This window comes from Helianthus annuus, chromosome 15 (genome assembly GCF_002127325.2).
Source record: "Helianthus annuus cultivar XRQ/B chromosome 15, HanXRQr2.0-SUNRISE, whole genome shotgun sequence".
Lineage (NCBI taxonomy): Eukaryota > Viridiplantae > Streptophyta > Magnoliopsida > Asterales > Asteraceae > Helianthus > Helianthus annuus.
In genome coordinates this window covers 16,783,158-16,855,246 of record NC_035447.2, presented here as the reverse complement: position 1 = coordinate 16,855,246, position 72,089 = coordinate 16,783,158, and the positions used below count along the sequence as shown (strand labels likewise).

Below are 72,089 nucleotides of genomic sequence, written 5' to 3'. Positions count from 1 at the left end.
GGGAAGGTTCATTTGAGAAGAAAATTTAATTGAGAAGAAAAAGAACAAAGGGTAATTTTGTAAAACATTAACTACTTTTTCACTTATCTCATTTATTATCATTTTTTACTAATTAATTAGTCATAAAGACTAGTATCCTCCACACTAACTTATTTTTGCCTACACACATCAAAAATTTATCTTACAAATTTCGAAATTCACACTACACCTTAAAATTTATCCTACACAACTCGTAATGTATCTTACACAACTCGTAATTTATCCTACACTTTAAATTATTTTATTTCATTTTTTTGAAAAAAATATACATATTGAAGATAAGTTACAAAAAAATTAATGTAGTTACTTATTAAAGAGGAAGGCTACAAATTAATGACATATGTATATTTACCAATGTACCCTTGTTGTAACATTAAATACTTTTATTAAATGAAGTAAAATAAAGCATTCTTATTGGTTGAAATCTCTTCTTTTTTCTTCTTACAAAAAATTTCTTCTCATTTGAACTCTCCACTATATATATATATATATATATAGGGGATGGATCATGAGAAAACTAGTTTAAATGAGAAAACCAAAAAACTAACTAAAAAACCTAAAAAAAACCAAAAAAAAATACCAAAAATTTTTTTTTTTTTTTTACAATTTTTTAATAAAAAATCGCTACTTTATATGTATGGAAAAAAATTTTCAAAAAAAAAAAAAAAAAAAAATTTTTTGTTGTACTGCACATGTGCACTAATACGGAAAGACTAAACCACTTAACCCACCACCCACCGACACCCCCCAAAAACCTAAACCCCCCCCCCCACCCCCACCCCCCAAAACCTAAATTCACCCTCCCACCAAAAGCCTAACCCCCCCACCCCCACCCCCAAAAACCTAACCCCCCCCCACCCCCCACCCCCCAAAAACCTAAAACTAAACCCTAAACATAAACCCGAAAAAAACCTAAACCCCCCACCCCCCCCCCCCAAAAAAAACCTAAACCCCCCTCCCCCACCCCCCACCCCCCAAAAACCTAAACCCCCCACCCCCCACCCCCCAAAAACCTAAAACTAAACACTAAACATAAACCCGAAAAAAAACCTAAACCCCCCACCCCCCCCCACCCCAAAAAAAAAAAACTAAACCCCCCTCCCCCCACACCCAAAAACCTAATCCTAATCCTAAACCTCCAAAAAAACTAACCCTAAAAGCTAAACTAGACTCAAAAAGCTAATTTTAAGCATGTAATGCAATTGTAGTACATGTTACATTGCACATGTGCACTACTATAATAATAGTGGAGAAAACAAGACGACACCATAAATCTTTTTTTATGTCATAAAAAATATGCTCGAATATACTTGAATGAAAGATAAGAAAATTTGTGATCTTATGGTGCCATTTTTGTTTTAAAATGATAACGTATGGAGAAATGGGAAATGTTTGAAAATTTATATATTTTTTGTTCCAATTTTACCCCTCCTTCATTAAAAGTCCCCCCTCCTTCATTAAAAGTCTCCCTCCCTCTCCCTTTTAGTGGATTTTAGTTAGTTTTCTAGTTTTCTCATTTATATCTAGTTTTCTCATGATCCTCTCCCTATATATATATATATATATATATAGGGAGCCGCTAAAATAGAAACCACCTCTAGTTGTAAGAACCGCGAGAACCACTCTCAACCAATCAGGAAAAGGGGTAATTTGGTCATTTACTCTTAAATGTCTAATCTACTCTCTCTCTCTCTATTTAATGTGACTGGCATTTACTCTCTCCTCTCTCATTTAATTTGGTCATCTCCCACATTTACTCTCTCATTTCTCATCTCCATTTTCAAGATCTGGTTAAAATTGGTGGGTTGTCCGATGATGATGGTGTTTCCGGTGACAACCACCAGCCAAACACTTCCCCCCTCCGTCTCTACAGTAATCGTCGGCCACCCCCACCAGCCGTCGATGATGATGATGACCATACCCACCCCGACTGACCGCCACCGCCGGTGGTTGTACCAGCCTCCGCCCCCTGTACTCCTTCCTTCTCCGGCCCCAACTCCGGCGGAGCTAACAACATCTCCGCCCCCTGTAATCCTTCCTTCTCCGGCCACAACTCCGGCGGAGCTAACAACATCTCTGGTAAACTCTCTCTATTTTTCTTCACCACCACCCGGCTACCCCCTCTTCCTCACCCCTCTCTACTCTCTCTCTCATCGTTTCACCGTCAACCTTTAGGGGGGGGGGGGTTTGCTTAGATCTGAACTGGTGTAGCGGCAGTGGTGTACGGTAGGGTGTGGAGGCAGGGTTTAGGGCAGGAGAAAGAAAATGGGGGGGGGGGGGTGGAGTGGTGGTCGATTGTGAGACTTGGGGTTTCAGTGGTGGAGGTGGTTGCTTCGTGAGCGGCGGCGGTGTGAACGGGGTTGGCGGTGAACGATGGTGAGGGGGTGGTGAAGGGGATGGTGGTCGATTGTGCGATTGAAGTATGGTTTGTTGCAGGTGGGGTTTCATACCACTTTTGATTTTGAATTATGGTTTCTTGAATTTTTGGTTTGTAGCAGGTGGGGTTTCATACCACGTGCTGCAGGTCGATTGAAGTATGGTTTCTGGTGGCTTTTTCTGGTTGCATGTGTTCTTGATTTAAGTATGGTTTCTGGTGATTTTCTGGTGTGTTCCTGATTTTCTGGTTGCCTGTGTTCTTGATTTTTCTGGTGATTTTCTGGTTGCCTGTGTTCTTGACTTTTCTGGTGATTTATCGGTGCGTTTTGATGATTTTTTCTGCTTGAATCTGATGGTTTTTTGATATGTTGGGGGTTTTGATTTGTGTTCTATGAATCCGTGGGTATTGATACGATCGATGGGGTGGCGATGATGCAAAAAAAAAAAACGTAGATTTTGCTGACGATGGCGCGGCAAGGACGGCGGAGGGTAGGTTTTTTGAACCTGCAACCCCACTTTTGCAGCCTCTGATTATCGGAAAATCTGAGCCAAAAAATAGTTTTTTTCGATAAATCCACTCGTTCTTTTTGATTTTTGTTTGTTTGGGTTTTTATTTTTTTTTGAGGCGTCGATGATGATAGCAATTTATCTGAGACACCTACCGAGTAGCGATTTGCTGGGTGCGTTCGTTTTGTGTAAAAAAAACTTTTAGATAAAACGTAAAACGTTTTACGTAAAACGTAAAACTTAATTTTTTTTACGTAAAACGTAAAACATAAAAAGTTTTACGTAAAATGTAAAAACGTAAAAAGTTTTACGTAAACTAACGTAAAATGTAAAATTTTTAACATAAAACATAAATCGTAAAAAGTTTTACGTAAAACGTTAAAAGTTTTAACGTAAAACGTAAAAAGTAAAAAGTTTTACGTAAAACATAAAAAGTTTTGCGTAAAACGTTAAAAGTTTTAACGTAAAACGTAAAAAGTTTTACGTAAAACATAAAAAGTTTCACGTAAAACGTATAATTTTTTAACGTAAAACGTACAATTTATCCCGTAAACCGTAAATTCTTTTTGAAAAAAAAACGGGCCGTAAAATACGGAACGTAAAAAACGGCGTGAAAAAAAACGGGGCTAAATGGGGCGTAAAATAAATTGGGGCAAAACGGGGCGTAAAAAAATTGGGCGGAGACGGAGCATAAAAAACGGCGCGCAAAAAACGGCGTACAAAAAAAATTCGCGTAAAAAACGGGACGTAAAAACGTCACGGTAAAACGGGACGCCAAAAACCGGCGCGCAAAAAAAATCGGTTTGTTAAAAAAAATCTTAATTTAAAAAAAGTTTTTAATAAAAAATTATCATAAAATCTGAATTAAAAAATGCTTTTAATAGAAAATTATTATAAAAATCTGAATTTAAAATATTGTTTGACATAAAATTCTGTTTTTTTAATAAAAGTAATTAATGAATAGGACAAAAAGACAATTAAATATAATATATATAAAAAGACAAAATAGTGTAATTTTACTATACTACCCTTTTGGATTAAAATATTAAAGACATAATAAGACAAAATCTATTTAATATTAATTTTAGTTACTTTAAATCTCATTCATCCATCTCCTTGATCTAAAGGCTAGAAAGTGGTTCTCTCGGTTCTTACAACTGGAGGTGGTTTTCATTTTAGCGGTCCCATATATATATATATATATATATATATATATATATATATATATATATATATATATTGTGTAAGGATCATTTCAGAACCATAAATATTTGCAGAACTCGCAGAACTCCTAATAACAATCTTTTTATTTATAAATTTTTATGTTTAGGATAATTTTATCATTTATTATGTGTATTTTTATGATTACATACATGTTAAGAGTAATTTTATTATTTTTTATTTGTAAATTTATAATTACACATATGTGAACTAGTTTTTTTTTTTTTACATATATGTAATTAGTTATTACACATTTACTTTACCCAAAAAAAATTAGTTATTACACATTTATATAATTTGGCTATTAAACATATGTAAACTACTTTTAACATGTATGTAATCATAAAAATACATATAATAGATGATAAAAAGATCCTAAATACAAAAAATATATATATAAAATGATTGTTTATTAGGAGTTCTGAAAGTTCTGCAATTATTTAGTATATATATATATATATATATATATATATAGGGTATATACTAATTTTTTTTAAAATTTTTTTTATACTCAGAAATATAAACATAAATACAAACATGGATATGTAAAAAGAAATATAAACAGAAATAACAGAAATATATAAGAAATATTTTAAAAGAAAGAACAGTAAAAGTAAAAATATAACAGTAAAAAGTAAATAAGGGGGGTAATAAAAAATTTCTTACAATGGGTAATAAGAAAATGGCTCCTGAATGTGAAGGCAGAAGCTTGAGTAGAACTTGAGATTTATGCACAGCGGAGTGAACAAGGGGTAACAAAAGGTAAAAAAGACTCTTTTTTTTTTTGGAATATAATATGAAGAACAATGAACGAAACTAAGGGGCTAGGAGGTTAGGCTAAGGAGTGACGGAGAGGATTTTAGTGTGCCATAAGGATGAATGAGAATGCAAGAAATTTCTATTGAATTATGGGATGATTTTTACAACTGCATTCTATGCCTTATATAGGCAAAAAGAAAAGCTATCCTACAAACAAAATACTGTACATATTGCTCTACTGTCAGAAAAATAAACGGATACAAATAAAAGAACGAAAAAGACAATAAGCACTATCTACAATAATGGATTCTTTTTCAGATGCATGTGCTGGGCAACAATCTGTCTAGAAATGATGTCTCTTTAGGTCAATGTTTTCATCATGTCTTTTTAGAAATCTCTGTGTGTTGAGTCTATGGATTGTGGACTAGAACAGTCTTCCAAGTCATTGCCCTCTTCGTCTTCTAAATTGATAATGTGTTGTAATTGCAGGGTGTCTCCTTCCCCTGCAAAGGGTAGAAGCATTCTCCAGACTGGCTTTGTATAGATTTGTATATAATGTCCTTCACCTACCAAGTGATAATTTCTCCATGGATAATAATCAGGAAGTTCTGGGGTTTCCTGATATTTTTTGATAAATTGTGTAAAATTATTTGGACTTTTTTCATCTGAATGACTTAACCAAGGTAGAGTTGAAAACTCTATATTAGTTGTTGTCATTGATGTCTGTAGATGATTTTGAAGGCCGATTCTACTTTTATGTTCAATGAAAATCCTTTTTCTTGCTGGCCTATATGTGTATGCATCTGTATAAGGGAATGAGGAAATTATTTTGCAACCAATGATCGAAGTCGTTGATCTAATTGCCATATTTCCTGCAATTAGAATGAACTTTTCTCCAAGCTGGTTGAGAAGATCTTCTGTTTTTCTGTCTAACTTTATTTCCAAATAATCGATCATACCATGATGATAAAATTGAATTATCTGCTCATTTGTCAATTTTGTAGGATGATATATTTGAAGTAATAGAAGACCAGTTCCATCTTCTTTTTCATCTGTTCTTTCTACCACTTTGAACCCTTGCTGTCCGCTATCAAATTTGAATGCCATGTCTATCAGCTGTTGTTGCAAATTGTACAAAATTAAAGGAAATTCTGCACAAACTTTCTGTGAAACAAGATTCTCAAATTCTGGGAATCTTTCTATAATTGGTTTTAGGCTTTGCTGCCAAGGTGTATCAAGAATCCTGGTCCTGAAACACTCAAACGTCCTGTGTAACTCTGTTTTGTCTTTATCTTTTTTCTCAAGCTTTTGTAATAACTGTGTATTTTTTGCTTCCAATAAACTTATGTTTTGTTTTAACAGACTATTTTCAATCTTTTCTTGTATAGAGTGTGTATTTTTTCCTTGTTGTACAAGCTGATCTTGTAACTCAGTGATCAGCTCTTCTTGATTTTTAATTATTTGTTCTGGCTTAATTTTAGCCATGTCTGCAAATGTTTGAACCTCTTCAGGTTCTATGTAAAAGCCACTTACCCCAAAATGTTCTCTTGCTGTTTCTATAGCTTTTTGGAAATCTATAAAGCCTTTGTAAATTGGATTGGGGCATTGGATATGTTTAGCCACAGTTTCCCATATATATATATATATATATATATATACACATATATATAGTGGGCCGCTAAAATGAAAACCATCCTCAGTTAAGAGCACTACGAGAACCACTTTCCAACCATTGATCTTTCAAGATGGATGGATGAGATTAAAAGTTATAAAAACAATATTAAATTATTTTTTCTTATTATATTTTTAATATTTTAATGTCAAAAGGGCAGTTTAGTAAATTCGTTTGTTTTGTCTTATTGTATATATTGTTTTTATAAAATTTTTTGTCTTATTAAATTAATTGTTTTTTATTAAAATCAGATTTTTTTTAATTAAAAAACATTTTAAAATCTGATTTTTTTTACAAAAAAAAATTTGTCAGGTTTTTTTTACAAAAAACGCTTTTACAAGTCGTTTTTTACGTGCCTTTTTACGCCTGGTTTTACGCGCCGTTTTTACGGCCGGTTTTACGCGCCTTTTTTTTACGCCCGGTTTCACTCGCCGTTTTTTAACGCGCCGTTTTTTACGCCCCGTTTTTACGCGTCGTTTTACACCCCCGTATCATGCCCCGTATTTAAGTGTCATTTTATCACCCGGTTTTTTTACGAGCCACTTTTTACGCCCCATTTTTATGCGCCGTTTTTTACACCCTGTTTTTTACGTGCTGTTTTTTTTTACGCGCCGGTTTTTTACACACACGTTTTTAAACTTTTTTTACGGTTTTCAACTTTTTTTTACGAAAACTTTTTTTACGGTTTTAGAACTTTTTTTACAAAAAACTTTTAAAAAAAAATTTTTTACAATTTTTTTTACAAAAACTTTTTATAAACTAATAGTAATTAAATTTTTTATTACGAGATTGTTGTCATAGGTCGTGCGTTGCGACGGTGACACCTTAGTTGTTAATAGCTGGCCTCACGTTATGTGATGCGTTAACCATAAGAAAACGCACGTTTTGACGTATTCGATCTAAAGCACTGCAATTACAAAGGAAACAGAATCGAACCTGAGTTGTTTCGTTTAGTGAGCGTTCCACCTAACCACTACACCACCCTTACCATTGCATCATAACTTAGCGACGTCAAAATGTACAATAACTTGAATTTATACCATCAAATGAAAACTAATTATGATCGACCCAACTCGTTCCCGAACACAATATATGTCAAAATATAGACTGATCGAAAAAGTACGCAAAAATAAGTATGAAAACATATTATATTTGACAAGATTTGTTTTCGAAAAAAATATGTGAAAACTTGAATTTATATGTTGAAATGTTAATTTATACCGACATGTACATTAAAATGTCAAAATGTAGACCACTAAAAGCGTACATAAAAATAAGTATGAAAACACATTATATTTGACCCCAACTTGTTTCTGAAAAAATTTACGTCAAACATTAATATATACCGACATGTACATAAAAATAACCACGTGAGAAAATCGTTATTTTCTTTTAAGCTAAACTATGAAAATAATAGGTAAATTTGAAAAGTTAGAACTCAAGGGGATGCAAATGACATCTTATAAAGTTTTTAGAAAGTGTAGAGGTTGTTTTTGTCATGTTTGAACGTCGAGGGCCTTTTTTTTGTTTTTTCTTTAAGATATACATAATACACATACACATACACATAGTAGATGTGGCGCAAAGTGGTGTACGATCGTCGTTTGCGCGATTGGGGTTTCAGGTGAAGGGAGATGGGGGGTTGTAGGTTTCTGGTGTTGGAGATTGGTGTACGACGGTGGTGTTTGTAATAGTCGTGGTGCGGATTTGGGAAAGGTGTCGATGGTGGTGCGATAGAGGGAAGACAATGGCTAGGTTTAGGGTAGGTGGAAGCGGTGGTTGTGGTGTTAGGGGATGCGGCTGTGGTGGTGGAAAATGGTGGCAGTGGAAAGAAGTGGAATGTGGTCATTGTCTGCGATGGTTGACTGGTTAGGAAGGTGGATGGTGATGGCTGTCTGCAGTGGTGAGGGTGGGATTGTTAAAAAATAAAAAAAAATCACATCATCATTTAGCTCATATGTCTACGTAGGTAGTATCAGAGAATTCTCTAAAATGTTTTAGGTCTAGGACGAGTAAAAAAAGCAGTCCCTATGAAATTCAAGTTTAAACTTTTAATTATCAAACATTAATTTCTAAAATAAAAAATACTAAAAGTAAATAAAATAAATCGGTTAGATTTTATATAAAAAATATATATTAGATATTTGTCAATTTAAAAAAGTACGTGATAATATTAAATCGTATATTAAAAGTAAATAAAATAAAAGGGACAAAACAAATAATTTTAAATGCATAGGGTGGGAGTTGAACATAGAGTGTCCATCTTGAACTTAGATTCAGATACATTTTATTTATACATTTATCTATACATATAATAAAATAAACCAATTGATGGACATGTGTCGATACGAGAGACATCTATTTTTTTAGTTTTTTTGTCATAAATTTATGTTTGTATTTATCTTAAAAATTACAAGTTTTAAAATAATTTATTATCTCATATTTTAAGTCGATGTTTATCTATAACTATAACTATATATATATATATATATTTATATTTAGCTTCTAATATAATCTTTATCCTTATCTTTATTTTATTATTTTGCTTATCTCTTATTTATTTAATATTTCTTTTCTTAACCACTTTTATTTTTATTTTTTTACACCTAGAGAAATGATCAAATAGGAAGTTTATTTTGGCTAGCAAGTGTAGGAAGCAATAGGATTAGGACATGTGGCAACATTTAAAATAAAGAAAAAGGGTATTTTTTAGTCAATCCAACCCTTTCTTCTTCCTTTTCAAAACCCAGTAACTTCAAAACCCACCATTTTCAAAACCCACCATCTTCAACCATTTTTTCATTTTCTATCTCAATAATCACTACATTATAGTGCGATTTTCATCACCAATCAATGACTCAAACACCCGATCAACGTGTTCTTCAGCTTTTGCTTTTTTTTTTTGAAGAAAACCCAGTTTAATTTCATACAAAATCTCGTTTTTTCGGGTGATTTTGAAGATAATCACTCGATCCGTTCGATTCGAGCGCTGATAAGTGTTTCAATCATTCAAAATTCGTCAATTGTTGAAGAAATCACTTCGATCCATGTAAGAAATTCTTTAATTTCATTTTTACGATCTGGGTTTTTGATTAAGTCATTGCGTTTTACGATCTTGGCGAGGGTCCGGGGGGCAGCGCCCCTGGTAGCGGGGTCCCAGGGGCGGCAGCCACTGGCGGGGTCCAAGGGGCAGAGCCTCTGGAAAAATTAAATTGCTGTAATAAAAATGCATTAGAAAAATTAATTTTCTGTAATTTGCCTCTGGAAACTGCATTCGTAAACTGCATTGGTTCAGACAGTTCACAGCACAGACAATTCACAGCACAGTCAAAACTATTGTCATGGTTCAATGCGTTTTTGAGAGAACACTTTCTTTGGTGGTTTTAGGCAATTGCGTTTTAGACTAAAACATTTTTATGTGTTTTCTGGCCATTGTGTTTTAGAAAAACACATTCTTGAAGTGTTTTTGGTGCATTGCGTTTTAGGTAAAACACCTTTTTAGGTGTTTTTAGTCCATTGCGTTTTACAGAGAACACTTTCTTTTGTTTTTTAGGCAATTGCGTTTTAGAATGAGTCATTTTTAAGTGTTTTCTGGCCATTGCGTTTTACAAGTAAGACATTTTTTTTGTGTTTTTGGTGCATTGCGTTTTAGGTAAAACACTTTTTTATATGTTTTCAGTCCATTGCGTTTTAGAAAACAGACATTTTAAGTGTTTTCTGGCTATTGCGTTTTAGAAATAAGACATTTGCATGTGTTTTTGGTGCATTGCGTTTTAGGTAGAACACATTTTTATGTGTTTTTAGTCCATTGTGTTTTAGAAAGTACATTTTGTTTTGAGTTTTTAGGCTATTGCGTTTTAGAAATAAGACATTTCTTTGTGTTTTCTGGCCATTGCATTTTACAAATAAGACATTTCTTTGTGTTTTTGATGCATTGCGTTTTAGAAAAATGTCATTTTTAGGTTTTTTTTCATTGCGTTTTACGTAACTGGGGGTTTTTCTATTGTGTTTTATGCAACTGGGTTTTTAATTTTTTTTTTGAAAATATAGCAATAGTATACTCGTTTTAAAGATAAAAAAACACTCGTTTTTTTGGTGCAATTTTTATAAAAAAATAATGTCGTATGAAAGAGTTATTAACATTTAAAAAATGGGGGAATTGGAGGAGAGGAAAACTATTGCCTTACATTGACTAGAATACCCCTAAACAAACTCACGCGCCTCTTTTCTTCCCTTCAATTTCCATCATTTAATCTTAGCCCTTGATTAACTAAATGGATGGTCAAGATCACTTCCTAGCCTTCTTAGCCAAATAAACTTCCTATTGTATCTCCACCCTTTACACCTAATAATAATAACTAGAGTAAACTGCAATTTTACCCCCTGGGGTTTAGGGTGATTGGCACCCTTACCCCCCTAACGAAATAATTGCAATTTTACCCCAACGTTGCTGTTATGTCGCAAGATTACCCCCTTGTTAACAGATTCTGTCAAGTCAACGTTTGTTTTGACTGTTATAATGTGTGAAAAGTCGTTTTTGCCCCTGTCTTATTGAAATTATATAAAAAAAGCAATAATCAAGTTCATCATCATCAGTTCATTCTTCATCATCATCAGTTCATTCTGGGTGTTGGAAGCTAGATCCACAAATCACCTACAAACAATTACTCTCATAATTCATTCAACATCAAATTTACACAAATCATCAAACCGTAAGTGCCCTAACAACAACAACAAATCCAGATCCAGAACACAAATCACAAAATCAACGAAACAAGTTCATCATCATCATCAGCAGTTCATTCTTCATCATCAGCAGTTCATTCTGGGTGTTGGAAGCTAAATCCATAAATCACCTACAAACAATTATTTTCATAATTCATTCAACCCTAAGTGCCCTAACAACAACAACAAATCCAGATCCACAACACAAATCACAAAATCAACGAAACAAGTTCATCATCATCAGGTTCATCATCATCATCATTAGTTCATCACCACCACCTCCTTCTCCTCTTCTGACCACCTCCACCATCAACCGGAAAACTGAATCAGCAAAATACTCATCCCACCTCTCTCTCTCCCTCTCTCTCACTCACCTTCGCCCTTGCTCACCTCCGCCAACGCCGTTCACACCTCTGCGGCTCTGCCCTTCCCCACCTTCGCCACCGCCACCATCAACTCCACCACCACCGCCTTCTCCTCTTCTGACCACCGCCACCATCAACTCAGCCACCAGCTCCTTCCCCTTTCTCACCACCGCCACCATCAACTCAGCCACCACCTCCTTCCTATTCCAAACCCTAACCCTAGCCGCCTACAGTGGTTCCTATTCCATATCTGGGTTATTAGATGATGTAGAAGTTGGAGTGGTGGCTAGGGTTTGTGTGCTTCTTTCTTGTAGCAATAATCACTGCGTTTGTGTGCTTCTTTCTTGTAGCAATAATCAAAAATAAATCAGGGGAATTCCCAATTGTGTTGCAGTGGTAATCTTATGGGGTAATATTCAATTGTGTGCTTCTTTCTCATTTATAATAATAATAATAATAATAATAATAATAATAATAATAATAATAATAATAAATATGGGGTAAGATTACCAAAATACCCTCACCTATAAGAGTCAAACTACCGTCGACTGTTAACAGGGGGTAATCTTACGACATAACAACAAGGTTGGGGGGGTAAAATTGCAATTATTTCGTTTAGGGGGGGGGGTAAGGGTGCCAATCACCCTAAACCCCAGGGTGTAAAATTGCAGTTTACTCTAATAACTATTTTATATTTTATTGATCCAACCATGTGTAAACACATGTTTTTAACCTACTAATAAATGAAAAAAGAAAGTCAAATGTTATACTTTTTCTTAATACACAAGTTTATAACCTAACAAACAATAACCTAATAATAGATACATAAAAAAACAAAGTAAAATGTTCTAATATGTAAATAGTATATCAAAGTTTTTTTTTATGAAAAACGTATCTTAACGACCGTGTGTGTTAACTGATTACATTAAATTTATTCAAGCCGTGTAATACACATACTTATTCAACTCATGCTATATACGCCTACACGGGTTCTTAAAGATGAACTTTTTCATTAATTAGTGTATAAAAATATATTTAATCAACCCGTGTTTAGGCCTCCGAAAGTTTGAGTCTTGGGCTGTCGCACGCCTCGCACATGCTCAAACCGGGCCTGTGTCCACGTAATTGCCAGATTTCATGTCAAAAAAATTAACGTTGGTAATTTTTTTTAACAGGCTCTTAGGGTGTAAGGGGCACTCCCCTAAGAGAGGAGTCCCCTCTCTTACGCATAACCAATTCTCGTGTGCCACGTCAACTCCCCTCTTAAACTCTCCTAACACCCTAAATTGATGACGGCACTCCCCTCTTAAGTGACTTGGTTTTTTATTAAAAAAAAAAAAGAAAATTTTTCATTGGTCCATCTCCTCCCTCTCTTCGGTGACTTCCCACCGATCATGGTCCCCGATTCTGGCTCCCCGCCTTGACGGCGGCACTTCCCCTCTCGGCAAAAGTGGTCCCCGAAGGGACTCCCCGCTAGTGCTGCCGATACCCTAATAAGGAAAAAAAAAGCCCGGTGACAAGAATATTCGATTGGATGCCAGGCACTTGCGGTTTAAAGAAAAAAAAAAACCTAATTATATAACCCTACAAAAAGTAACTTGGGGTGCCTTAGGGTAACTCAAAAGTTGTGTCTTTTTACACATAACCCTTAACTAATACCCTTGCTTCATAAACACATAACCCAAACCAACATGTCCCAATATATATACCCCTTTAATAAATATATTTGGATTATGTCCCGTTTATTTAAAAGTCACACCCTTCACTTCATTTTACTCACACCCTTTCATTTTATGCATAACTGCCTCTCGCATATGTACTTGATTAAACTCTTCAAATGAACCGAGACATACTTGAACCAACACACAGCATAAGAATCAACAATTCATGTGTTTAGATCACACTCATTCAAAAAGTCACAACTCTTCAAACAATTTTTAAATATAACACACCCTTACGAAAATGTCACAACTTTTAAACACAACACACCCTTTCAAAAGTCACAACCCATCAAACTACTTTTAAATATATCATACCCATTACAATTTTTGCATGAAACCAATCATCACACCTATTCAATCTTCCATTGTCGATCTGTTCGCATGGAATATGGAATCATCGCTTCCACTTATATTATGTATATATGATATACATACAAATACTCAAACCTACCCATTAGTGACGTAACCACAATGTGCAGAACATGCATGGAACATCCCACCATTTGAAAGGAATTAAACAAACACATGAACTATCGCACCGGCACACTAATAAACGGCATAAAATCAAAGGGTCACACCCTTTCAAGTTACTACACAACCGGAAAATACCGATGCACCGTTCTGACGCACCATTTGAACTGGAAAGAAACCGATGCACCGTTTAAAGTTGCAAAGTTAAGTTACTACACACCTGGAAAGTACCGACGCACCATTTGAACCCAAAAGTAACTAACGCATTGTTCCGACACACCGTTTGGAAAAAAAAATAAACAAATCAACACTGAATCGTTGTATCGTTTCATTATTAATATATATAATAATCCAGATTATTAACCACTATAGTCACTTATGGCATCTCTCCGAACATGCAACCGTCGTATCGTATCCGTACATATCATCGCATCCCCTCCGAACAACAACCGCCATTTCCCTTCATATTTATATATGATATAAGCCGGATAACAACCGCCCTCAAAATAACTCGGCCACAATAACAAATGAAGGCAACGACGTATCTCTCCATTCGCTGGATAATAAAGATCCAACACATCACTTGGTTCATGATTCATGAGGCTGCAATTCAATTCGATTAGATTGATTGACGGAGATTTCGATTGTTTGCAGTGAGTGTACCAAAGTGCCGAGAATGTGAAGGGGGTTCGCTGACCACCAGGAGGGAGAAGGCCATGCTAGCGGTTGTGCACCGGAGGGGGGTTGTCGGCCACAACCACGAAACTGTAGTGACGGTGAAATGGTGAAAAGTTTGGGATGAGATGATCATTTTATGTTGCAAAGCCTATTATAAAAAAATCTAAAACGAGTCTCACTTTATTACTATGTTCAAGCCTGCACATCAACGCATATGGTTTCACGTGATGGTTTTCTTTTGCTTTATTTTTCAGTTTTTAGATTTGTTTTAAAGAGTGTTAACCATGATATAAACGAGATTACTGTTAGTATTATTATAATAAATTTTACTATCATTGTTTTCGTTAATTTTTTTAAAAAAGTTGAATACACAACTATTTCCCATGTTGAAATTTTGATGTTGTATTGTTAGATTTTAATTGAAAATAAATTTACTTTTGTTATATAATTGGGGATATTTCGAAATAATTTACTTTTTGGTAGATAATTTAGGGATATTGAATTTTGTTACGAAGATATGTTGAAATGTGCAACAGATGTAATCCATAAACTATGTTATTTTTGCCTACATTTGTATTTTAGATGGATGATGATGTAGGTTATGTGAAATTGTGCTTTTTTTTCTGAACGGCGTATGGTTAGGATGTTGTTAACCTTAGTTTGTTAGTATCACCAAGTTAGTATTAAAACTCCCCCACTGCCTGGATTTCAACCCAGGACCTCCAAGAGAAGCAACACTTCCCACCTTCCACTTGACCACTAGGCCAAGAGATCATTTGAAATTGTCCCTATTATGAAACTTATTCAAGAAATACATTTGTTTGCAATTGAGTTTTTTTTCAAGAAACACCTCTATGTCTATTATTGTCAAATGGGTTTTCTTATCAACAACTAACCACATGTTATGCCCCATCTTTTGATATGATGCCTTTTAAGTTTTAAAAATAATAAATTTGTTTTAGGCGAAAATCGCATAAAAATTTGCTACCAAGTTCAATTTTGTGGTATTTTGTTGTTGGATTTTGTTATTATTTTCAAAAGAATTGAAAATTAACCCACTTTGGATGCAGTTGGTGAATAGAATATAGTCATATTAAAATAACTCATTTTCAACACCCGCTGCAACGCGCGGGTTAGCGTCAACTCGTTTAAAATATTAAGTATCTTTGTTGAAACTTGAAAGATATTTGTAGCTTCTATTACCATCGACCTTTCAGTTGCGGCGGTGAATAACTTGCACCGGCGGCGATGGGTGTTCCGGCGTTTTACCGGTGGCTAGCGGAGAAGTATCCAATGGTGGTTGTAGATGTCATAGAGGAAGAAGCTGTGGAGATTGACGGCATTAAAATCCCTGTTGACACATCTAAACCTAACCCTAATCAAATTGAGTATGACAATCTGTATCTCGATATGAATAATATTATTCATCCTTGTTTCCACCCCGAAGACCGGGTACCTATCCCTCTCTTTCTTTTGATATCTATATGTATGTATCTATTTACTTGCTTATATATATGTATAGGTTGAGAATTTTCTGTGTTTGTTGCTATTTTTTCTGTAATGATAGTTGAATAAGTTCAAAAGAGTTGGTGTTTGTATTCTTTCTGCTTATAATAATGTGTTAAGTTACAAGGAATCTGATGCAGGAATATGGTTGCATGTGTATTTTAAGTCACTTTACCTGTTTTAGACTTGTTTTGGGCTGGTTTCAGGCCATTTCTAGTTGTTTCAGACTGGTTCAAGCAGGGGTCTTTTCGCGGTTCAGGTGTGCCTGTGCACCTGCTACACACAAGGCGGTCTGGCCTCGCATCGCCTAGGTTAACTCATTTAAAAATTGTTAACATTTAGGTCAATGAAACATGCACATACTGTCATAATGTTTATACATGAGTTAATTACATAGTTAGTCCCTGTAGTTTGCACAAAATAACATACTTAGGTACTAATAGTTTAAAATCACCTTCTAGGGTATTAACTTTTCATTTTGTAACGTTTGGAGGTATTAACTTCTAGGGTATTAACATAGTTAGTCCCTGTGGTTTGCACAAATTAACATACTTAGGTACTAATAGAATGTGATTTTAAACCTACAAATAACGTTAATACCTCTAAACGTTACAAAATAAAAAGTTTATACCCCAGGATGTGATTTTAAACTATTAGTACTTAAGTATGTTACTTTGTGCAAACCACAGGGACTAACTATGTAATTAACTCTTTATACATTGACAACTTTTCTTGAAAACAGAACTCAATTACTAGGTAGGGGCTTAAGATTAATAGACATCTCAAAACACTTTAGTTTAAACTGAGTAAACGGATGATAAGTTCTGGAATTGAACATCTAGGATGGTGCCAAATTTGCAGAACAGACGTAAATTTTTTATATCTCTTAGGTTTTTAGCATTCGTTATCCAAAATATAGCTATATATAAATTTTTATATGATTTTACCTACAAGTACAAGCCAAAAAACCTATTGTACAACAATTTAATGTATAGAAACAACCCTGATACACAAGGCGCACGCTCCTCAGGCTTGAAAAATTCACAACAATTTAATGTATATAAACAACTCTGATACACAAGGCGTGCGCTCCCCAGGATTGAAAAATCCCCAAAAATACGCTTTTCTTTGCGCTTTCGGTTTTAGGTACGCTTCACCATACACAAGGCGCCGGCCTCTGCGCACGCCTCAGTGCGCCTAAGGCGCACTTTTTAAAACTAGGAACAGGTTGAATCTAGGGCTCTTTATCGCATGTGAAAGCACATGTCAGTGATCTGTTCTCTAGTTTTTACTAGCATTGTACATCTATCTGCTATTTATTTTTCTGCATTGTTTTCTCGTCTTAAGTTATTTTTTCTTTTGACAATATGTTGTTGTTTGAGGTTATGTTCATAGCCTTAATGATGATTAGCACTTAATTTGACTATATTCATGTATCCAGCCTTCCCCAACCTCTTTTAATGAGGTGTTTCAATGCATGTTTGACTACATAGATCGGCTTTTTGTGATGGTGCGGCCACGGAAACTACTTTATATGGCTATTGGTGAGTAGTGACCCTGAATGCCTCTTATAATACCATTTCAAAACTAGTTAGCTATTCACACCTTGCGCTTTTTATAACATTTCAAATTTTGGTGTAGATGGTGTTGCCCCAAGGGCAAAAATGAATCAGCAGCGATCTAGACGGTTTAGAGCAGCCAAAGATGCAGCAGATGCGGTACGTATCTTGGATGATACTTGTTCATGCTTTTTCTCTTCAGATTATGTGTTGACGACCATGTTTGACTTTTGCTTTTTAGGCAGCCGAAGAGGAGCGGCTACGAGAGGAGTTTGAGAGAGAAGGCAGAAAGCTTCCTCCCAAACAAGAATCCCAAACATTTGACTCTAATGTCATCACCCCCGGGACCGAATTTATGGCTGTTTTGTCGGTTGCTATCCAGTATTATGTTCACCAAAGATTAAACAATGATCCTGGATGGAAATCCATAAAGGTAAATTTTGGCAGTAAAGATTTCACGAAGACCTGTTTAGTGTCAACAAAATGGACAGACATGGTGTTGAGTAAAAGGTCAATATGGTTAAATTTTTTTTATATGGGTCGGGTCGCCACGAAACACCTTTTGTTCAAAGTTATATAATAAATAATAGGGGTCACTTATAAAGACAAAAACTATGTTAACTTTTTAATAAAATGATTTACGAGGCTTTGGTGAGTTTCAGCTAAGTTTTTTTTTTAATAATTTTACATGTTTATCAAAGAAATGGGTTGAAGATGTTACGTTTACACTGAGTCCCGACTCCCAACCATTGTTTATCAAAAAAATGTCTATACTCATTAGTCTAAGTTGCATCAACATTATTGATCTTTTACCTTATTATGTGGATTAGTCAAGGAATATGTATTGCACAAGAAAACTGCTTTAACAAGTGGTTCGATTTGTTTTTGAAGGTTATTCTTTCCGATGCCAATGTTCCGGGTGAAGGGGAACATAAGATAATGTCCTACATTCGTCTTCAAAGGAATCTTCCTGGTTTTGATCCAAACACCCGTCATTGCTTATATGGTTTGGTATAGTTTACCCTTCAGTCCTTCACTCATTTCTATTCTTTAAGTTTGAATATTTAGTTTGTCCCATAAGTTATATTTCTTGCTTCTTTTGTATTTATAATTGATTCGTACTACAGGATGCTGATTTGATTATGTTAGCTTTGGCTACCCACGAAGTTCATTTTTCAATACTTAGAGAGGTAGTCTATACTCTATAGTAGTTTATATTAGTTTATATTATTAATGTGCAATGAACATTTAATTTATATTCTATTATTATGATGTTTCAGGTTGTATATACTCCTGGACAACAAGACAAATGTTTTATTTGCGGTCAAGTAGGCCATTTAGCGGCCGCTTGTGAAGGAAAGGCAAAGAGGAAGGCAGGTGAATTCGATGAAAAAGGCGATGGTGTGCCTAAGAAGCCATACCAGGTAGCTTTCGAACCAATTGTTTTCATTTCTTAAAAAGCTGTTTATTTTATCGATAATTATGTTTTTCGTATTGTTTTATAACTAGTTTTTACCTGCCGCGTGTCACCATACGCGACGTGATAAATTATAGACTACAATCAACCCGACTTGTTTCTGAACTAAATTTACTTTGAAACGTGGAGTAATCCGAATTTATACTGTTGAATGAAAATGTATTATATTTGACTCAACTTGTTTCCAGACAAAATTTACGTCGAAACGTAGACCAACTCAAAACTTACATAAAATAAACACGTGCGGTGGCGTTGTATCCGGCGTGATAAAGTATAGACTACAATCGAGTAATCGACCCAACTCGTTTTCCAACTAAATTTATGTCGAAATGTATAGTAATTCAGATTTATACCGTCGAATGAAAACGTATTATATTTGACCTGATTTGTTTCCAAACAAAATTTAACGTAGTCCAACTTAAAACGTACATAAAAATAAAACATTTTATAATTGACCCAACCCTTTCCAAATAAAAATTACGTTAAAGCATAGACGAACTCGAATTTATACCGACACGTACATAAAAAAATGTAAGAAATAGTTTTAAGGTAAAAAAAACTTTAGAAACTTGAGGGGCTCAAAGTGACATTTACAAAATTAAAGAATCACTTTATACAAAAGTTTAGGGGTACGAATGGGTCGGTGGCTTTACCATCAACCTTTGGTTTTAAGGTTATATAAATATGTTCATTTTTTTGCAGTTTCTCAACATTTGGACTCTTAGGGAGTACCTAGAAATTGAGATGAGAATACCTCATCTTCCTTTCAAAATCGACTTCGAGCGAATAGTGGATGATTTTATCTTCATGTGTTTCTTTGTTGGGAACGATTTTCTACCACATATGCCCACTTTAGAAATTCGTGAGGTACTTTTCCAACTTTTTTGCAAGCAAGTAGTATAAACGATTACATTCAAGGATACTCAATGGTTATCCGCATCTTAATCAAATAATTCTACTTTTTACTTATCTGCTTTTCAGGGTGCCATAAACTTACTTTTAGCCGTATATAAAAAGGAGTTTAGGGTCCTGAATGGGTATCTTACTGATGGAAGCAAGGTGACTATCTTTTGTTAAACGTTTATTTGATTTTTTTGCAATAAAATGTACATAAATTTCTTTCTTATTCACTCCCAGCCAGACCTTAGCAAAGTGGAACAGTTTATTCAGGCCGTTGGTTTATACGAAGATAAAATATTTCAGAAAAGAGCCCGCTTGAATCAGGTTTAAATTCACGATACACACACACATATATATACATACACATGTATTGTGTATTTGTGAAATAAAGAACCATATTAATGTCTTTATTTTGTTCAGAGACAAGCTGAAAGGATAAAACGTGACAAAGCGCAAGCCAAATCTCAATCAATAAGAGGAGACGATGCTGGACCACAAATGGAGCCTGAATCACTTGTTGCAGTTGGGCGGTTTCAGGGCTCACGACTTGCTTCTGGACCCTCACCATCACCATACCAATTTAAGGGTGCCTCGAGCCATCCTCATCCAAAGAAAGTCGTACGCATGTCATCTGGGTCCACCATCGGTGCTGCTATAGTTGAAGCTGAGAGCAGTCTTGAAAAAGATGATGTATGTTTTTCCTTATTAATTATAACCTATATATGTGAAAATCGCTTAATATGGGTTGGATTTTTATTGGTAGTGGGTCAAATGGGTAAAAAGCTCAAAAGTAGCTGAAAAAGAGTTAAACACCACCTTAAGTGTAATTAAATGCTTACAGTCTTGGTTTTAAAAAGCGAGAGGCGCACAAAAGCGGCGGGGTCTAAAATTGAGGCGCGAAGCGCAAAGCGCAAAAGCGGTGGGCTTTTCGTACCCGAGGCGCAAGATGTTTATATAATTTTTTTTATATATCCCATACATATCCCATAGGTTTTTAGCTTCCTTTAACCAAAATATAGCTATAAATAAGACTTTTATACCATTTTACTTACATGTACAAGTCAAAAAACCCAAGGTACAACATTTTTCTGCAGTAAAACGCCTCAGGCCAAAAAGCCCCCCAAAAAACCCTAAAATTTGCGCTTTTTGGGCGCTTCTTGTAATTACACAAGGCGCTGAGCGAAAAAGCCCCAGAGGCTGCGCCTTAGTGCGCCTCGCGCCTAGGCGCGCCTCAGACGCGCTTTCAAAAATTGTAAGTTACAATTTTTGAATTGTTTTATTAAAAAATAGATTAACATGTACATATATTTTTTGGTTATTTAAGTGTTACTTGTATTCAGGTACTTGACAACAAAGAAGAACTGAAAACAAAACTGAAGGAGATACTTCGTGAGAAATCCGATGCCTTTAATTCCGAGGAGCAGGATGAGGATAAGGTTAGAACTTAGAGATGCATACGAATTATAGTTCTAGCTTAAACTGAATGCACATTCAGTAACAGTACACACACACCTCATTTCTTTTGTAAAGCACTTATTTGTAATCAAGTATCAAGATATGCATGTTGTCAAATCTGAGTAAGAGAAATTTTGTAGTGTTGATGTTTTTTCGTTTTACGTTACCAGATAAAATTGGGAGTGCCTGGGTGGAAAGAGAGGTACTATGAGGAGAAGTTTTCTGCAAGCTCACCTGAAGAGCTTGACGAAATACGGAGAGATGTTGTAAGATTTCAAACCTTTTAGTCTATGCAGTTAATATCGGTGATATATCGGTGAGATATCGGTTATATCGGTCCCCTAGTAAAATATCGGTGTCAAATATCGGTTAGAATATCGGTACCGATACTATCGGCGATATTGACCGATATTTGACCGATATAACCGATATATCACTGATATATCACTGAATTATTATTGTTAAATTGCTATATATGTAAATTTTTCATTATATTAAAATTACCGATATCCCAACGATATCTCAACGAGATAACCTATATCTCAAATATCGGTCCTTGACCGATATCCGATATTTTACCGCATTAACTGCATAGCTTTTAGCCTCCACTTCTCTTCAAGTAAAGATTAAATCTAAAAATACAAATGAACGAGTTTTCACAGGTTCTTAGATACACTGAAGGCTTATGCTGGGTGATGCACTATTACTATGAAGGTGTCTGTTCTTGGCAGTGGTAACTTTTTTTTCTTCCTATATTTAGCCTCTATTTAAAAAAGCAGTTATTTGTAGTTGTACCATCTGTTGATATTTAAACTTCTAACGGAATTTTGAATCCTGCTGAAGTGTTTTCATTTTGTCTCTATATGAATTTGTAAAGAAGATATAATATCATGGTGTTCTAGGTTGTTACAAATTGAACAGATCTCTGAACATTATTCATTTTTTTTAGGTTTTATCCATATCATTACGCACCGTTTGCTTCTGATCTTAAGGATCTAGGAGAATTAAATATCACTTTTGAACTAGGTTCACCGTTCAAACCGTTTAATCAGCTGATGGGCGTGTTTCCTGCTGCAAGGTAGACCCCACCATATTTTTTTTCCTTGTATTTTTTTTCGTATTCCAAATCTTACAGATTTTCTTTTGCAGCTCCCATGCTCTTCCTGAGCATTACAGAAAATTAATGATGGATCCAAATTCACCTATTATCGACTTTTATCCAACAGGTAACGTCAGTGCTTTTGAATGTTTTTTTTTAATATTTTAGTCACACAATTCCTTTTTTTCATAATGTTCCAGATTTTGAAGTCGACATGAATGGCAAGCGGTTTGCATGGCAGGTGTGTTTCTTTTTCTTTTTTCAATTCTTTTTATTCGTGGTCAGCTATCCTTAAATTGTTATATATTTATTCATAGGGAATAGCAAAGTTGCCTTTCATTGAAGAAGATCGTCTTCTTGCTGAAGTGACAAAAGTAGAACATACATTAACGGTATGAGGTTTATAGTTACCAGATTTAATCATTTTCTGTAGATATGCAATGAAAATGATTTTGTTAATTTCCGGGCACGTTAATTTCCACAGGATGAAGAGGCTCGTAGAAATAGCCGGATGTCTGACATGCTTTTCGTGGCATTATCACACACACTATCTCCATATATATTTTCTCTTATTGACTGTTGCAAACAATTGTCGGCTGAGGAAAGAGTTAAAGTCAAAGAACAAATTGACCCATCGGCAAGGTTTGTGTTCAAATGTCTTATTCTTGGTTTACTTTCATGCTAGGGTATTATTTTCTGATTTAATTTGGGCGTGTGTGCACGATGTAGTGGTGCGATGAATGGCTATTTATCCCTTTGTGCTGGAGATCCATGTCCTCCGGTTTTCAGCTCACCTGTTGACGGGATGGATGATATCATGGACAATCAAGTCATGTAAACTTCAAAAACGCCTTTTGTTATCACTTATTGGGCTTATACTATGTTATAAAGTTCATTAATTTTCTTTTTACTATTTCAGATGTGCTATATACAAAGTTCCGGATTATCATAAACATATATCTCGACCACCTGCAGGGGTCAAACTACCAAAGAAGGTAATTGGTGTGGTGTATCATGTCATTTCTTAGCTTGAAATGAGAATTTTGGTCTTGGCTATATTCAATAATATTTCTGCCCGCCAATTCCATATTACCATAAAACTTGTATAATATTATATATTCATATTTATCCAACTATAATAGTTAACTAGTGGGTTACCACCCGCGCTCTGCAGAGGGTTCGAAACATAGATAAAAAATAAGCAAATCGCGAGAGCTAAACGTGTTTAATGTTTTAGTTGAGGGGCTTAACATGTCATTGTTAAAGTTGAGGGGCTTAACATGTCATTATTAAAGTTGAGGGGCTTACAATGTCATTACTAAAGTTGAGGGGAAATATTTGTCTATTATTAAAGCTGGGGGGCTAAAGTTGTTTATTATCTAAATTGAGGGGCTTAAGTTGTTTATTATTAAATTTAAAGTTGTTTATTAATAAAATTGAAGGGCTAAAGTTGTTTATTATTAAAGTTAAGGAGCTAAACATGTCATTACCAAAGCTGAGGAGCTAAACATGTCATTATTAAAGTCGACGGGCTAAAGGTGGTTAATACCAAAGTTGAGGGGCCAAAGTTGGTTGATGTGACAAAATAGCATATTTATTAGATACACCCATTTAATATATTTCAAATTCCAAGTTTATCCATTTCGTTAAATACAATTTATAATATGACTAGCATACCCTTCTCTTTCTCCTTATACTCTGAACTCCCTTAATTTGCTCTGTATCTTAGATGTCATTTCATTTTGCTGCAGACTGTAACGTTGGATGATATTCAACCCGATCCGACTCTGTGGCACGAAGATACAGGAAGGAGGCCATGGCATAACGACAGGCCGCACAATAACAACAACCATAACCCTCATGGAGCTGCATCTAGCCGACATCTTGGAGATGCTGCACACCGACTCGTCACCAACAGCTTACAAGTAAAGCCCGATAGAAATGCTCATCATCAATCGTACGACCCACACCCACATGGCCCACCTTCTAGATCATATGGTCAATCTTATGGTTCAAGTAGCCATTACGGTAGGTCAAATTCTCAGGCGCGTGGATACTACCAGAATCAACATGCACATCCTCCACCACGTGGGCCCCATCAAAGTCAACATTTACCGTCTAGCGGTCAATACTATCCACAACAGGGTGGTGGCTATGCATACAACAGTGCCGCCGGTCATCATCATCAACAGTCTGGTGGCAGAGGCCAGGGACGGCCTCAACAAGGTGGTGGCAATCAGTTTTCAGGATTGAGTAGAGACGGAAGAGGTAGGTCGCACCAGCCGTATCGCCGCTAGACGACATGGTAATGTTTGAACTTTGAGTTGTAGTTCATTAGTATGTTGTATCATAGTTCATTAGTTTTTTTTAACTATGTGAAATTATGAAAAGGTTACATGTAGGTTTGGTCTAGAAGATGAAGATATTTATTTTGTTGTATACTTCAATTTTTATCAGCTTTATTGACTAATATTATTTGGGTATTAAAGTTTATGACCATTACTTGGAGTTGGAGATCACCTCTTTTAAATTTATATAGACACTGTTTCAACGACTGAAAAAGTTTAATAATGCATTATACAAAATTTTATGGTTTAATCCAAAAAATAAAGTCATGTTTTACATTGAGCAAAAACCATGAAAACTATGTACCGCTTTTTTAGGGTAAGGGGTATTGGATTTTAATAATCCTAAGTTTTACTGATTGGCCGGTAATAATATCAACTTCAAAAATTGCCTACAACAGTCCCAACTTGTAAGATTTTGGCCACCAATGATCCTTGTCTAACTGGGTTATGGCCCAGTTAGTTTATGAAGTTTTGAGCGGCGGAAAAGGTCACTAGAGGTTGGAGATGACAAGTGGTGGTCTCCTTTGGTGGTTTCAGGGGTAAAGAAGGTCGTCGGAATAAGTTGCAGGTCACCGGAGTTGCGTAGATGGTAGAAATTTTGAACTTTTGAGAAGCGGGGAAGATTACAGGAGGTCGGAGATGATTGGTGGTGGTCTCGTTTGGTGGTTTCAGGGGTAAAACGGGTCGCCGGAATAAGTTGCAGGTCACCAGCCCAACAAGGTTATAACCCAGTTAGACAAGGATCATTGGTGGCCAAAATCTTACAAGTTGGGACTGTTGTACGCAATTTTTGAAGTTGGGATTATTACCGGTCAATTAGTGAAACTTGGGATTATTAAAATCCAATACCCCTTAGGGTAATGATGAAAACATCCTTGCTTCTCACTTAGTTTTTAACGAACGTTAGCTTTAGTACTTAACATTGTTAAAAAATGACAGAACACACTAAGTGTTAAGTTAGGGGTGGCGGATGTCAAAATGATAGTTGGGACCGGGGGTGACAGCGGCCAATGATCAATAGTTAAGGGTGATAAAATACAATAACCCTATATTTGAAATGCTTAAACTTAAATAGTTGAGCGACAAAATTATTGTATTTTTTTAGAACCGTTATTCTGCTTCTAAATATACACATTTATCCAATGTCACTATAATCTTTCACTACTTTGGAAGAAATTTAAAAAAAACAAAAAACAAAAAAGGTCATGTAAATTTATATGAACTTGTAGGTTTCACGGTTTCAGCCTTAATATTTTAAAAACACGCCAATGACATTATAACCTAGTGACATCTTGAGGGTGTGATAAGGCTTAGAGACCATGAGGTCCTGGTTCGATTCCCACAAGGGGGTTTTTCCCAAATTTATTAGGTTTTTTCGTGAATTGATATATAAGCATTATAGTATAGTGGAGATGGATATGATTGGGTGGTTCCACTGGTGACACGATTATACTCCAGTGATTTGTCAGTAATCCAAATTTTCCGTTAAAAAAAGTTCAAAAAACATGTTGAACATCCTAAAGTTTACATTTCGTAGGAGATTTTGTCCTTTAGACTAGACTGTTACTCAAACCACATAACTTTAATGTGAGTCTTCTTTAACAATCCCTTATATAATATCCTACTAAATAAAAAATTTATATCCACTTCTACTCTCACATGTGATGTAAGTCATGTGGGCTTGAGTTGACGCTTAATTCTAACGGTCGTTAATTGAAAGGACGAAAAGAGTTGCAAAATGTAGACACAAAGATTGTTCAACGTGCTTTTTAAAGATTAAGACATAAGCTTGCAAATTCATATAAATTTAATAGATGCTTTCTGTAGAGGTGAAGACAAAGCTTTATCATTTGTACATGACCAGTGGCGGATCTAAGATTCGTTTGTAGCGGTAACGTTTTATAAATAAGCGGTAACGAAATCGAAAAAACGTCATTTTTTTCCAAAATTTATACTAATTTTACCCTTCATTAAAAGGGAGAAAAAAGTCAAAAAAACTGGATGTTAACTGAAAAATCTTACCAAATTTTGAATTTGGATGAAATTAACAACAAAATTAAAACCATAGGGATCCAGATTCAAAAGACTTAAGTTTTGAATTAAAGTGGCAAAAGTGAATAAACCTCAAGGACCATTTTAGCAATTTACTCAAAATTTTATTAGTGAAAGTGACATCAATAACTCTTCATAACCCAGTTTCCTAATTTATTAGTGAAAAGGTAAAACCATCAATAACTCTTCATAACCCAGTAGAGACAAGCCGCTTCCGATTCATTCAATTATTATTTGGCGTGATCGACAATGGCGATAGTACACTTTCTGCTGTTCCTCTTCTCTCTCGCTTCTGTAACGACAGTGGTATACGCTCAATCCACCTCCAATGTCACAGAGATTCATGTTCCTCAGATTACCGGGGTTGTTGTGGGATTATTCTGTGGTGTTTTCGTGGTGTTTTTGATGTGTTTAGACCACCCGTAGTAGGGCGTGATTTTTAAAAAAAATTGAAAAAAACGCCCCAAAACGCCCCTTCCCCCACTACACCGGGCGTTATTGGGGTTATAATTCAAAAAGTTTGAAGCCGGCGTTTTAATAAAAGCGCTAAATTGGAAAGGCAAGCGGCGTTTTATTTGAATAATGTGCATGGGTCAAATGCATGGGCCAATGGGAGACTTCCAAGTGTAGTGCCATTTTTTTTTCTTTTCTCTATAAAAAAAATAATTGTTTATCGATTGGAAGGGGCGTTATTGGATAATGCCCCGCTACGCCACTTTTGCTATAATGCCCCAACGCTGACTAGGATGTCACTCTGTCGGATAATGCCCCATGGTGGGGGCATTATATTAGTTCACCACTACACATGGTCTTAGTAGGTGTCTGTGTGTACCAACTTAAACGTAAGTGTTCTACGGTCATTCATCCCTGCGATTTCGTTTCATGTGATGAATACAAGATTACCATTGATGACTATGGTGGACTCAGAAAAACATTAACCCATGAGGGCAATATGGTAATTTCAATCCAAGATTTGAAAAAAGCCACCAACAATTTCAGCCAACTTAACATACTCGGTAGAGGAGGCTCCGCCACAGTTTTCAAAGGAGAGTTAAAAACGGAACCAAGATTGCGGTCAAGAGGACCGAATCGGTTCACGAGTTTAAATCCGAAGAAACACTAGCCTGTGTGATCAGTACAGTGGCGGAATTAGCTGCGCATTGTTGTGCGTCTAAACCACACAAGAGGCCTAACATGAACCAAGTAGTCAATGTTCTCTCGTACCTCGTAGACCCATGGAACCTGCCTGAACCGGAACATGAAGGTGTCGATATAGATATCGCCATGAACATTGACACTGGCTCGTTTACTTCACTGGATGGACGTCTCTGTTGGCAAATCAGAGAACAAACAGTTAAAAATAATAATCACAGAATAACAAACGGTTATCGAAGTCAACCCTGATGCACTTCATCTAGCTGATCAGGAACGGAATGTTAAAGCCCTAATTTCACGGTTTGGGTTGCATGGTATACCTGTTTTGGTGAAGGATAATATTGCAACGAAAGATAAGCTTAACACGACTGCGGGTTCTTACGCCCTTCTTAACTCTGTGGTGCCTCGGTGTGGTTAACAAGTTGAGAGAATCAGGAGCGATTATACTTGGGAAAGCAAGCATGAGTGAGTGAGTGGGCTCGTTTCAGAAGCTCCTCTGCACCTGGTGGTTGGAATGCTAGAGCTAAACAGGCAGTTGTAAGTCTTTAAATTGAAGCACACCAGGTGTTTGTGTAAATGTCTCAGTGAACATAAGATAGTTAAATATTCAATATTCAAAGTGTTTTCAGTTCTTTAGAGTTGATCAACTTTTGGGACGTTAATAATAGAATTTCACAAGAAAGTTGAGTGACGTTAATGGATAATTGGGAAACGTGGTTACCACCTTAAAAGGTTTCTTGAATTTGTGCAGAACCCATATGTAGCAACTCTTAATCCATGTGGTTCAAGCACCGGATCGGCTATATCAGTTGCAACAAACATGGTTACTGTATCATTCATTGGGCACAGAAACAGATGGATCAATCCTATGTCCTTCAAGTGCCAACTCAGTTGTCGGGATCAAACCCACCGTAGGTCTCACAAGCTGATCAGGAGTCATTCCCGTTTCCCCTAGGCAGGACACAGTTGGGTAAGTGAGTCTATAATATACGTTCTCGCTGTCCATTTAGTTTTGCTAACCGCTTTCTCTCTGTTTAAATATACGTTCTCGCTGTCCTATGCAAGTCACTCTAATATATTGCGATTATATGTTTGGCTGTTGTGGTTCAAAGTTCAAATAGGGCTGTTAAACAGGTGGGTCGACAATTATGTTTTATGGGTTGACATGAATACAACCTGTTTATCCCATAAGAGTTATTTTTTCGCATATTAAAAAAGTTCTAAATTTACATATTCTTTTAAGCAATTATATATAGGGAAAGTGGGTACCGATACCAGTACCAAATATACTCGATTCAGTACCGATACCTGGTACCAAATCCTCATCTGGTGTGAAAGAAAAGAAAGTAGCAAACGTATTCATGATGTGCGTTTGGTTTTTTTAAGATGTGTGAAAATGACTAAAAAGCCATTAATGAAATCCAAATATTACAAGAATGCCATCACCATTTTTAGTTAATTTGTTGTTGGGATTTTGGAGAAACGTAAGGCCAGCCCATAACGCATTTAGAGATCCACATGACTCAAGATCTTATTGTTGTGGCCTAATCGAAGGATACCCTGTGGCACTGTACCATCAGTCAGTTCCGGGCCGCCTGGGCACGCAAGTGGGCCCTAAATGAAAAGGGCACATGATAAAAAAGCAAAATCTTAGAATAAAAGGCCAAGGGGCGACCAATACCTTCCGACAAGAAGCCCATGGTCACAAAAATAAAAAGCCTCATGCTTCTAGTTCCCTTGTTTGATAAAATGAAAGTCTTTTCTTTTTTCAGAAATAACTTACATATTAACAAAAACATTAAAGAAGCATAAGCAAGGTAGTTAAAAACTTTCGAGAAAAAGGAAGATTAAAAGATAAAAACCCCTAGACTTGTCATAAGCACCGATATTTATAACATCAATACTCATGACTGACGGGAAGCTAATACACCAACGACTTGTGACAGTGAGCTAAAGTTACTGTATAAACCTTTGAGAACCCAACAAGTCAAACTGATTAGACTTCTCCCTAAAGCATATAAAGGTGTCCTCGAGACACACAAACCTGAAACTTACCTAAAGAGGCAAGGTTAACGCTACAAGCAACGTCAAGGGAAGATAAGCTTACAAGGACTAGAAGGTAACAGCTGGCACAAGGCTCCCTTGGGCAGAGCAATCTGCCTATAAAAGGAGAGTCTTGTTCAGCCCAAAGTAAGTTCACTTTTCTCATTCTTACTCTAAACTCTTATCCTTTCATTTCGCTTAGACTCTTAAGATCATCCCACTAATTCTCACGCCGGAGGCCAAACGCGGGAGGCCACCTCTCGCGTCAAGACTAACGATGTTCTTTGATTGCATATTCCAACTAAGGAGCTACCTTTTGGAGTTGATCCTGGACCTACCTCTGCCATACCCTTATTGCTTTAACAAATACTAGTCAGAATTTTCACCCATAACAATAATGTTTTTGTAAGAATATCATATCTTACAAAATTTATATGCTAATTACTCCAAAACTTTTAAGTGAATAACACGAAGACTAACACTATTAGACAACGCTAGTCGCCAACATTTCTTATGGTCTATTTAGAGTCGAGAATGTAGATCGAAGGTCAGTATATATCCTTTTGTTTCCTCGTCGATTACCTAGTGATTCCGGCTATATTTGATGACATATTCAGCAAATGTCAAGTTAAATTTTTTTCTATTCTATTTAGAGTATCATGTCAAACCAAATATTGAAACAACTCCCCTCCCCCCCCCCTCCCCCCCCTACAACCAACTCATCTATAATGATAACCATAAAAGAACATGCTTTATTATGACAATACCCTGCCCTATGAGGGCTAAAACAAAAATTTATCACATCCTTCAAACCCAATCAATTATCCAAAATGCCTTGTAAGAATCAAAACTATTATGACTTAAAAAGTTTATATACTTACTTTACAACAACATAACACACCCTTCAAGTATTCACAAGCTTTTTTTTTTTTTTTTTTTTTTGCTCTAATCACATATGTTGGTTTTCTGGCGATAAAAACCAAACCGTGAATAAAAACAAAACATACGCGTTCGAGTTTGGAATATTTAGTTCAGAGGAGGAGATGCGGGCTCTGAACTATATACCGAAGAATATGATATTGTATCCTCTTTTGGTATGGAAACAAAGTTCAATGGTCCTGTAGACAACTTTCTCAAATCTTTAAAAGACCCGTTTTGACGCCCTGAATAAGAACGCGGGGTCATAAGATCCGGAGTTGGACTCCCGTTTGAGTTCCTACGTGGAGTCGCAGTCAATGTCCCGTTTGTTGCCTTCCTAAAACTACTTACTCTCCTTGGACTAGGCTTGGACCCATATATAGATTCTTTTTCTGTAAGTAGCAAATCTTGGAGCTTCTTTTGATCCTGCACGAAAGATCAAATGACTAAAATGCCCTTAATAAGTAGTCCAGGACATTCGTTGGTGCGATAAAATTTGCGAGTCTTTTAAGATGGCTAAAATATCCTTTTTATAATGATAAGAGAAATTTTGTGGGCCCAATCTATATTATTTTATTTTTGAACCGAATGTCTAAAATACCCTTTAGAAAGGATGGAAATTTAGTTGAATGATAAAGAAAAAAAATACTACAAATTACCCTTAATCGCTTCTTTTCCTCTTCTTTTCGTATTCTCGAAACTTTATATTCCTCCAAAATTGTCACCAACCGCGCCTATAAACAATGTTTTTAAACGTAATTAAAAAACCATAGGAGAAAAATGTGAAGAACAAAAAAATGAAATATTTTCGGATATAATGCATTATAAGTGCAAAACTCACCCCATCATAAAGGAACAACTTATTTTTATCATCTTCCCATGTGACCGTTCTACATATCAAGTTATCAACAATAGCTGCAATCGATTGATCATAAATATTCAGTGAGTTACTCAACCATATGAAAGAAATCATGTTATAAACAAAGAAAAAGTAAATACATGGAATCTTCTTGATAGTAATTCGAGCTCGTTCAGCCCGTTTTAAACTTATATGAGCACTTCTTCCACCACTGAATCGGTTTTGATCCTACAAAATAGCAATGTGAACTAAAAAAACAGAAACGTATAATTTGTACATGAAATAGTAACTTTAAGCATCGGGACACAAGCTATAGGTGGCAAAAAATTACGGGCCAAAAAAATTAATACTCAGGACACTTTGTTCTGTCCTCATCCAAAATTTCATTTTAGATAATATAATAAATATGATTTTCAAATACGCGTACTAACATATTTCTTCAATTGTTTTGAGCGGTAAAAACCACTTTGGGTGACTTTTAAACTGTTTGACCCGTTTCTTTGTGAGTTTTAAGAAAAGAAAAATACCATATTGTACTCTTCAAGCCAGATTTCCTCCTCACAAGCAGAGAGCCACCGGTCTATGCGATCCATGATTTCTTTTCGGCCCAAAGCTTCATTCGATACTTCACTTATTTGCGCTTCGATTTTCGCTAAAAGTTCACCAGGGTCCACCAGCCCTAAAACACAAAACACTTGAGCTTCAGTTTTCTAACATTTAACAGGTATATTATTTGCAAAAATATTAAAAAAAAAAGGACAGAAGATATGTTTGTAGGCCCAAACCGCCCGACCTATTATACTAAGAGATTATTCATTTTGACTCGATACTTAACCCGCCCGACATAACAAGACTTCTTACCAGAATCAATCATTGCATTAGATTTTTCAAAAGTTGTGCTCGGATCAGGTTCGATATGGGTTTTGAAACATAATTCTTCCAGTTCTGCCCTCCTCTTCATAACAAGTTCTTTCATCCTGCTTGTTTTGAGTTTATTGAGCCTCTCGACCTCTTGTGACGCCTGCCAAGAATGAGGTTTGTTTAATAATATAACCAATATATATACAACAAAATAATAATTAGAGTGAATTTCAAGTTTTGTCCTTTATCTTTAGGCCACTTTGCAAGTTTTGTCCTTTATGTTTAAATTTGACGAGTTTTGTCCTTTATGTTTAAAAATCAAGCACGTTTTGTCCTTTATGCTTGATTTTTAAGGACAAAACGTGCTTGATTTTTTAAACATAAAGGACAAAACGTGTTTGATTTTTAAACATAAAGGGTAAAACGTGCTTGATTTTTAAACTTAAAGGACAAAACTCGTCAAATTTAAACATAAAGGACAAAACTTGCAAAGTGGCCTAAAGATAAAGGACAAAACTTGAAATTCACTCTAATAATTAAAAACAAAAAAAAAAAACTGAGACATGGGTACGAACCTGTTGAACAACCTCGGTCGAAAGAGCTCCTGGTTCAACAACTTCGGCTTCCGACAGTCGAATAATGGATGCTACTCTTGAAAAGTGCTGTTTTTCTTCTCTTGTTGTGTTCATTATATTCCAAAGTTCAAATAGCGATGTTACAATATCTTTTAGCTGTATTTTATTATGAAAACAGATTATTGTTTGCTATCAAAATTATAACAAATGGATAAAAAGATGTTTTTTTTTTTATGACCGTAGCCCGTTACCAGCCCGAACCATCCATCTTGCCACCTCTAATGAAAACTTCAACTAATGTAGGATCAAAGGGTTGAACAATACCTTCTGAAACCGGACTTTTCTCTCTGTTTTCAACTTGAGAATGGTATTCTCAAGGCCTTCCAATGTGTTATCACTTATATTTGTGGCATGTTCAAGGCTTTTATCGTGCAAGCTTGGATGCACCGCGCTTACAGTTTTGCCGAAATCTAACCCAAGGATGCTGCACATTAAATGCACATCGTTCACATACGCCAAAACTTTCTGGATACGCTCAGACTGCAACACAAACAATGGCCCGGCACACAAAATTAGCTCCATTTGTTTGCCTTCCTGTTTTGCTATAATTATTATTTTTAGTTAATTGAATTTTTTTTCTAAAATGAGCCGTTTCGACCCAAACCCATTTTTTTCTGACCCGAAAAGAATTGTTGATTTCCTAAAATGGCCCGTTCTAACATGGACCCATACTAAAAAAAAACGTATAAATGAATGAAGTGTTACCTTTTCCTTTTGGAGAGATCGGAGATGAGACTGGTATTCACCGAGTTTTCTGATAGACAAATCTTGTTCTTCAAGATTTAAAGAACTAACTGTGCTTGTAATTTGATTGTATCCCGATATTTCACCATTTATCTTTTCGATTTGACTCTTGATGTCCGCAAATTGTTTGATCCGTTCCTCTTTCTTTGATTTTAAGTCCTCTACTAATGGTGTGACCATCATGAGTTGACCTTTCAGTGATGAAGCTTTCTTATCCACATTTATCTTGACAGTTAAGAACAGAAACGTCAAGTTTAGTAACATCAAAAAATACTTCCAAATATTGCAACTTTATTTCGGCTCATGTGAAAGTGCATTACAAGCAACCAATTCATAAAAAGAGATGAAAAATGTCCATCCGTCACCACCAGTGGCAGACCCAGAAATTTTTTTCATTGGGGGCGTAAATTTTTAGGGCTAGTTTGTCTATAGTATATAATAAATTTTTTCGGGCCTGATCGGGTCGGGTCATATAAAAAAGGTAATCAAACTAAATTCCATATAATGAACAAATGTACATCAAACGTCATTACAAATGCATAACGAAAATACAATATATGTAAAGTCGTTTTCTACAGGTTTTCATTTTTGGGCTAATTATATATATTGTATTAGTAAGAGTAAATTACAAAAATCGTCCTTTATGTATGTCACTTATTGCAAACTGTGTCCTTTGTCTTCAATAATTACAGAAAACGTACTCGATATTTGCAAACCCTTGCAAGTTGTGTCCATTAGCCCTAACTCAGTTAATTTTTGTGGTTAAATCTGACTAAATGGACCTCACATAATGGTATTTTTGTGGTTAAATCCGACCAAATTGACCACACATGAGTAAAATGACCAAAATACCCTCATGTGGGGTCCATTTGGTCAGATTTAACCACAAAAAGTTAACTGAGTTAAGGCTAAAGGACATAACTTGCAAGGGTTTGCAAACATCGAATACGTTTTCTATAATTATTGAAGACAAATGACACGGTTTGCAATAAGTGACATACATAAAGGACGATTTTTGTAATTTACTCTATTAGTAATTAGTGTTTATTTGCAAATTATTATTTATATTAAATATAAATTTGAAAATCTGTCAACATCTAATTTGTTTTTTTCTTTGGGGTCGGTTTCGATTCTGTCACATGAATACTGTAGAATACCGAATATACGTGGCAAAACAGGTTGGTCTAGTAACCACCAAAACGGCAAAACGAACTCAGGTCAAAACGGATTAGTAAATATGATTAACAAGCTACGCTATTAATACAATAATCATTTTTTAGTTTTACCCACAACGACCCGTTTGCCATAAAACAAGTTAAAAACTGTCATTTAACCAAGCATATTCGGTTGTTGCAGGGTGTCTTTGTCATTATGCATACAGTTAAACTTAAAAGCCAAGGAACTGTTAGGAAAACCATTTGTTATGATTGATCTATTATTAACTAACCACATGATTGCTATATGATTAATTTATTAATCAACATTAAAAGTCAACAAAATAATTCTGCACCAACCAAAATAATAATTCAGATTAAGATATAAAATAAACCAATAATCCAAACACTTTCAATAATTACGCAAAAGAAAGCTAACGAATGCGATCAAATGAACGCCTCCTAACAGAACCCCACAGAGACTATAATATTGCGAAGCAAATAATTGAAGTCAACTTATCGGTTTAACCCGATTAAAGCAGAAACAATTAATTATTAAACACCAACTTACTTTTAACGCATCGCTTCGAGTTATGTAACATCCTAAAACCATTTTAATAAAGTTGACATAAAAATGACTTTTTATTTACTTATTTAACTGATTATATAGTATTTACCGGGGATTGAATGGTAAGGTCGCCGAGGGAAGCCATGAGGGCGGCGAGTTCGGCTTCTTTTGCAGCGACAGATTGATGAAGACGGGCCTTGGTATTTGCAGCCTCGTCGAGTTTTCTTCTGTACACTTCTAAACATTCTATCTCCAATTCTATTAACATTCTATCTTTCTCTGATTCTGTCTCACCTATGTCCATCCATATTTGCTGATGACACACAAATATATATATATACAAAAACATCAAATAATGAATATGCAAGAAAGTAGGCTGCTAAGCAGTAAATTCTGCAATCATAAGTAAATGAAACAAAAGAAAATTTAATTAAATTCATTTAGGGTGTCAATTTTATGACCCTGTTTGTCACCATCACCAGTTCTTGATTTTGGAAAAACAATAATAATTATAATAACTAAATACCCAAATCAAGATTTCATTTTGAATAATTAAAACACTATGAAAACCATCATACTTCAATTTTTTTTTTTTATGATGGGCCCATTAAAAAGATCCCAATATCACAGCAAAGATCTTCAAGAACACAAGTTACCAATCAAAATTCAAAAGTAGGTAAAAAGTTAAAAAAAAATTGATATGAAAATTGAGCACCTGAAGTTCTTTATTTTGGAAAAGAAAACTAACATGTCCAATTCAAGATTTCATTTTTAAGATTAAAAAAAAAAAAAAAAAAAAAAAAAAAAAAAAAAAAAAAAACTACACCATGGAAACCATCATACTTCAAATTCTTATAATATGAAGTCCCCAAGAACACAGCAAAAATCTTCAAGAACACAATTCACCAACCAAAACTAGTTAAAATTCAAAGAATTAAACTGAAAAATAAGCACCTGAAGTTCTTGAAGCAAAGCATTGCAAGTATTAGCAACCCTCAACATTGTTCTTTTAATCTTTAATCTTCAATCACACTTTTCAACACTAAAAATCCAATCTTTTTTCCACTCAAAAAACAGAGCACAAAGAAAGAAGTAAAAAATGCAGCCTTTTTTGGGCCAAAATATAAGTGGCCATTAAATCCAAAAAAATCAAGAAGTTTGTGGGTCACTTTCCACCCTTCTTACTTGTTTCTCTCCACCACCAAAACCCTTTAAACTAAACCTCAAACAGCAACTATCACCACCAACAGCAACAACCACCTGCAGACATATTTGAAGCTTCCTAAAAAAAGAAAAGGAAATGTACCCAACAAACCCTTTTTTTAATGATTTTGGGTCAACTTTTGATCAAATAATATCCAAATATTATATTTGTTTGGATTGTTGGTGACAGGGAATAGAAGAGGATAAGAGCAGTGGAATTTGGGCATTTATGGACAAGGAGAGAGAGGGTGGATTATGCTATAATGCGCAGGAGCCCATTTAATACAAAAGATTCTGTTATTTTTTTAAATTATTACTAGGGAGAAAGCCCGTGCGATGCACGACATGCATAATAGCTATTGTTTGTTCGTGGTAAGACGTCTGACACGGCCGATGCGTAACATGTAAGACAATACGCCTACAAAGGGGCGTGCTTAAACTTTATTAAACCATGGACCATAAGTTGTTTACTTGGCAAAACTTGCCGGCCAAAAAGAAGTGAAAATAAGATGTCTTCCAAGGAAAAAAAAACATGAAACAGAAAAAGGAAAAACGCATAAACTGTCGCATGTCTTCCTATCTTATTGGATAACACATAGACCAACCTTTAGCTAACGCATGCCACCGTCATCCCCAATCCCATCACCAGCCAACTGACTGCAGTGAAATAATTCGGCAGTGTTGAAATGCTTCCATCAGCGTTCCTTACCATCACCGGAGTGAACTTATCCTGTATGTCAGTGGAATAAAGGCTGTAGACGCGTGACAGGCCACACTCTGCTGTGAGTATACTATGAGCAGTGGTCTTTGTCAAGCGTTGGGCGGTGTCATCAAAGCAGACAACGACAGCTTCGGCTGTTGAGTCAAACACCTCGAGTTCTAGCCTGAAATTGTGCAAGGTTTGTAATTTATTTTCAGTTATAAGGCTGCATGAGAATGGCTACAAATTAATACAACTAAACATTTTTAGAAACAAACCTTCCTCTCGGGAAGACAACGGGGTTTTCGCACCCATCACACCACATATCGTTGTCTTCACGCCCCACACCTTTCATGCAATTCCCACCGCCACATGTCAGCTTGAACCACTCTTGGCTATTGCGTATGTGTTTGACTTCAACACGACAGGTGAATTCAGCACTCTGCATATATTACCAGCATAACTATAAACTTTAACCATTTGATTCAAAAATGATAACCAATATTGTGCTTATCCAAAATGACATATCCTAAGTGTATATTACATTCTAATGCAAACCTGATTTGACCTTAACCAAAATGATCAACGTTTACATATGCTTGGTTCGCCACGAACTACGTACACTGTTTATCTACCCAATATTTAAATTACATTTTATGTTTTCAATAAATATTTATAAACGTGAATTCGGTATTAAAAAAAACATTACTTTTTTTTCGGTATTAAAAATGTGAATTCGGTATTAAAAAATATTTATAAATATTTATAATTGTTAAAAAATATTTATAAATATCTATAAATGTGAATTCCGTATTAAAAAATAGATTTCGTTATTCAAAAAAAACATTAATTTTTTTAACCGCAATATAGTCCTCCGATGTGAAGTGGATACAACCAACAATCGTGTGGGGTCAGCTTGGTCGTCACAAACTATACGAATTTGGATTTGGTTATTGTCTGTCAAACTCGTAAACTGACTGTTAGGTTTTAACATACGAATGTAAGTCCAAATAGATGTTTGATTTAAGGTATTAAAAAATAAGCTTCTGCCTTCATATAATAATCAACTCATACATGCATATGAAAATTGTATGATCATATGTAATAACAATCAACCTGTCACGAAGTCATTTCTTTATTTATAATAATACCATAAAAGGATGAATGTGTGTGTATATATATATATATATATATATATATATATATACGGAACATAAGGTTCTTTTTGAGTCTTAACTAATAAAAAACATCCATATTTATTTAGTGGCAATCTTGTTGTCTAACCCAAAATGTATGATAGAAAATCTAGCACCAAGATCCCACTAAATGCGTTTTTGGTTATTGGGTTACCTTTATAAATAATCCTTCAAGTATCCTTTTAACACAATTAAGTTAATTAACTTAAGATCAAAATAAAAAATATATAAACTCATTTGGGTAATCATATTATAATTATCCATAATTAAATATTTAGCATATATAGTTAAGTTAATATTAAATTTAAAAGTATATATTTCTTTAACATTATAATTTTATAAAAGAGACGGTCGAGATAACAAATTACGGAGGCTGAAATTGTGTCATGCGTCCTCCATAATATTATGTGTAGAGATAGAGATATATTGTCCTTTACTCTTCGATTTCGATAAAGATACATAATCTAAAATGAATATTCTATATATACAATGTAGTTTGTAGGGGGCATACCATGTGATGCTTGTTTCTTCTACCGTGGGTCAAGATGGCTTCTAGTGTGGTCTATTTTTCTGAATACCCAACAACAGAATCGTTCCTTGCCATGGCCACACGTGTAGACAGAGCGGTTATAGGTTGTTGGAGAGAAGGCGGGTATGGGCTGCAATATGGACAAAGATTTATAAAGCCATTTAGATGGTCTTTTGGAATGGACAACATTAATTAACACAAAATTAAATGATGATTGTTATGGGAAAATGATAAGTCACTTACTTTTATTAGAGTGAAACCGAGAAGTTAGGGGTTTGCATACAAAGGGACATAACAATTATAGCCACATTAATATAATAAAGTAGAATTAAAAACATCATTAAAGCTGTATTAATGAAGGTAAATATGTAGTTAGGGTCTAGAATCAATGTCCTTTAATTGATGTATGGTTAGAATATAATTTAATATCATGTTAAATTAGAAACCATACATACTGTAAGGAACATGTATAACAATATATCACTAAGTAACATTAACTATTGAGTATTTTTAAAATATGGTTAAGAACACATAGTAAATTAGGTGACATATACAATTATTATGATTGTCTCTTATGTTATAATTATTAACAGTATTATTATTGTTATTAGATGACATGGATAAGTCAAAAGGAATAATGTAAACCTGTGTGCTATTTGAGTAAATGTTTATCAATGATTCATATGATAGTAAGATGATGTAACCTAAGCGAAGCCCCTCTATCATGATAGTTAAGATGCTTAGATGGTTATGAATAATTCACAAGACGATATATATGATAATATAACCTTTATGTAGACGCATTCTCTCATGTTATTCCTTTTTACTTAAAAATTTAGCAATTATTAAACATTATGATGCATTTTTTAAATGAAAAATATTAGAGTATTATAAAGGTTATGTTCGTACAAAAATCAGGGGGGTTGCTTCTTGTCATACAATAACAAAAAAATGATTTTGACCATTTTGCCCTTACTACTTTCTCATGTTGACATGATTCTTCAAGATTTGGATTTGAAAATGAAAGTGATAGTGTATTAGGGGGTGTTCGGCCGAGATTGTTTAAGGGAGAGGGAGTGTGATTTTTGAAATGGGTTTTCTTGAAAATGTGAAGTTTATGGAAGCATGTTCAAGGGTTAATCATTGATCTTAAACCTACACTCATTTTATATTCAGCGTCATCATGTTCTCTGAATTTTGAATATGCTCGTTTAAAATCTTACATGGTTACAACCTGAAATTCTTATTACCTAAAATATGATATCAAATTCACATTAAAAAATATATATGTTTGATTTATCATATACTAATCAATTACACTTTGAATAATTCAAAGTTTTTAATAACTTTAAGTTTCTAATAATTTTAAGCTAAATAATATTCACTCTATTTTTATGATCATATACTATAATAATATTTTTGGTTTCAAGGTATAAAATCGGTTCCCATATTGTATCCGTTTATTGTTTTTGTTTTTGAACGAGAGTATTTATGATGAATTTTTAGTTTTGTGTTTTTTGTCATCTGAAAGTTTATATTTTTTGTTCTTTATTATTTCTCATTTGAAAGTTCATATTTTTTGTTCTTTATTATTATTTAGATGATGAATTTTACCTTTAAGATTTTCTTTTTATTTTCTATTTCGAGATTGTCTTTTTTACATACCTCATCATATATAAAGTAACAGATGAAATGATCCTAACTTAAAATCATATAATGCACAATACTCAAAGTTTGATTCATCTATAAAAGAAAATAAGGGAACTGAAGTTGGTGACTTACCTCTGTCGCGTATGAAAAAGTGACGGCCGTGTTGTTGAATTAGGTTACGGTTGGTGGGTGGTGGTGCATAACTGTATGAAACACTCAAAGTTCGATTCATGATAACAAAAGACCTATTGTCGCCGTACGATGACAATGGTGTTGTTGAATCCGGGTACGGTATGCGGGAAGAGAGAGTGCGAGAGGGAGAAATGAAGTAGTGATCATTTGTGGCTTATTTCAGGTCTTTAAGAAATGTTTAGTTGGCTAATCCAATCATGGCCATTGAAGTTTCTTCAATAAATGGTAACGGTTTCATGCGATGATGATTATTCAGAGTATCTGAGTTAATGTGGTTTAAATATTGGTGAGTTCTTCCTTTATCTAATTAAAACATATTGGTTACTTGCAGTAAGAATTCAAATAGACAGAAGACTTTATATTCATTCACTAATAAAACATATTGGTTAGTTGTAGTAAGATTCAAATGGACGGATCACTGTATATTGAATATTCACTAATTTAATTAAATGCTTTAATGTAATTTAAAATCATTTATGTTCTTTATTAGTTGGGTTTACGGTCCTTGAATGAGAAACACAATTAATAATTATTTTTCTTTTTCTTTTTTCTTTATTAATTGGAGAAGGACGATTATGCCCCCTTATTAAGGTAATCAAGTGTTGTACTATAAGCACTATAAATTGTAATTACTTACTTTTTGCAGGTATCCTTAGAAAATACTTTATAAAGACACAAATGTATTTAAGAGGCTCATAATGAAGGTTGTAAAAAAGTTGATATAACTAAATTTTTAAGTATATGTATATAGATTAATTCATTTACTTTATCTTTAATTTTATTTTAAGTCTAACAAAACGAGATGAAGAGTTGTTCTTAAAATTCCTTTAATTCTATAACACACATATATTTTAAAGTAAATGTTTAAAGTTTTTTATTCCTTTAATTCCTTTAAAATTCCTTTAATTCCATTAATTCAGTTACGTTATCTTTAATTTTATTTTAAGTCTAATTTGTTACAATTATAATATTAATTTTATTAATTTAAAGAAAGAATGTATTTAATAGACTCATGTATTTAAGAGTCTCATTAATGAAGGTTGTAAAATAGTTCATATAACTAAATTTTTAATTATATATAGATTATTCACGAGTCGCTAAATGAAAACATATTGTTTAAATGATTTGTTTCAACAACTATATTTTTTTCTGGATAGTACTATCTATTTTGAAAGAGACTATATCACTAACTTAACTTGTTCAATAGAAAAAAAAATTTTGGTGATGGTGATGGACGGGTTAAGAATGGGTATCGTATTCGTAATTTAGTCTCGTAATTGATTGTAAAACCGTTGGAGAAAAATCATCGGTAATTACTCATCAAGTAAGATCATTGTTTACTCCAAAATAAAGAAAGAAAAAAGTGAAAAGAAATAATTACGGGTATGTCTCACGTAAACATGTATTATGCTTAATGTAACCGGGTCTGATATCACTTAATACTATACTTGTCCAACACCCGCAAAATTTTTTACACTGATAACATACCCATTCCCCACCCAAATACTCACCCGCAAAATTTATATTTTTCTTTTATTAATTTTCAGTAAAAGCACTGCACATAGTTATTGTGTAATTTGGTCATTGTGCCTTTACCTATGTTGTTGGATATAAGATGTCCGAGTCACGATTAATTTAACGTAATTAACGAGGTACGATTCAAAGAGTTACACTTTGGACAACGAACTAAGGAATAATATTTTTGAGATAAATGTTATAGTTTATAAGTGTGTGAGATCTAACGGCAATGTGGTTTAGACATTTAAGGAATTAATCATTTACGAAATGATTAATTAAGTATTTAGTTGTTTATTTAATTAAATAAAAGGTGGAGGATTGTTGGCCCATGAAATCCTTCCTTGGAGAACAGATGATACAAAAGCCAAAATTAGTTCTCAATAGTTGATCTACAATAAGCAGTGTTTAAATTTAATTCCCTCTAATGGCAGTGGCTTCTAATAACTGATGATCCTAAAGACTGTTATGCACAAAGACTGTTCTATCAAAGCCCTGTTGATTACAAAGACTGTTAAGGTCTATCAACTGCTGATTGTCAAAGTGCTGTTGAAGACAAAGTACTGCTGGAATCAAAGGCCTGGTCAACCTAAGAGGAAAGCACTGCTCAGATTCATCAGTGATTAAAGCATCATCAGTGGATTGCTTCATCAGTACTTAGTATAGTTTGTTTATCAATGTAATAGTGTTTTGTAGAATCAGTGTTTAGAGGTTGTTATAACTGTTAGATGTCACTGTCTAGGTGATGTCAGCAAAGATGCTTAGTGGTTGGGATTTATACTATAAATAGACAGTGCCTGTACTGTTCTATTTAGCTCTTTTGCACACACACTCATCTTGTACGAACAACCATAGTGAGATCAGGCTGAAGGGGAGTTAGTGTTCATGCATGCATGAGTCTAAATATTGTAATTGTTCAATCTTTTGACTATGAAAGCATTGTATGATCAAAGCTAATCTTTCCTTGATTGTGTTACAAAGTTTTACATCATTTCCGCTGTAATCATTCTTTGTTTTATCTTCTTTCATTACCGTCTTAATTAAAACAACACAATCAAGTCAAACTCGTTTTATCAGCATTTTATCAGCGGGAAATACTGGCAAGTACATTCCATTTTGTAAAGCATCAGTTGTTTACACATTACAGTATTAAAGGCGATTACAATGTTTATATCTACATAATTACTTGGTCAGTACGTGTCACTCGACGGATCTGTGACTATGGTCATATCACACATTGGATACTCGGGCCCAATTGTGAAGGTTATCAAGTACTGTATACAAACCCCATAATATTGGCAGCAATTGTAGAATTACAAAGACTTAATCACTCTAATTGTATTTGAAAACATTTGAGGTTTTGGTAAAACATTTTGACTCAAAAATGTATTCTCAAATAGTGAGAAAAAGTGAGTGTACTTACATTGTTGACTTAGGTGATACTACTATAGCTTCCTGGTGATTCTCCTGGTTATTATCTATTAAAATTAAACAATGCACACACACGTGTTAGTAAAATAACCCAAATCACATTAACTGTACAACTCGAGACAGAATTCCAATGACTGAGTCAGGCAGAGCCTTGACATGCATTACGGAATCCTAAATCAATCGGGTGTAACACGAGACAGAACTCCAACGACTGAGTCAGGCAGAGCCTTGACATGCGTTACAGAGCCCTAAATCGACCGTGTAGGGTAACATCAGGGTTATAATACTTACAATGAGGCAGAGCTTCGCTTTATAGAGGGGTATTATGCCCGGGTATAATAATTGCCTACAGAGATTGAGAGAGATTTAGAAATTTTGAACGAATTCAAATGAACTTAATCGATCCTATTTACAGGCTTTCCGTATGGCAGCTCGCGGCCCGCGTAAACATAAGCTAACTCTCTTGCGGCTCGCGAGAGAGTAGACTAGGGTTTAGGGTTGGCTAGTCAGCGAACCTAGCTTTGACACGTATCGACAGGTGTCAGCATGAGTGTCCGGCAAGCAACCGGGGCTCGCGCCCCGCGAGAGACCAAAGGGGTCTGGGTCGCGGCCCGCGACAAATCCATGAATTTTGTTTTTCTTGATTTTTATAAGTATAAGGTATTTCGGGCTCGTTTCTCGCGTACGGGGTATATTTTAGGACATTTAGGGGTGTCCAAGTACGTTTTAAGAGGGTTGTTATACTTGCCTTAAGATCTTTCAACACGGCTTAAGAACTTTCAACACGGCTTGAGATCCTTCAACATAGTTTAAATATAAATGAATAATTAAAAATATAAACGAATAATTAAAAAAAATCTCAATTAAATGTGAGAGCTTGAAAATCTCAATTAAAAAAAATCTGAAAGTTTTAACTTGAAAATAAAAAAATATTTAACTTGAAAATAAAAAATTACTTGGTTAGAACCATGTGTATTACACAGGTTAAATAAATGTAGTTTTTATACTAAATAATAAAAATATAACTTTAAAAACCTCGTGTATTATAAGAGTTGAATATGTGTATTACACGGGTACAATACAAGAGTTTTTTTAAAGATATTACATTTTTATCATTTAGTATACAAAAGAGTAAATTACAAGTTTTGTCCTTTATGTTTACATCAAATTGCAGGTGCTGTCCTTTTGGCCAAAAGTTTACAGGCGGTGTCCTTAACCTTTCAAAATCTTGCACGTTTTGTCCTTTAGGCCAAACCTGGTTAGAAATCCTAGTTAAAAATTGTCATATGCAATGCATATGAGGGTAAAATGGTAACAACAACATAAGTCAACAAAAACAATAAGAGCAGCAACAATAAGAGCAACAACAATAAGAGTAGCAACAAAAACATTATCACCAATCATCATCTAATCCCATAAAAGCAAAGAGTTAGTTTCATCTGTGCAATTTCAGTTTCAAGGTCCAAACCATTTGACCGTTATCCAGAGAACAATCAAGGTTCAACCATTCAAACATCTAGTAGCCGAGAAACCAGCATCAGTAGTCCAAATTCTCAAAGATCTTGCCAAGGTAACGCTTTCTGTAACATATTCTTTTCCAATCGTAAATTAAATTGTTTCTCATAATAAAAAATGTGTCGCGATAACAGAAGAAATCGCAAAACCATTTAGAGGAATGTTAACCGCGGATGCCGGAAGCTCACATGATTTAACAAGCCTTTGTCCAGTCACAGAGCCTCTTGAAAAGGTACAAGAACTTGCTCCAAATACACAACCTTTCATCATCATCATCATCGCCTCTAATGATTTCTGTTGTAACTCACAATGTTGAAGAAAGAGGGATGTTTGGAAATGAGTATGTCGCAACTGAATTTAGGGTTTTGAAGAACAAGATCAGAATCACAAGATCCGAGTTTGATCCCAGATGTTATTTAGAAATGGTGGTGTTGAATTTTTGGGGCAATCATGGGCTACGGAGGGAGGTAACACTCAACCCTTCCCTCTGCTGCCTCCTTCTCTCTTATTGTCTAGAAACATATTTATCAAAAGTCAAAGACCCTAACATATGCAAAAGAAGAAAAATTAAGAGAGACTCAGATCTGTTAACAATGTTGAAGAAAGAGGGTTGAGGGTTAGAAATGGGGAATATAAAGGGTTGAGAGGGAAATTACCATTTTACCCTCATGTGCATTGCACATGACAATTTTAACTGAGATTTCTAACCAGATTTGACCTAAATGACAAAATGTGCAAGATTTTGAAAGGTTAAGGACACCGCCTGTAAACTTTTGGCCAAAAGGACAGCGCTTGCAATTTGATGTAAACATAAAGGACAAAACTTGTAATTTACTCTATACAAAATTACATTTATTTAACCCATGTAATACACAGAGTTTTAAAGGTATATTTTTTTTACTTATTTGGTATATACAATTACATTTATTCAACTCGTACAGTACACGAGATTCTTAAGTACATAACTTTTTTATTACTTAATATATAAAATTACATTTATTCAACTCGTGTAATACACAAGGTTTTTAAAGTTATATATTTTTATTTAGTATAAAAATTACATTTATTTAACCCGTGTAATACACGGGGTTCTAACCTAGTAATTTTTTATTTTCAAGTTAAATATTATTATTTTCAAGTTAAAACTTTCAGATTTTTTTAGTTGAGATTTTCAAGTTCTCACATTTAATTGAGATTTTTTTTAATTCTTTGTTTATATTTTTTATTTATCATTTATATTTAAACTGTATTGAAAGATCTCAAGCCGTGTTGAAAGTTCTCAAGCCAAGCTAAGCCGCTACACTGAAAAGATCTCAAGCCGTATTAAAAGATCTCAAGCCGTGTTGAAAGATCACAAGTCGCTACACTGAAAAGGCTTAAGCCATGTTGAAAAGGCTCGACTAAGAAAACAATAAAAATATTTCAATTGGACACGTGGCAATCACGGGTTTTAAGCCGTTTCAGTTGCTTGAAACGGCTCCATGTGAGAGTTCACGTGGCTATTTTTGAAAAAAACTTTGGTCAACGACTATTTTGGAGATTTCCCCTTTTTTAAAATATCTTTCGTTTTTAAGAACAAACACATGAACACATTTTTTAATTCACTTTTTACTCTAATATTTCATATCCATGAACACATTTTTAATTCACTTTTTACTCTAATATTTCATAGCTAAATTATATCCTTCATTAAAGTTCCCTCATTTGGTAGCTTTAACAAAATATACTATAGGCTTATTGTATATTTTCTCAACAACACGTATTAAAAGAATTTTAGGATACATATAGGATTTAAATTCCTTTTTTTTTTTTTGTAATAATACACATTAATTAATCACCTTGATGATGTCCCTTGTGAGACAATAGGTTTATTATTTGAAATTTATAAAATAAAATAGATTAAAAAAAAAGGCCTCAAACCTTTCAACATGGAGCGTTTTGTGTGGGTGCAACCCCATATTGATATGGCGGTGGTCAATGGCTGACCCACTAACAGCCAAATTATAGGAATAGTTGGAGACTCATCGCCTCTGATTATGGATTCCAATCTAAAAAGTTGACGTATGGAGACTACGTACCAGTCAGACTACATATTGTTGAACCCAATTTTGTTTGTTTTAAGCTCAATTTTTCTTTTAACAATAAATTTTTATAAATACTTGAACTTATAAATTTTCAGCTATGAACGGGATAAGGAGGAGAAGGTGGTGGTTAAATGTTTAATAATGATAGGGTGTTGGTGCATTTGGAGGGTGATGACGGGGGTAACCCAAATCCAAATAAAATGACTAAAAATACATGATAGCTTGAAGGGTAAAAAGGTTCAAAGGTTTAAAACCCGGGAACTAGGCTAAGGCAGCACGTGCACAGTAATCAGTCATATCACTGATTACTTGAACAACTCTCTCAGCCGTAAAAGTATAACGAATGCACAGAGTGTAGCCTTTTTATCCGCAGTTCCAAACGCTTCAACCCCTAAAAGGGTAAGTCCTCCACTGCAAGCATGGTTCACTAGTCCATGGTTGCCTCTTTGGGCGATATATTTTCCTATAAAATGACACTTCATTTAGTGCTGAAAAACATTCCGATCAGCTCTGATTCCATTGGGATCTCTGATCTTTCTTCACGAGCTCTTGTTCCATGCAAGTCTCCTTTCTTCACATTCAACACACACATTTCTACTGCTCTTGCATCCGAAACTGAACACACTTCAGTTGAGGATCTTGAACAAACAACAAAATATAACTAGTGAACCTCTCTCCACGTCTTGCAAACGTGGGGGGACCCCACGACCTGCGTTAGGCAAACCGGAACCCTCCAACCCTTTTGCCTAACCAGTCTAGCTACTACCATCGGTCTAGTATTTGTTGCATCAACAAGTTGGCGCCCACCGTGGGGCTACGCCACTAATTTTCTTCAAAAGACCTAGTAGTGTAGCTCCATTTTTGCTCAAAAGTCAGCATGTCGGAAGGTGAGTCTCCGGGAGAGGTAAACCAAATCCCACGTACCTCTACCCCCAACACTAGCCAAATTCATGTGGCTATACCAACTTCCATCTCAACACCGGGAAGCACTCCAACTGGAGCATCATACCCCGAGTTTCTCACTTTCCAAACGCCGACACCATCTCGTTCCGGAGTACCATCCCCCAACGTTGGTGCTTCTAACACCCCCTCATGTGTTGACCTTACTCCCGAAGGGGTTGCCAACAACTTTCTCGAGTTAAGGTCTTTTCTTAACCAATATGTGAGTAGGGAAAGAGACAAGGGAGTGAGGATCCGTCTGGATTACGACGAGCCAGAACCATCACTATCTCCTGGACCTCCCGCTCTTCCTTTTACAAGTTCTCAGCCAACCGTGTCTGGGAACGAGGCTGGTCCCAGCAATCCTCCTACAAATCCTAACCCATATCTGTACATGAGGCCAGATCCGACAACGTTTCCTCTCTTTTCCTCCCAACTAGTTGCCTCTGGTGCTCCCTTGGGGCATGAGCTGACTTTGGACCAGCTCCTACAATCTCCAGTAGCAAGCCTTCCACCCCCAGCAACAACTACATTGGAACAAGCTTTGTCTGTGCTTCCCTTGGCACGAAGTGTCGTTATAAGCACTCCTTTAGGGGTAAACTGCCTAGTTGCACCTGGAAGCCTTCATAGAAAGGTATAAAAAGGAAAGTCTAACGTATGTGGGGGCGGATGAAAAGATGAGAGTAGCCGGTTTTATGAATGCAATCACCTCCAAATACCTTACAAGGGATTTCAACATGTCCCTACCCAAGACCTTGGAAGAAGCTCTCGAAAGGCTGAAGCCCACATTAGGGGAGAGGAGGCTGTAGACATAAAAGAACAAAGAAAAAAGGGAAACTTCCATTCCTATAACATACGCCAAAGGGGGTTCAGAGCAACGAAGGTCTGAAGGCCGGAACCCGTCAAGCAGGGAGAATGCCATGAACTTCACACCCCTTACCAAAACCCCCCAAGAGATACTTGCTACAGAAGAAGTAAAGCAAAGCTTCCGACCTCCCAGACCTCTCCCTAAAAGCAAAAGGAATGAGAATTCCACCCAATTTTGCGAATTTCATGAAAAAAGGGTCACCATACTAACGATTGCTTTCAACTCAAAATGCGGATTGAAGAGGCCGTCAAGTCCGGGGAGCTTGCCCACTTAGTAAAGGGGGTAAGGGACAAGATAGCCGAAGGCAAGAGCAAGGAAGTTAACATGGTGGATTTTGATGGAAAGGTTACCTGCAAACGACAACGGTTGGAAGATTGGGAGCTTCAGTGTGTCTGCTTCCCTCCAACAGAAAAGGACCCACTCTCAAACCCCCTTGTGGTTGAAGTAACTGTGCGTACACTAAAGACAAGTAGAGCATACATAGACACTGGTGCAGCCATTGAAATTATGTTTGAGAAGTTCTTCAACCGTTTGAGCAATGAGGAACGTTCGAAGCTTCAACCCTTCGAAACCTCCATAAAAGGTATTGTTGACATACCCCTCAAGCCTTTAGGGCAACTAAGCCTTGATATCTGTTTCAGTGAAGGCAAGATGGAGAGAGTCCAACCTCTCACTTTTGTGGTTATCAATATACCTTCCAACTATGATGTCATCATAGGAAGGCCGGGGCCGTGTGCATTCTACATCGTTGTTTCTGTTGGTCATGGCACAGTCAAGTTCCCTACCGAGAGAGGGATTGCAACCCTTCGACCCACTCAAGAAGCTTACATGGTCGAAGGGGAAAGTTCAAAAAGTGAAGACGATAAGCAAGGGCTGATCATAAACCCTAAATATCCTGAACAAAGGATAAGGGTTAATCCAAGCCTCTCTCAAGAAACCCTCTCGTACCTTGAAAAGCTGCTAGTACATTATAGCGATGTCTTTGCTTGGTGCCCGGAAGACATGACGGGTATCCCTCGAAGCATTGCAGAACACGAGCCGAGGATAACACCTGATGTCAAGCCTGTTGTCCAGAAGAAGAGAAGTCTTGCACCCGAAAGAAGTTTGGCGGCATGCCAAGAGGTTGAAAAGCTTTTCTCAGCTGGAATTCTCCGGAAAGTCAAGTATCAGTCTTGGGTTGCAAACCCAGTCATGGTTCGAAAGCTCGATAATTCTTGGAGAATGTGCATCGACTTCAAGGACTTGAACAAGGCTTGTCCCAAAGATTGTTACCCGTTACCAAAAATCGACCTTAAGGTTGATTCTCTCACTGGTTACCCTTTCAAGTGTTTTCTTGACGCCTACAAGGGTTACCATCAAATCCTTATGAAAGAAGAAGATGAAGAAAAGACCGCTTTTCACACGGATAAAAGTATCTTTTGCTACCAAAAGATGCCTTTTGACCTTAAGAACGCGGGTGTAACCTACCAACGCCTTGTTGACAAAGCTTTTGCTAGTCAAATTGGTAGAAACATGGAAGCATATGTCGATGATTTGGTAATCAAAAGCAAAACAGAATACCAAATGCTTGATGACATCGAAGAAACCTTCAAGAACCTAAGGAAGGCCAACATGAAACTCAACCCCGAGAAATGTTCATTTGGGTTTGAAGAAGGTAAATTCCTGGGCCATATTTTGGTAAAACAAAGTATAAAGGCCAACCCAAACAAGGTCAGCCGTTCTTGAAACCAAACTACCACGAAGCAAAAAGGAGGTAGAAAGCCTGAATGGAAAGCTTGTAGCCCTGAAGCGTTTTACCTCAAAATTGGATAAAAAATCTTTGCCTTTCTTCAAAACGCTCAAGGGGTGCTCTGACAAAAAAGATTTCAAGTGGACTGAAAAGGCTGAGGAAGCCTTCAACCAGATGAAGCAACACTTAGCTTCACTTCTAGACATCGCAGCCCCTGAAACAGGAGAGCTGATCTCTGTATATCTTTCGGTTGCTGAAGAAGCAATAAGTGCGGTTCTAACCATCGAACGAGACAAAGTTCAGGTACCCATTTATATCTTGAAGCCTGGAAGCTTTTTACCGATGGGGCTTCAAGCGTTGAAGGGTCAGGGGCTGGGCTCATTCTGATCAACCCTGAAGGGTTAGAATTTACATATGTTCTTCGATTTGAATTTCAGACCACCAACAATGAAGCCAAATACGAAGCGTTGATAACCGGCTTAAGGTTAGCCAAGGAAATGAAGGTTCAAAAGCTTCAAGTCTTCACAGACTCGTTGCTGGTGTCAAGTCAAGTGAATGACAGTTATGTTGCAAAGGAGCCCAACATGAAGAGATACAAGGAAAAATCTAAAGAGCTGATGAACACATTCCAAACATGTACCATCAAGCAAATTCCAAGGTCTCAAAACAAGAAAGCTGATGCCTTGAGTAAACTCGCCTCTCTCACCTTTGCCCACCTTATCAAAAAGGTATTAGTAGAGGTGTTGAAAACTCCTTCGATTGAAGAATTGGAGGTTCAAGATGTAATCACCGAAGAAGGCCCCAATTAGATGACTCCTATTAAAAAGTTCCTTAAAAACGGTGAGTTACCTGCTGATCAAACAGAGGCTGAAAGGGTTAAAATCAAATCTAGACAGTATGTGTTGCAATGTGAAATCCTCTACAAAAGGGTTACCTTGCACCCTTACTGAGATGTGTCAGTCCTGAACAAAGCCAGTACTTGGTCAAAGAGGTTCATGAAGGGATATGCGGAGCTCAGTTTGGAGCAAGAATGGTGGTTGCTAAGCTAATGAATCTTGGGTATTTTTGGCTTTCCATGCACCAAGACACCACCGAACAACTGAGAAAATGTGATTCTTGTCAAATCTATGCACCGGTCCCAAAGAGCCCCAAGCATGACCTTGTCCCGATATCTTCAGCCTGGCCATTTTATAAATGGGGAATGGACATTGTCGGCCCATTCCCACCAGCCAAAGGTAGAGTGAAGTTTTTATTGGTGGCCATAGACTACTTTACCAAGTGGCCTGAAGTCAAACCACTTGCAAAAATCACGGGCAAACAGGTTATCGAATTCGTTTGGGAAAACATCATTCCGGGAGTGCTGGTCACCGATAATGGGAAGTAATTCGCTGAGAAGCCTTTTAGCACTTGGTGCAAAGAATTCAGAATAACTCAGGTTTTCAACTCGGTTGCATACCCACAATCAAACGGCCAAGTTGAAAGGATGAATCGAAGCATAGTTGAAGGAATCAAAACCCTATTAGGAAGGCATGAAAACAATTGGCTCGAAGAGTTGCCAAACGTTATATGGGCTATAAGAACAACGAAAAAAACAAACCACAAAAGAACACCTTACAGCTTGGTGTTTGGATCCGAAGCTGTGATTCCAGCTGAAGTAGGAGCTGTAACTCAAAGAACACTCAACATGGATCCCGAAGCAAACAACAAAGAGACCATGTTGAACTTACAACTCCTCGAAGAAACACGAGACCAAGCTGCAATTCAAGAAGCCAAGTACAAACAAAGGATGGAAGCTTTTACAATAAATGAGTCAAGCATGAACGCTTCAAGCTAGGAGACCTTGTGCTTAGAAACAATGAGGCTAGTAAAAAAGAGAACCAAGGAAAACTTGGCCCAAAATGGGAAGGGCCATATACAATCCTTGAAGCACATAAGGGTGGATCCTATAAACTAGCCGACACAGAAGGTAAAAAGCTTCCCAGACATTGGAATGGCAAGACCCTTAAGAGGTTCCATGTCTGATCAAGAAAGATTGGTTTGTATTTCAAAAGTTGTATTTCAAGAGTTGTCTTATGCTCACTTTTTGAAAAACAATATCTCTTGAATGAATGATGGTGTTTTATCAAATTTGTCTTTCTATCCTAAAATTAGGTTGAGAACCTAGCAAAAGACTCCATGGCAAGGGCCATGTAAGGGAATGAGCTCCCAGGCCATATCGCTCAATAGGTTCAAGGGTTGAATGAACCTATATAAGGGGTGAGTTCCTAAATCAATACAACTCCATGAGACTTATGAAATTATAAAAAATAAAGTTGTCTCATAGACGGGTCTGAACAGCCTACACCAAATGTTACTTAAGCCTTAGAAAACTTATCAAAAACAGGCTTACGAACTGAAATCAAACTAAGGAAAGTAATAAATAGGATAGGTGCTATGTCTTCTTGTTAAAAATACCAAGGCTAAGTGACTGCAACACTGAACCCTTTAAGGTATAAAAAAATATAAAGACAACACAAACCCAACAAAGACAAGGCCATAAAAAGAGACAACACAACGAAGAATGCATACAACCAAAAATTAGAAATGCAAACCAAGGCATAAAAACAAAGTAGCAACCGGAAGCCTTGAAGGCTTCAAGCTACAAATATCCAGCAAAACCACAACACAAGGCAGATAGTCAAAGTTAATAGCATAAGAAGCTTTGAAGGCCCCCAAATATTCAAATAAGTTAAAACAAACCTTAATGGTTTGTAAACGTAAATATTGTTCAAACGACCACTAAGGCCAACTACAACCACAAAACAGAAACCTTAAGGGTTTTTGCAAAACCTAAAATTGTTCAAAGTAACATACAAGCCATTAAATTGTTTAAAGGTGCTAAGAAAGCTACAAATATTGTTCAAACATTAGAAGGAGGCTTAGAAGCCCCAGAACCATTACCTTTAGCCTTCTTGGTCTTCTTCGACTTCTTAGCCTTCGAACCACCATCATCACCAACTGCTGAACCTTCGAGGCTTGCATCCTTGGAAGCATCAGGTTCTCCCGAAAGGGTCTCCTCACTATCCCCCGAATGAGAACGCTTCCTCGAAAGGGAATCAAACACTTCAGCACAAACTTTCTCATTAAGCCCATCCGGCTTCAGCTCTTGCAAAACAGAAAGGGGTTTGCCAAAACAAGCTGCAACCTGACTTACATAGGGGTAAGTCAACCTCTCCATCTGCTGAACAGAACCTTTGAAAACATCAGAAGTTTCAGGGCGATACAAGGGAGACTGCTCCAAGGGCTGACCATATTCATGAAGTTTGTAACCAGCAATAAGGCCTTGATGCTTCCCCAAGTTTAGCAGTTTAGTATAAACTTCTCCAAGAGCAGAATTGAACTCCTTGGAGTGAAGGAGGTAGGTAACAACTTGATTAAAGCCTTGCTCAATGAGCCATTGGTTATCACCAGTGGCTTGAGCAACCAAAGCCTTCAAACCTTCCTTCTCTTCTTCGAAGGCTTTCTGCTGAACATCCAAGGCTTCCCTATTAGCCTTTAGTTTCAATTGATCAACTTCAAAACTTTTCTTGAGATCGTTCACCTCAATCTCATGTATCCTGGTCAATTCTCCAACCTTCATCACCCAAGCCTCCTCTTTCTTGGAGAACCCTTCAACCTCCTTCTTCATTGCAGCTATAAAGGCTTTCATCTTATCGTTCTTCTTGGAAGCTTCCTCATACTCCTGCATACCCTTTGTAAAACGGGTAACACCTTCAGCCAGCAGGGCTGAAAGGTTGCAGGAGCTTAGCATCAATCTTGAAATAAAGTGATCAGCTTTCATCTCAGAAATGGCACTCCGAACACCAGGAGAAGCAAAATGGGCTAATACCTCAGCACAAACAGCTGGATCCTTGAAGCTATCCTCAACCTTCACATCCCAGTTAGGAACATAAACTTCTTCAGCTTCAGGGCCCTCCAAGCTCTCAACGCTTTTGCCCGATGAACCCTGGATGATAGGAGTGCTACCTTTCTTAACCAACTTCTTCTTCTTCCCAGAAACCACTAGCTCTTTTTCCTTACCCTTTCCCACTTCAACCTCAAGAACCTGTTCCGCAGACACCTCTATGCCATCACTAATATCAATGGCCTCTGAGCCAGAAGGTTGATCAGCACCTTTCAAGTGACGGTTCGAACGACGAACAGAAACCTTGGAACCCGGAGCCTTCGTGAAACCTCTAACATTGGGAACATTCACATAGCCAGAACCCTCGAACCTATGCTCGGACCCCCTAACAACTGCATCTTCACCCGGAGTAGCCGCAACATCCCCAAATACAACATCGGAAGTATCATCACTTTTGATAAAGTCAAGTGCAGACATCACTATAAAATAAACAAAAATAAAATATATAAGCAAGTAAAAAATAAGAACATCTCTCATAAGCACCGCATATCGGTCACGTTTGTCCCACAACTTACTAAGACCCAACAACACCAGTAAGTGCTCAGGAAAGGGACGAAACCTTGAAGGGCACTCCCTAAGAGTATCAAGAAAACAAGTATTTATCTCAGAAGCAGAGGGTTCAGGTTCATTTAAAACGACATCCAGATGCCTCCAAACAAGCTTAAAAAGAACAATTTCATCAGAAACCCAGAAAAACCGGTTTTTCCAAACACCAAGACTAGAAACCATAGATGAAATTAAACAAGTATCAACCTGAGATGTTTCGAATGTGAACCAGTCACCATTCTTAGCCAAACGGAAAAAGCGACAGAAGGATAAAAGAGTGGGATCATACCCAGAAGCCCGGCACAAAACTTCAAAGTGTAAAACCCTAGCCAGACCCTGAGGGTGAATTTGGCCAAAGGATACGCGATAATACTCTAAGACAATCAAAACAAAGTTCGAAAACGGGTGACGAAGATTCGAAAACTCAAAATGGCGACAATAGAGAGCAATGGAACCAGGGACACTTATCGATTGAAACATCACAAGCCGGTGCAACCGGTTTAAACTTCATCCCAATCCCCCATTCCATGCAGAAATTTTCTACTTCCTCTTGAGTTAATCGAAAAAACGATCTCGCTAAATCTTTACGAGCACCCATGCTATAAGAAAATAACCAGAAAATAGGAAATCGGAACTAACCTGAACCGAGAAAGGGGAAAGAAAACTTGAGAGGAAATGTGCAAATGATGGTTCTTCTAAAAAATTAATGTAAATTAATGAGAAGAATATGTTATAATTACATAAGGGTATTAAAACCGCCGCCTGACACAAAGAAAACTGCCACAAGTCATATCAATTGTCTTGTCAAAATTCAAAAATCAAAAAGCTCAACCGTTTTCAACCTTTCAAGCCTTGAAGCCTTCAAGCAAAATAAAACACATGTACAAAAGTCAAAAGCATTTGTGCTTAGACCCAAAAACCTCTGACTTGGGGGGCTGATGACGGGGGTAGCCCAAATCAAAATAAAATGACCAAGAATACATGATAGCTTGAAGGGTAAAAAGGTTCAAAGGTTTAAAACCCGGGAACTGGGCTAAGGCAACACGTGCACAGTAATCAGTCATATCACTGATTACTTGAACAACTCTCCCAGCCGAAAAAGTAGAACGAATGCACAGAGTGTAGCCTTTTATCCGCAGGTCCAAACGCTTCAATCCCAAAAAGGGTAAGTCCTCCACTGCAAGCGTGGTTCAGTAGTCCATGGTTTCCTCTTTGGGCGATATCTTTTCCTGTAAAATGACACTTCATTTAGTGCTGAAAAACATTCCGATCAGCTCTGATTCCATTGGGATCTCTGATCTTTCTTCTCGAGCTCTTGTTCCATGCAAGTCTCCTTTCTTCACATTCAACACACACATTTCTACTGCTCTTGCATCCGAAACTGAACACACTTCAGTTGAGGATCTTGAACAAACAACAAAATATAACTAGTGAACCTCTCTCCACATCTTGCAAACGTGGGGGACCCCACGACCTCCGTTAGGCAAACCGGAACCCTCCAACCCTTTTGCCTAACCAGCCTAGCTACTACCATCGGTCTAGTATTTGTTGCATCAACAGAGGGCGAGGAACAACAAGGTTTTCTCAAACGGTTTAGGTAGGAGTGAAGATATAATGGGAGATATAAAGTCGTTAGATTTTCTTTGGTTAAGTAATAGATCGAAACATAAAGGAATTGTATGGGTCGAGTGGTGTAAATTTCCTTTGTATATGTTGTAAGTTGTTTTTGTGAGCCGACCAGTTGGGTTCGGTCTCGATGTTTTTAATAAAAGTTACATTTAAAAAAAAAAGCTATGAACGGGATAAGATCTAAATATATCACAACTATTTTACAAGAAACTTTTAAAATTTATTTTGAGTACTGTCACTTTTGTCTATATGGTTTGAATATTTTTGTTATTTTCATGCAAAAAAAAATTATTTTTATCGCATTTGGATCCTTATCTTTGTGGTTTTCAAATTTCGTCATTGTCATCATTTTGGCTAACCCTGTCGAGTTTTTAAATTAAGTCAGAACCATTTTTTTTCTTTTTTACTTTTATTTATTTTAATTGAATTTTAAACCCTTACAATAAAAAAATCACGGAAATCCAAATACTCCTCTCTTCACGTGAAAAATATATAATAATCGCAATTAAAATCACACCATTGATGGTTTAAGTGATCAGCGGTGAAGAGTTGGTTGGGGTCCTGGTGGGGAGGCAACGGTTACAGATGGGGCTGATGATGAGAGAAAAAAAAGAGAAGAAATAAGGTAATGAGTGGTTGTACCTAGATAAGATGATCCTCTTTGACTTGGAGAGGACGCCGGTGAAGTTCAGGTTGTACACTTGTGTTGTTTTCATGGAGCCGATAAATCATAGTTGGTGGCGGCAAGATCTATTGGCAATTGGAAAATGAGTTATGTTTATGTGTTCTAGTGTTGTTTTATTGGTGGCTGATGGGCCTGATGTCGACAATAAGGAATATCCTCTTTGCCTCCTTGGGCATGACCGTTAGTGATCACAGGCGAAAGAAGAGTTGGCGCACATTGAATGGATCCACGTGGCTAGGTAGTCGTCCTTGTTGTCTTGTCTGCCATCAACAGTTTAATGGAGATTGTGGAGCAGCGGTTGGCGCACGATGATTGGTGACACGTATGCGTCCTTGTGTAATTTGTCTCTTGCACGATTGTTTATCGTGCCACATTGCTAGACATAGCATGTCGTGCACCCATTGGCTATCTGCTCTGACATCCGTACCAAATGTACTTTTCCAAACTATTCCTGATGGCGTCGAGGAGCTTGCGCTTCCTAGGCTTGTGCCATTTCGTTTCCAAAATGGACTAAGTGTTAGGTTTCGTCTATTTTGGGTATAATCCTTGCGCGCGACCTGAGATTGCCTCGTATAGTCGGTGTGGTGCAGTATTATGGACCATATCCCTTCAGGTCGTGTCGTATTTCATAAAGTAATAAACAAATGAAAGATTTTTTGTCAAGATTTTTACAAGAAAAAAAATGTGAAAATGATTTAGGGCATTCCTAATATTATTCAATAATTGGCAATTACACCTGGTATAGTCAAATCGGACTATATATGAAATTTTGCTTTTGCTGTTTACTAAAGGTGTTTCGAATATTTAGCACATGGGGTGGTGGCGCAGTTGGCTAGCGCGTAGGTCTCATAGCAATTAGAGTGATCCTGAGGTCGAGAGTTCGAGCCTCTCTCACCCCATATTTTTTGCCTCGCATTTACTCAACAAATCAAACTCGATAATCTGATATTTTCTTGAATCAAAGTTAGTGGACGACATTAATTCAAACTATGTATTGATTACACAAGCCTAATTCAATAAGGACCAAAACTAATAACACAACTTTTAATAAACACATATAACTAGTTGAGAGCCCGTCCATAGGCCGGGCACCCGCAACGGCATAATAACATAAATACTTATAGCACATAATAAACAAAACGATAAAACATATTTATAATGTCACTAAACAAACAACGAAACATTAAAACGAACAAAGCAAAAACGCATACTTAATCGAAATAAAAATCCGGTGAAGAAAGAGTCTCGGTATATATTGCTCCTTGTAACCCGTGAAACCAAACTAAAGGTAAGAAACAATCAACCCCTTTCTTTGTCGTGTCAATTTCATTAGCAACTCCATCATTTGATACGACAAGAAACCTGCCAGTACTTGTAATATGTGTAACAGAGCATGATAAAATAATAGGAGGCTGTATGCAAGGAAAAACCCATAATTTCACCCAACTTTCACCTTCCATCCTCCACAAATCAACCGTCCAATTAGGAAGCCCATGAGTAACAAACACATGAAGCTCTTTATGAACAACAACTAAATTTCCATCATAGTAAGCATGTGAAAATCTTGGAAAGGTTTTCAACCTAAATCTCTCTGATTCCACATCAAAGCCAAACAACCTAACACCCTTATTCTCAATAAAACAGTTAACCAAAAAATATAAAACACCTTTGCAAAAAGTTCCATTAGACCAAATAGGCTTTCCACGCCAGCAACGAAGTTTATTTGCAAAAGTGATTTTGTGCCACGAGTCAAACATACTTGAATATACATGAACCCACATTCTACCACGCCTACGCTTTATGTGTAAAAGCTTGTAGTCATCCGTCTTATCCACATACAACCCAATTGCATCTGACTTAGGTTTATATAAACCACGACTATTTGAGCTGGACACCTCTTTAAATGCACGAGTTAATGGATTCCAAATAACCAATTTGCCAGTATTACGAAAACAAACACATAACAATCCTTCAAAACTTGTTAGAATATTTACTTTATTCCAAGGCGCTTCAAATGGAAGTAAGATTCTGGAGTTTAATAATGGACCTGAATCTTCACACGAAAGGGGGAACACAGAACATAAACGCGAATCAATTGCTATAAATTTCTGGTTATAGGATGTAGATATGTGACGACAATGCATCATAGCAAAATGACGTGTCGATAGAACAGATAACCATTCCTTGCATACACACTTTGACCGACCCACACCCTTTGCAGGAAGCCTTATTAATATCTCATACACAAGAATGTCAAGACCAAGATCATCAATAGAAGAACTTTGTCGTCCATGGCCATGTAAAAACTTTTTTCTTTTGCATGATTGTAGGTTGTTCGTACTCATTTCTCACTGGAAGTAATATTAGTATAATTATTGTTAGCACATGATTATGAATAAAAGTACCTATAAAATGTCATTCATTCATAAAATTAAAGCTACATGACAACAGTAATACATAAGGTTATTATCTTAAACTGGAAAACATTTTAAAATTTTCAAAAAAAAAAAGGTAAACAAATGAAAAAACAAAACATATTAAGTACAAAATACTAAATAATCCAAAACATTAAACAACATGAACAATAATTTTAACGTTGCATAGATCTAAGCAAGTGTGCCTCATGCACATCTGGTTCAATAACCATTTTAGTAAACTCCGTATCCTTCAACATATTAGCTGAAAAAGCAGACATGTGTTACAAATAATATTCATAGGTCATTTAAAAAATTAAAATATATAAGAAATACGTATTAAGCCTATAACATACTTGACGACGTATAGACCAACTTGAGTTGAGAGACGTATATGATAGATTTACTGGATATTGCACGATATGTTCGTACAATATTTATATGCCTCGATGTGTCTAGACGCAACTTTATAACGTGACCACTGTAAAATAATCAAACACATTATATTAAAAAAATATTTCTACATATATGTGTTACTTAAAACATTAAGATCATTAATAATAAAAACGTGGCTTACGTAGCATCTTGCAAATTAATCTTAAAAGTAAACATATGCTTTATTCTTTTCCCCTTGATGATTTTTCCTATAACATCTACAATAAAGGCAACAACATGTTAGACTTTTCACACACACGCATAAAATATATATATATATAACAAATCCAAAAAAAATAGAAAGAATTTATGTATACCAACAATATGTTTGTGAAAACCCTTGTACTCTTTCAAAACATTAAAGCACGGCACCAATGGATACAACGGAAAACCCTTTGAAACCTCATGTATACACGGAGTAAATTTTGTGCTTTCATTTATAACTATTTTGATATGACCATAAATTAATACGTAGCTTTTGTATGATGGATAATCATTAAACTTGAAATTCTCAATTTGAAAATGAGAAACCGAAAAAACATGACCCACGAGTTCCATGCCATCAAATAAGTGAACCAAATTAGCGGGGACAATTGCTGCAACTCTTCTTCTCTATAATATAAAGTATGTTACTTAAATATAATATATGTAAACTTAAAAAACGAAATAAATAAATAAATGAACTTACATCTTTATCAAGTAAAATAAGTAGTAATTTGTTTTTGCTGACATCATACCAAGTAAATTCAACACGTACAACACTAAGATTATACCATACTCCATAGTGAGTTAGTGAAGAAAAATCAGCTACAGTGTAATCTTCATCCATCTTCTATAAATAACAAATACAAATACCATAAAAGATTTAAAAAAAATCTCTAATAAAAAATTAAAAGAATAAAAAATCAAAGAACAAAAAAGTAATAATTATCAATAAAAATTAAAAGTATAAAAAATGCAATTTCTAAACTATATATACAAATGGGCCAGGTTATTATATAATGAATTGAGGTTTTGGGCCATATTCACTTAAGAGGCCAGGTTTGATCTAAACACAAATTGGAAATGGGCCGGGTTCGATATAGAATTACCAATATTAGACGGATAATCCGATTTAAGAAATGGATACTACATAATGCTAGTTAACTCAACCCTAGCCACAAATGTGACGAATCCAGCCTCTTTCTTGTCCAAAATCGTCTCTCTCTGCATCTCGATTTCATCCTCATCATCAGATTCCATGGCGATTCAAGATGGTTACACTTGTGTACGCTCTCTTCAGCTCCGTCATACGTATCATCACTTCAATCGTTTCAAACTTTCAAGGTTTTTACCCCTCTAAACCCTAGCGTCTTTTACATCTTACTATTTTGTTCGATTAGGGTTCTTCATATTCGATTAACACCTTCAATGATAAACGCTTGTGCAGGATAACGACTACAGATCTGTGTTTCGCCATTTTTTCGCTTAATGGTTATCAATATATGGTTTTAGGATTATTCGGATTCGATTAATACCTTTTGGATTTTAGGGTTTCAGCTATTGACACATGCTAGACCTCTATTTCCGCAATTCTTAGGGTTAACGGCTGTGGAACGATGATATTAGGGTTCTTCATAATCGGGTAAAACTTTTCGGATTTTAGGTTTTCAATTGTTCAAATATGACAGATCTGAGTTTTGGTAGTTTGATAGGTCTAGGGTTGTTCCTTGAAGTGAGTATGTTACCACTGAGATAAAGACGTGGTCTAGATAAGCTCTAGAACATAGACAAATGGAGCTGTGCTGGATCCAAAACTTGACAGACTCTTTGTAAGTTTTGTTTTTTATGTTTATGACTACATTATTGAATCAATTATTAAAGATTTTGTCTGTCTTAATGAGCTAACAGGAGCGTTCAAATGAGGGACAGAAGCTAGACTTATCCTTAAGAGACTGAATCATTTTACAGACCTATTCTGCATCTTGCAACCCATGGTATTAATCATATATTATGGCACTGTAAGTGACTCTAACCACTGATTCAAACTCCTTACAATGCCTATTTGTTTGTTTTAATACAAACTTGTTTGAATTTAAGGATATATTTACACAATTCTTGTTGTTCACAACTGTTATAGTATGTGTTTTCTATATAACATTTTACAGAAGTTAGTTATCATCTGAGACTGTTAGATTCTACACATTTGATGAAAACATGGTCTACATTCATTAACACACATATCACAAACCTAAATGCTTTTGATTGCATTGTTTAAACTATAAAAACAAAAACACAAACAAACCTATTTGTAATAAAAGCTAATCTAAAGAGATTAAGAAAACATACTTTATTTCTCCAACTGGTTCTGCAAAGGTACTGAATATGATGCTTTTTAAGATAAACAAAAAAATCGTAGAACTACATTATATAAAGCTAATATCCGAATTTTTCTCAGGGAAGTTAATCTATATTTAGACAGTTAATAAATCATGGGATAGTGGGAAAGTGGGCTGACTTAGTAACCTCTTTATAATAACTGCATAATCGGTTACTAAACCTATAAGATTTATATCCCAGCTATTTTTTTTATCTGAATTCTTTTATAACCGAAACTTATCTTTTTTAAACTTTCTAACAAAAGCTTAAACTATTGATAAAAGTTATATTTTACACTAATAAAGACATCTTTTTAAAAACTCTTAAAAAATCTTATCAACCTTAAATTTCTTGTTGCATTAACTGTGACATTTGTTTGAATCTATGTAATGCATTATTCGTGTTTGTTGATTGGTTTGTTCTTATTGTCTAGTTATTTGCATTGTCAGATGTAGGTGGCTTCCTTGGCATGGTTTGCGGTGGCACCTTGAGTGATGAACCACTGATCTGACCCTCTGTCTCGTGATAGCTTGTTGAGTGTTTGTTTTGATTCTTTTGGTGGTATTATTTGTCAGAATAATTTTAACTTATAGCATATAACCAATTGTTAAAAAACAACATTAACTTCAAAGATAACAACGAAACAAAAATAATTCAAAAGCATAAATAACTTAAAATAAATGATAAACATACTTGAAACACAAATTACTTAAAGTAAACCTAAACTCTAAATGAAGTCAAGAAGTTATTGTAACATGACTTGCAACATGAAACAACCTTAGGCCGACAATAAGCTGCACATACTAAACATGTTTTACCATTGACAACACCTCCTTCACTATCATCATTTTCTTCTTCCCCTAAAACTCCATCAGTTTTTTCGACTGCCTCCTCTTTCTCCAACTCCACCCCCTCATCTTTTTTTGCCATGTCCTCCGCAGCACGCACAATTCTCAAATGTTTCTTACCTTTAACATGAGTATTCAGATTTTCAGCACTCGTACAAGTTACATCACAAACCTCACATTTGAATCCATGAGTGGTAACAACTCCAGCATTCTGACAAATGTAAAATGATATTAAAAAACGTACCAAAATATACTTATTTAGCAAAAACAACAAAACCCGAAAGATTTTACCTTTTTAATATGCCCTTTGGAAGCAATATGCGCATAGTACTGTTGCACACTATGACACACCTTCTTGCAAAGGGGACAACTTAAAACACTGTTGGGTTTTGCCCCGTTTTGAAGCACAATTTTAATTTTTTTATCCATTCTGAATAACAAAAAGAATACTAACTAAATTATTTATACTATTCTAAATGGAAGTTAGTATCTAAAAAATAGGAATGTGGGATTATGGGAAGTTATGTAACACCCCGTGTTTTCCAAAGTCAAAGTCAAAGTCAAGTGTTGACTGTTATTGGAATTAAAGATTAATAAAGATTAATTTCATTTTAGTTTCATTTGGATTTTTTATATTATTTGGAGTAAGTGTTGTATAATCAAACTAATCGACCGATAATCGAACTGTGAATCAACGACCGACTGTGAATGATAGGAAGTAACAACGCAATAAAGCTAGTCAATCAATAATCAAGCTAATCAAATCAAACATCGAACTCAAGTGTGGGGATTTTAGTACTTTTATACGTGTGTGTGTGCCTTATGTGTTACTTGTGCATGTTTACTTTTATGTTAAAAATGTGTGGTGAATCGGTCAAATCAATCAAGAATCGAAGGTGAATCAAACTCAATCGAAATCGAATCCAAATCGTGGTGTAAGGATACTTGTATGTTAGATATAGTAGTTGGAACTAAAAGTAATTTGATTAGGGATTCTATCATCCTCAAATCATCGTTCATCGAACTCGAAATATCGAAAATCGTCGCGAAACCCTCAAAATCAGGCAAGCCGTTCGAACAGGGCAACCTGATCGAACAGGCTAGCCGATCGAACAGGGCAACCTGATCGAACAGGCTAGCCGATCGAACAGGACTGTTCGATCGGACAGCTGCTCGATCAGGAATGCTGTTCGATCAGCTGACCTTTCCTCTTTTGGAAGCCTATAAATAGGGCTGTCTTTGTCAAGCTTTCCACTTTTGGAAAAGCTCTGACCGACCAGCCTCTTCTTCTCACTAAATCTCAGATTTCTCTCAAACCGGTAAGTGTTTCACTCTAATCTTTGTACGTTTTTGTTCATTAATCGATTCTCCATCTTTCTATCTTTCAAAATCTGAATTTCATCCATGAAATCACCAAGATCTAGGTGTTCTTGAGTGATGTCATCATGGTGTTCTTGGTGTTCATCAAGAACTTCATGTTCTTGACTTCATTCAACCATGAATAAGCTAGATCTAACCGATTTCCACATCAATAACTTAAAATCTACCAAAGATCTTAACATTTCACGGTGAAAAGGGATTGGAAGATGGGTTTTCATCTATCTTTCAACTCTTTTACACTCAAAAAGGTGAAAACGAGACTTGAACCGATTTATAAACCATTCTAAACGAACACATGGTTCAAGATTCGGGTTTTACCAAGAGATTTACCGATCTCGGGTTAAACGTTAAACTTGGGTTCCAAACCGTCTCTGACCGAGTTTGGGTGATTCCTGCTCGAGTCAGTAGGCTAAATGGGGACTTCAGTTTTGTGGTTCAACTCGTAGTCAAAATATCTCTAAAACATCAACAATTAACGGGAATAACCAAGTGTTAAGTGAAAGGTTAACCGAATCGAGAAGCTGGCCGAACGGCTAGGCTGTTCGATCGAACAGCCCAACCGAACGACTATGCCAGCCGATCGGCTAGGCTAACCGATCGACTAGCACTTAGTCCCTCAAACTCACAAGGTGTAATATTGACGAGGTACTGTTCGATCGACTACGCTACTCGATTGTAATCATTACTACTCGAATCATGAGATACTACACTTCAAAACACTTAGACTTTTCAAAACATTGGAATGTCACCCGATCGAACATGCCAGTCGATCGAGTGACATATTTGAAAACAACGAAGTGCTAGCCGATCGGTTGGGCTAACCGATCGAACAGCTGTTCGATCGGCCAACCTGAAAGGTAGTACAAACCATCATACACAAACACATCCTTCACATCAAAGGAAGAAACAATCCACTTGAAGGAACCAGCCGATCGAGCCAGCCAGCCGATCGAATGGATGTTCGAACGGACTTTCAAACCAATCGAACAGCCCACTCGATCGAACTGCTGTCCGATCGATTGGTCTATCCGATCCAGTTTCCTCTGTTTACTTTTTCCGCGTTACTCATCGTTGTGTTATCGAACTATTCAGGCTAACCTATTCTCAGTGCTCCCTTCAATCCACAATCAACCACTGTGAGTATACTCGATCCCTTTTTGCTTTCAGCACTTTTGGGTGTTACATACGTAATCTATCAAATTCACAAACAACACAAACTATTTGAACGCTAACCTACTTGCATGTATTACTTGTCTAAATGATTGCTGTTTATTATGTTTACACGTGGAGTGCTATCTGCCTGCTTTAGCAACGTAGTACTATAGTTTGGACTCAGCACCCGTTCACACGGGGGTTGCTAAGGACAATTACTTGCATGGATTACGGTGGTAATCATGTATTGCGAACTGTCTCGGACAGTCAACCCGAAGTCGTTGGTATCGATGGTCCCATGTTGATAATTTACATGCATCGTTTGCCCTTGTGTACGTGCTTGGTTATGCGTAAATTATTCGAACTTTATATGCTATATCAAACTTGTGTACTCACCTTTACATTATATGTATTGACTTTATTTTAACGTATGTGACAGGTGTTTAAGCTACTAGCGTGCTAGGAAGGTGAGGCAATAATAAGCTTCTAGGAGCCTGTGACCTTAGGACAGTGTCCACGTACCTGTTCCAGGGCCATAATTATCTGTAGATCTTGCACTGGCACCTGTAGTCAGTAAGATTCACAGTAATCGTCTAGAAGTCTTAAAACAATATTTACTTTCGGTCTGTAATAATTAAGAATTTGAGTTGTCGGAACAGTTCCCATATTGTTTGGTTGATTTCTATGATAACTTGTTATTATTTGGGACACGGTATGGGACGTGTTATATAACTGAATTGTATGATAGTTGTTGTGGAAACTTCTGAACAATCTGTTTCGCTCAGTGCCGCGCCCCGATGATTCCGCCATCGGTTGGGGTGTGACAGATTGGTATCAGAGCCATAACTATAGGGAATTAGGTTAGACACGATCTAGTCCGGATCGCTGTCTTAGAGACCTAGACTATAGTTAGGAACCAAGAGACCAAGTTTATGTGCTTATTTTATGTTGTTTCCTTCTATTCTATCATTACATCCGAACTCCGAGCCAAATTTTGTAATTTGGACGGGATCAGGAGTGAAACCCGCAAATTCCTGCCTAAAATTACAAATTTTTGCCAATTATTTTGTGCGATTTTCTATCAATAAACGGGGGAGAATTATACCAAATTAGGGCTGAAACCCGTAATTTGATGAAAACTTTCCTCTAAATTCTCTTAAAACAAGGAAGAAATTGCTAAGCTAGGGGTGAAACCCTAACCTTGGCAGTTATTCCAACTTTATTTCATCTCGCCAAGGCAATTAGCGGACTCCAACGACCTGAACTCACGAGTATGACCTAGAATGCGCATGCATAATGCCCAAGAATCGAGGCAGAAACATGTCCCTCTAGAGTCGAAAGTGACGACAAGTCAACTGTGAATAGTTAAATTGCCATGGTTAGTCAAAGTCTAGTAGCCGCAGACAATCCATTTTCCGATCTTGAGTGATGCTTTGTTGATTTTATGTGATTTACCTGTTTACGTGTTTTAAAGATTCGTTGATTGCTCCATTTGTTATCAATCTGCGTGACTTTTGTTGCTATCCTATCTCGATTTAAATCCCTGTTGATGTGATCTAAGCGAAACCAGTGTGCTATGCTACGCTATACGACTAAGTTAGACGATACAATGTGATGCTATCCGATATGCAAAACGAACGACACTCGACTTGTGGTTATAGGTTTCTGTTTTCTGACTACCTCTGTAATAAAATTTTGTACGTGTTTAGGAAATTAAGTGCTCTACTTGCTTAATTGCTTATGTGCTCTAATTGCTTCTGTGCTTATGTGCCTCTGTGATTATGTGCTTATGTGTTTATATGTGTGACGTGACGTGAGATGCGACGTGATTCTAAGCTTTAGTAAACTAAGACGTGCGAGATTCGTTGTGTTGAGCCCTATGGCGATGTCTATTGCAGACCATGTCGTCATCATCAAGGCCTCGTCAACCTCTCACCCGTCAGGAAAAGAGAGATCGACGTCTCGCCGCGATCATCTCAAGGTCTGTGGCAAAAGCCGTCAGTGATGTGTTCGAGAACGCAAGCAAGTCATCTGAGGAATCCCGAACCCTCACGCCCAAAGACTCCAACAAAGCTACTTTTAGCTTCAAACAATTCAAGGCATGTGGGCCAAAAGAGTTTACCGGTGAAGATGGCCCTACGGCTCTGTTTCATTGGTTCGACTCGGTGGAAGTTACCCTTCGTCAAAGCGGATGCCCAGATCATCTCCGTACTCTCAATGCTACCGGTGTCTTCCAGTCGCGAGCTTTGGACTGGTGGACCGCAGAAAGGAACAAGCGCGGGAACGACGCTGCATACGAGCTGACGTGGAAGGAATTGAAAGCGATCATGATGGACGAGTTCTGTCCTCCCCACGAACGCCAAAAGTTGGAGGATGAGTTCTGGAGTATCAAGCAAAAGGAGGGAGACAATGCTGGTCTCACCGCCCGTTTCAAACAACTGAGCATTATCTGTCCAGACCAGGTCAAGACTCCCGAGATGACCATCAAGAAATACATCCGTGCTCTTCCGGATTGTATTGCAGATTATGTGTTCGCCGCTAAACCCGCATCAATCGAGGAAACCTACCTGCTCGCTGCCGAGATTAACGACAAGCGAGTTAAGGCTGGTGTCTGGGATAAGCCATCCAAATCGTTGCATCAAGTTACTGCCGCATCAACCGACAACCCTACTGCTCAAGCCTCCAAGTCCTCGAGAAGAAGAAAGAAGAACAAGAATTGCGCTGCCGCAACCAATGCTGCTCCTCTTCAGTCAGTACCGCCACAACAGCAACAACCACAGCGCACTGCGCCAGTGATTAATGCGCCGCCAGCGAAGCGTGCGTACACCGGCCCCCACCCACTCTGTGCTACATGTTCTTATCATCACCCGGTGGGTGTGGCCTGCCGTTTCTGTGTCCACTGCAACGTTTACGGGCATTTCACTGCAAGTTGTCGCTATGGTCCCCGTCAAGCTCAAGCTCAAGCCGCTGTCAACCAGGCTCTACTCCCTGCTCCTCAAGCTGCACAGGCCCCAGCAAACAATGTTCGGACCTGCTTTGCATGTGGTGACCCTAACCACTTCGCAAACCGGTGCCCGAACAGGGTGGTGAAACAAGAAGCTCAACAACCCCAGCAACAACAACAACAGCCTCAACAACAAGCCGCTCACGCCAGAACTTTCAACATCAATGCACGCCAGGCTCAAGCTGACAACAACGTGGTCAATGGTACGTTCCTTGTGAATGGTATATATGCATCATGTTTGTTTGATACTGGAGCCGATAACTGCTTTGTGTCAGTTGAGTTTGAGAAACTTCTTAGACGTAAGCGCTCTTATCTTTCGACACCCTTCGAAGTAGAAGTCGCTACCGGAAGAACCATTGCTGTCAATTCTGTGCTCCGTGATTGTACTCTTGAGCTCAACAATCATATATTCCCGATTAATCTCATTCCAATGCAGCTCGGAAGTTTCGATGTCATAGTAGGCATGGACTTTCTTCGTGAAAACCGTGCTGAAGTTGTGTGTTCCGATAAGATGATTCGTTTTGTGCTAGCTAGTGGTGATATTCTATGTGTTTATGGTGAAACTACTGCAAAAGATCTCAAGCTCATGTCCTGTCTTCAAGCTCGCAAATATCTCCGCAAGGAATATCGAGCCTTCTTGGCCAACATTGTTGTAGCAGAGACGGACAGGAAAAAGAAAGTTGAAGTCAAGGATGTTCCTGTTGTCCGAGAATTTCCTCAGGTGTTCCCTGATGATCTTCCTGGATTACCTCCAAGTCGTGATATCGACTTTCGAATCGACCTTATTCCAGGAGCCAACCCAGTGGCCAAAGCTCCGTATCGACTCGCTCCATCTGAGATGCGAGAACTCTCAAACCAACTCCAAGAGTTACTTGAAAAAGGCTTCATTCGCCCGAGCACTTCTCCATGGGGCGCACCAGTCCTTTTCGTCAAAAAGAAGGACGGGTCGTTCCGGATGTGCATCGATTACCGGGAATTGAACAAGCTAACCATCAAGAACCGATACCCCTTACCAAGAATCGATGATCTGTTTGACCAACTACAAGGTGCTCAGTGTTTCTCCAAGATTGATCTACGTTCAGGCTATCATCAGTTGCGGATTCAAGAGGAAGATATACCCAAAACCGCATTTCGAACCCGATACGGCCACTACGAATTTGTTGTCATGCCTTTTGGTTTGACCAACGCACCCGCGGTCTTTATGGATCTGATGAATCGCGTGTGTAAACCGTTCTTAGACCGTTTTGTCATTGTATTTATCGACGATGTCCTGATCTATTCCAGATCGAGGGCCGAACATGCGCAGCATTTGCGATTGGTTCTCGAATTGCTTCAGGGAAACCAACTCTACGCCAAATTCTCCAAGTGTGAGTTCTGGTTAGAGGAGGTTCAATTTCTGGGTCACATTGTGAATAGTCGGGGTATACACGTTGATCCTGCAAAGATTGAGGCAGTCAAGGGATGGGTTACGCCAAAGAATCCGTCAGAAGTTCGCTCTTTTCTCGGATTAGCTGGTTACTACCGGCGATTCATCGAAGGATTCTCAAAGATTGCTGTACCGCTTACCTCCCTTACTCATAAAGACAAGCCTTTTGTGTGGGGAACCGCACAGGAGACTGCTTTCCAAACCCTCAAACACATGCTGTGCCATGCACCAGTTCTTACACTGCCGGACGGAAGCGATGACTTCGTTGTCTATTGTGATGCTTCAAACCTTGGACTTGGCTGTGTTCTCATGCAACGAGACAAGGTTATAGCTTACGCATCTCGACAGCTCAAAATCCACGAGAAGAACTATACAACCCATGACCTCGAGCTAGGCGCAGTTGTCTTTGCCTTAAAGATTTGGCGACACTACCTGTATGGTACCAGGTGTACGATCTTCACCGATCACAAGAGCCTACAACATATCTTTAACCAGAGAGAACTCAATATGCGTCAACGCCGATGGGTAGAACTTCTCAATGACTACGACTGTGAGATCCGTTATCACCCAGGCAAGGCGAATGTAGTTGCAGACGCCCTCAGCAGAAAGAATTACGTGATAGGTGTTCGAAACATCCAGGCTCAGTATAACCTCGAAGCTCTTATCCGCGAAGCACAACACGCTTGCTTTAACGAGCGTACGTTGAAGAAAGAACGAATCTATCACGATGGAACTCAGCTCGTGAGCAAAGCCAACGGGATATTCTACTATCTGGACCGAATCTGGATTCCGAGGAGGACAGATTTGCGAAAGATTATCATGAACGAAGCCCACAAATCCCGATACTCCAT

General features: G+C 36.6%; 4 protein-coding genes and 1 non-coding gene across 6 annotated transcripts; 2 read left to right on the top strand and 3 right to left on the bottom strand.

Annotated features, from left to right (window-relative positions):
- Positions 1–15,705: 15,705 nt before the first annotated feature.
- On the top strand, positions 15,706–25,023 carry LOC110910942 (5'-3' exoribonuclease 3). Its single transcript, XM_022155518.2, has 22 exons — positions 15,706–15,986; positions 17,482–17,584; positions 17,682–17,758; positions 17,841–18,032; positions 18,491–18,610; positions 18,727–18,789; positions 18,880–19,023; positions 19,779–19,943; positions 20,058–20,135; positions 20,214–20,300; positions 20,397–20,666; positions 21,317–21,412; positions 21,602–21,697; positions 22,094–22,164; positions 22,381–22,509; positions 22,581–22,657; positions 22,731–22,771; positions 22,848–22,922; positions 23,015–23,172; positions 23,260–23,364; positions 23,450–23,525; positions 24,282–25,023. Exons 1-22 carry the CDS (start codon positions 15,783–15,785, stop codon positions 24,825–24,827), a joined length of 2,973 nt encoding a protein of 990 aa, XP_022011210.1. The 5' UTR covers positions 15,706–15,782; the 3' UTR covers positions 24,828–25,023.
- Positions 25,024–30,931: 5,908 nt separating this feature from the next.
- On the bottom strand, positions 30,932–37,299 carry LOC110910941 (65-kDa microtubule-associated protein 6). 2 transcript variants are annotated; one of them, XM_035984205.1, is made up of 12 exons: positions 37,053–37,299; positions 36,822–36,922; positions 35,977–36,180; positions 34,107–34,370; positions 33,666–33,881; positions 33,342–33,497; positions 32,767–32,926; positions 32,433–32,584; positions 32,046–32,133; positions 31,888–31,961; positions 31,706–31,780; positions 30,932–31,472 (listed from the first exon to the last, which is right to left on the bottom strand). In XM_035984205.1, exons 2-12 carry the CDS (start codon positions 36,867–36,869, stop codon positions 31,155–31,157), a joined length of 1,755 nt encoding a protein of 584 aa, XP_035840098.1. In that variant the 5' UTR covers positions 36,870–36,922; positions 37,053–37,299; the 3' UTR covers positions 30,932–31,154. The 2 variants fall into 2 exon arrangements, with proteins under 2 accessions (XP_035840098.1, XP_022011209.1); XM_022155517.2 differs by having other exon boundaries at positions 36,822–37,299.
- On the bottom strand, positions 37,017–38,299 carry LOC118487424. The gene is made up of 3 exons (XM_035984261.1): positions 38,049–38,299; positions 37,687–37,954; positions 37,017–37,127 (listed from the first exon to the last, which is right to left on the bottom strand). The coding sequence occupies exons 1-3, from the start codon at positions 38,216–38,218 to the stop codon at positions 37,017–37,019; spliced, it is 549 nt and encodes a 182-aa protein (XP_035840154.1). The 5' UTR covers positions 38,219–38,299.
- A 20,735-nt stretch (positions 38,300–59,034) lies between these two features.
- TRNAM-CAU lies at positions 59,035–59,120 on the top strand. Its single transcript is given in 2 exon segments — positions 59,035–59,072; positions 59,085–59,120. It is a non-coding gene; the product is annotated as a tRNA-Met (tRNA).
- Positions 59,121–59,432: 312 nt separating this feature from the next.
- LOC110913374 (putative F-box protein At3g16210) lies at positions 59,433–60,566 on the bottom strand. Its single transcript, XM_022158211.1, has one exon. It carries the CDS (start codon positions 60,564–60,566, stop codon positions 59,433–59,435), a length of 1,134 nt encoding a protein of 377 aa, XP_022013903.1.
- Between the last annotated feature and the right edge of the window lie 11,523 nt (positions 60,567–72,089).

Coding starts and splice junctions, on each gene's coding strand:
- LOC110910941 (XM_022155517.2), bottom strand. CDS start 36,869: ATGTTGAGGGTTGCTAATACTTGCAATGCTTTGCTTCAAGAACTTCAG. Junction 36,181..36,821: donor CTTTGCTTCAAGAACTTCAG/GTGCTTATTTTT, acceptor GTGTGTCATCAG/CAAATATGGATGGACATAGG. Junction 33,882..34,106: donor GATCTCTCCAAAAGGAAAAG/GTAACACTTCAT, acceptor TTTGTGTTGCAG/TCTGAGCGTATCCAGAAAGT.
- LOC118487424 (XM_035984261.1), bottom strand. CDS start 38,218: ATGCAGAGTGCTGAATTCACCTGTCGTGTTGAAGTCAAACACATACGC. Junction 37,955..38,048: donor GTTGTCTTCCCGAGAGGAAG/GTTTGTTTCTAA, acceptor GCACAATTTCAG/GCTAGAACTCGAGGTGTTTG. Junction 37,128..37,686: donor TGGGGATGACGGTGGCATGC/GTTAGCTAAAGG, acceptor ATATGTCTGCAG/GTGGTTGTTGCTGTTGGTGG.
- LOC110910942 (XM_022155518.2), top strand. CDS start 15,783: ATGGGTGTTCCGGCGTTTTACCGGTGGCTAGCGGAGAAGTATCCAATG. Junction 15,987..17,481: donor GTTTCCACCCCGAAGACCGG/GTACCTATCCCT, acceptor TCATGTATCCAG/CCTTCCCCAACCTCTTTTAA. Junction 18,033..18,490: donor CTGGATGGAAATCCATAAAG/GTAAATTTTGGC, acceptor TTGTTTTTGAAG/GTTATTCTTTCCGATGCCAA.
- LOC110913374 (XM_022158211.1), bottom strand. CDS start 60,566: ATGAGTACGAACAACCTACAATCATGCAAAAGAAAAAAGTTTTTACAT.